This window comes from Panulirus ornatus, chromosome 72 (genome assembly GCF_036320965.1).
Source record: "Panulirus ornatus isolate Po-2019 chromosome 72, ASM3632096v1, whole genome shotgun sequence".
Classification (NCBI taxonomy): domain Eukaryota; kingdom Metazoa; phylum Arthropoda; class Malacostraca; order Decapoda; family Palinuridae; genus Panulirus; species Panulirus ornatus.
In genome coordinates, this window is record NC_092295.1 from 13,062,060 (window position 1) to 13,134,148 (window position 72,089).

General features: G+C 40.5%; 1 protein-coding gene across 6 annotated transcripts; it reads left to right on the top strand.

Moving 5' to 3' along the window:
• The first annotated feature begins 19,680 nt into the window (after positions 1-19,680).
• Positions 19,681-54,778, top strand: LOC139748018 (kielin/chordin-like protein). Of its 6 annotated transcripts, none has more exons than XM_071660554.1 (33): positions 19,681-19,795; positions 20,204-20,308; positions 24,837-24,989; positions 25,100-25,234; positions 25,702-25,857; positions 26,530-26,755; positions 27,931-28,179; positions 28,731-28,928; positions 29,661-29,858; positions 30,546-30,743; positions 31,431-31,628; positions 32,327-32,524; positions 33,841-34,038; positions 34,571-34,768; positions 35,410-35,607; positions 36,376-36,570; positions 37,340-37,534; positions 37,737-37,931; positions 38,289-38,486; positions 38,971-39,363; positions 40,528-40,722; positions 41,191-41,391; positions 42,060-42,196; positions 42,876-43,004; positions 43,171-43,302; positions 45,252-45,383; positions 46,622-46,753; positions 47,032-47,163; positions 47,993-48,121; positions 49,352-49,480; positions 49,980-50,105; positions 51,760-51,891; positions 54,566-54,778. In XM_071660554.1, the coding sequence occupies exons 1-33, from the start codon at positions 19,696-19,698 to the stop codon at positions 54,583-54,585; spliced, it is 5,610 nt and encodes a 1,869-aa protein (XP_071516655.1). In that variant the 5' UTR covers positions 19,681-19,695; the 3' UTR covers positions 54,586-54,778. The 6 variants fall into 6 exon arrangements, with proteins under 6 accessions (XP_071516655.1, XP_071516656.1, XP_071516659.1 ...); XM_071660555.1 differs by having other exon boundaries at positions 54,572-54,778; XM_071660558.1 differs by lacking the exon at positions 32,327-32,524.
• The last annotated feature ends 17,311 nt before the right edge of the window (positions 54,779-72,089 follow it).

Below are 72,089 nucleotides of genomic sequence, written 5' to 3' on the forward strand. Positions count from 1 at the left end.
TAGGGGAGAAAGAATACTTCCCACGCATTCCTCACGTGTCGTAGAAGGCGACTAAAGGGACGTGAGCGGGGGGCCAGAAACCCTCCCCTCCTTGTATTTTAACTTTCTAAAAGGGGAAACAGAAAAAGGAGTCAGGCGAGGAGTGCTCATCCTCCTCGAAGACTCAGATTGGGGTGTCTGAATGTGTGTGGATGTAACCAAGATGAGAAAAAAGGAGAGATAGGTAGTATGTTTGAGAAAGGAACCTGGATGTTTTGGCTCTGAGTGAAACGAAGCTAAAGGGTAAAGGGGAAGAGTGGTTTGAGAATGTCTTGGGAGTAAAGTCAGGGGTTAGTGAGAGGACAAGAGCAAGGGAAGGAGTAGCACTACTCCTGAATCAGGAGTTGTGGGAGTATGTGATAGAGTGTAAGAGAGTAAATTCTAGATTGGTGTGGGTAAAACTGAAAGTGGATGGAGAAAGATGGGTGATTATTGGTGCATATGCACCTGGGCATGAGAAGAAAGATCATGAGAGGCAAGTGTTTTGGGAGCAGCTGAATGAGTGTGTTAGTGGTTTTGATGCAAAAGACCGGGTTATAGTGATGTCACATGTCTCTTATCTGTAACACAGATAAGGTCTTGGTTCAAGCGTGGAATAATTGAGTATAGTATAAGGAAAATATAAACAGCACAATAATACTCTTAGGCATTATAACAGCTATAACTATTATTAATACCGAATATGGTGATGACAATGCAAGAATTAGTACTGCCAAAATAAGACGTGGTTTGTGGTACAGATTCCACAAGCAATATGACATAGCTTCTGGGACGGAAGATGGAAAGTGTGGAGTGGGTAGTGCACAATGCAGACGATTACTACACAATAGAGGTATGAGGGTATTATAATCATAAGTGTGAGGGTATTATAATCATAAGTGTGAGGGTATTATAATCATAAGTGTGAGGGTATTATAATCATAAGTGTGAGGGTATTATAATCATAAGTGTAAGGGTATTATAATCATAAGTGTAAGGGTATTATAATCATAAGTGTGAGGGTATTATAATCATAAGTGTGAGGGTATTATAATCATAAGTGTGAGGGTATTATAATCATAAGTGTGAGGGTATTATAATCATAAGTGTGAGGGTATTATAATCATAAGTGTGAGGGTATTATAATCATAAGTGTGAGGGTATTATAATCATAAGTGTGAGGGTATTATAATCATAAGTGTGAGGGTATTATAATCATAAGTGTGAGGGTATTATAATCATAAGTGTGAGGGTATTATAATCATAAGTGTGAGGGTATTATGATCATAAGTGTGAGGGTATTATAATCATAAGTGTGAGGGTATTATAATCATAGGTGTGAGGGTATTATAATCATAAGTGTGAGGGTCATATAATCATAAGTGTGAGGGTATTATAATCATAAGTGTGAGGGTATTATAATCATAAGTGTGAGGGTCATATAATCATAAGTGTGAGGGTATTATAATCATAAGTGTGAGGGTATTATAATCATAGGTGTGAGGGTATTATAATCATAAGTGTGAGGGTATTATAATCATAAGTGTGAGGGTCATATAATCATAAGTGTGAGGGTATTATAATCATAAGTGTGAGGGTATTATAATCATAAGTGTGAGGGTCATATAATCATAAGTGTGAGGGTATTATAATCATTAGTGTGAGGGTATTATAATCATAGATGTAAGGGTATTATAATCATAAGTGTGAGGGTATTATAATCATAAGTGTGAGGGTATTATAATCATAAGTGTGAGGGTATTATAATCATAAGTGTGAGGGTATTATAATCATAAGTGTGAGGGTATTATAATCATAAGTGTGAGGGTATTATAATCATAAGTGTGAGGGTATTATAATCATAAGTGTGAGGGTCATATAATCATAAGTGTGAGGGTATTATAATCATAAGTGTGAGGGTATTATAATCATAAGTGTGAGGGTATTATAATCATAAGTGTGAGGGTATTATAATCATAAGTGTGAGGGTATTATAATCATAAGTGTGAGGGTATTATAATCATAAGTGTGAGGGTATTATAATCATAAGTGAGAGGGTATTATAATCATAAGTGTGAGGGTATTATAATCATAAGTGTGAGGGTATTATAATCATAAGTGTGAGGGTATTATAATCATAAGTGTGAGGGTATTATAATCATAAGTGTGAGGGTATTATAATCATAAGTGTGAGGGTATTATAATCATAAGTGTGAGGGTATTATAATCATAAGTGTGAGGGTATTATAATCATAAGTGTGAGGGTATTATAATCATAAGTGTGAGGGTCATATAATCATAAGTGTGAGGGTATTATAATCATAAGTGTGAGGGTATTATAATCATAAGTGTGAGGGTATTATAATCATAAGTGTGAGGGTATTATAATCATAGGTTTTTTTTTTTTTTTTTTATACTTTGTCGCTGTCTCCCGCGTTTGCGAGGTAGCGCAAGGAAACAGACGAAAGAAATGGCCCAACCCACCCCCATACACATGGATATATATACGTCCACACACGCAAATATACATACCTACACACTTTCCATGGTTTACCCCAGACGCTTCACATGCCTTGATTCAATCCACTGACAGCACGTCAACCCCGGTATACCACATCGCTCCAATTCACTCTATTCTTTGCCCTCCTTTCACCCTCCTGCATGTTCAGGCCCCGATCACACAAAATCTTTTTCACTCCATCTTTCCACCTCCAATTTGGTCTCCCTCTTCTCCTTGCTCCCTCCACCTCCGACACATATATCCTCTTGGTCAATCTTTCCTCACTCATCCTCTCCATGTGCCCAAACCATTTCAAAACACCCTCTTCTGCTCTCTCAACCACGCTCTTTTTATTTCCACACATCTCTCTTACCCTTACGTTACTTACTCGATCAAACCACCTCACACCACACATTGTCCTCAAACATCTCATTTCCAGCACATCCATCCTCCTGCGCACAACTCTATCCATAGCCCACGACTCGCAACCATACAACTTTGTTGGAACCACTATTCCTTCAAACATACCCATTTTTGCTTTCCGAGATAATGTTCTCGACTTCCACACATTTTTCAAGGCTCCCAAAATTTTCGCCCCCTCCCCCACCCTATGATCCACTTCCGCTTCCATGGTTCCATCCGCTGACAGATCCACTCCCAGATATCTAAAACACTTCACTTCCTCCAGTTTTTCTCCATTCAAACTCACCTCCCAATTGACTTGACCCTCAACCCTACTGTACCTAATAACCTTGCTCTTATTCACATTTACTCTTAACTTTCTTCTTCCACACACTTTACCAAACTCAGTCACCAGCTTCTGCAGTTTCTCACATGAATCAGCCACCAGCGCTGTATCATCAGCGAACAACAACTGACTCACTTCCCAAGCTCTCTCATCCCCAACAGACTTCATACTTGCCCCTCTTTCCAGGACTCTTGCATTTACCTCCCTAACAACCCCATCCATAAACAAATTAAACAACCATGGAGACATCACACACCCCTGCCGCAAACCTACATTCACTGAGAACCAATCACTTTCCTCTCTTCCTACACGTACACATGCCTTACATCCTCGATAAAAACTTTTCACTGCTTCTAACAACTTGCCTCCCACACCATATATTCTTAATACCTTCCACAGAGCATCTCTATCTCTATCATAGGTGTGAGGGTATTATAATCATAAGTGTGAGGGTATTATAATCATAAGTGTGAGGGTATTATAATCATAAGTGTGAGGGTATTATAATCATAAGTGTGAGGGTATTATAATCATAAGTGTGAGGGTATTATAATCATAAGTGTGAGGGTATTATAATCATAAGTGTGAGGGTATTATAATCATAAGTGTGAGGGTATTATAATCATAAGTGTGAGGGTATTATAATCATAAGTGTGAGGGTATTATAATCATAAGTGTGAGGGGATTATAATCATAAGTGTGAGGGTATTATAATCATAAGTGTGAGGGTATTATAATCATAAGTGTGAGGGGATTATAATCATAAGTGTGAGGGTATTATAATCATAAGTGTGAGGGTATTATAATCATAAGTGTGAGGGTATTTTAATCATAAGTGTGAGGGTATTATGAGGGTAGTGTTGGATGTAAATACAGATCAACGTCATCCTATTATCTTGTATCTGCTTGACCGACAACAAACGACCAAATAACCAGCTAACTAAAATCTAACTAATTAGCTAACCAAAATAAATAACTATTCAACCAACGAATGAAGTAACTAACTGACTAACAAATTAACTAACAAACTACCTACCTAAGTAACTAACTAACTAACTTACCAAAACATAGTCAGTATTGAAGACTTCCCATTACTACAACACCTCACCCACTGCAGGGGTTGTGACCATCACTACAACACCTCACCCACTGCAGGGGTTGTTACTCTACATCACTACAACACCTCACCCACTGCAGGGGTTGTAACCATCACTACAACACCTCACCCACTTTAGGGGTTGTTACCATCACTACAACACCTCACCCACCGCAGGGGTTGTTATTCTCCATCACTACAACACCTCACCCACTGCAGGGGTTGTTACCATCACTACAACACCTCACCCACTGCAGGGGTTGTTACCATCACTACAACACCTCACCCACTGCAGGGGTTGTTACCATCACTACAACACCTCACCCACTGCAGGGGTTGTTACCATCACTACAACACCTCACCCACTGCAGGGGTTGTTACCATCACTACAACACCTCACCCACTGCAGGGGTTGTAACCATCACTACAACACCGCACCCACTGCAGGGGTTGTTACCATCACTACAACACCTCACCCACTGCAGGGGTTGTTACTCTCCATCACTACAACACCTCACCCACTGCAGGGGTTGTTACTCTCCATCACTACAACACCTCACCCACTGCAGGGGTTGTTACCATCACTACAACACCTCACCCACTGCAGGGGTTGTTACCATCACTACAACACCTCACCCACTGCAGGGGTTGTTACTCTCCATCACTACAACACCTCACCCACTGCAGGGGTTGTAACCATCACTACAACACCTCACCCACTTTAGGGGTTGTTACCATCACTACAACACCTCACCCACCGCAGGGGTTGTTATTCTCCATCACTACAACACCTCACCCACTGCAGGGGTTGTTACCATCACTACAACACCTCACCCACTGCAGGGGTTGTTACCATCACTACAACACCTCACCCACTGCAGGGGTTGTTACCATCACTACAACACCTCACCTACTGCAGGGGTTGTTACCATCACTACAACACCTCACCCACTGCAGGGGTTGTTACCATCACTACAACACCTCACCCACTGCAGGGGTTGTTACCATCACTACAACACCTCACCCACTGCAGGGGTTGTTACCATCACTACAACACCTCACCCACTGCAGGGGTTGTTACTCACCATCACTACAACACCTCACCCACTACAGGGGTTGTAGCCATCACTACAACACCTCACCCACTGTAGGGGTTGTAACCATCACTACAACACCTCACCCACTGCAGGGGTTGTTACCATCACTACAACACCTCACCCACCGCAGGGGTTGTTACTCTCCATCACTACAACACCTCACCCACTGCAGGGGTTGTTACCATCACTACAACACCTCACCCACTGCAGGGGTTGTTACCATCACTACAACACCGCACCCACTGCAGGGGTTGTTACCATCACTACAACACCTCACCCACTGCAGGGGTTGTTACTCTCCATCACTACAACACCTCACCCACTGCAGGGGTTGTTACTCCCATCACTACAACACCTCACCCACTGCAGGGGTTGTTACCATCACTACAACACCTCACCCACTGCAGGGGTTGTTACCCCATCACTACAACACCTCACCCACTGCAGGGGTTGTTACCATCACTACAACACCTCACCCACTGCAGGGGTTGTTACCATCACTACAACACCTCACCCACTGCAGGGGTTGTTACTCCCCATCACTACAACACCTCACCCACTGCAGGGGTTGTTACCATCACTACAACACCTCACCCACTGCAGGGGTTGTTACCATCACTACAACACCTCACCCACTGCAGGGGTTGTTACCATCACTACAACACCTCACCCACTGCAGGGGTTGTTACCATCACTACAACACCTCACCCACTGCAGGGGTTGTTACCATCACTACAACACCTCACCCACTGCAGGGGTTGTTACTCCCATCACTACAACACCTCACCCACTGCAGGGGTTGTTACTCTCCATCACTACAACACCTCACCCACTGCAGGGGTTGTTACTCCCCATCACTACAACACCTCACCCACTGCAGGGGTTGTTACTCCCATCACTACAACACCTCACCCACTGCAGGGGTTGTTACTCCCATCACTACAACACCTCACCCACTGCAGGGGTTGTTACTCTCCATCACTACAACACCTCACCCACTGCAGGGGTTGTTACTCCCCATCACTACAACACCTCACCCACTGCAGGGGTTGTTACCCATCACTACAACACCTCACCCACTGCAGGGGTTGTTACTCCCATCACTACAACACCTCACCCACTGCAGGGGTTGTTACTCTCCATCACTACAACACCTCACCCACTGCAGGGGTTGTTACCATCACTACAACACCTCACCCACTGCAGGGGTTGTTACTCTCCATCACTACAACACCTCACCCACTGCAGGGGTTGTTACCATCACTACAACACCTCACCCACTGCAGGGGTTGTTACTCTCCATCACTACAACACCTCACCCACTGCAGGGGTTGTTACCATCACTACAACACCTCACCCACTGCAGGGGTTGTTACTCCCCATCACAACAACACCTCACCCACTGCAGGGGTTGTTACTACCCATCACTACAACACCTCACCCACTGCAGGGGTTGTTACTCCCCATCACTACAACACCTCACCCACTGCAGGGGTTGTTACCATCACTACAACACCTCACCCACTGCAGGGTTTGTTACTCCCCATCACTACAACACCTCACCCACTGCAGGGGTTGTTACTCTCCATCACTACAACACCTCACCCACTGCAGGGGTTGTTACCATCACTACAACACCGCACCCACTGCAGGGGTTGTTACTCCCATCACTACAACACCGCACCCACTGCAGGGGTTGTTACCATCACTACAACACCTCACCCACTGCAGGGGTTGTTACTCCCCATCACTACAACACCTCACCCACTGCAGGGGTTGTTACTCCCATCACTACAACACCTCACCCACTGCAGGGGTTGTTACCCCATCACTACAACACCTCACCCACTGCAGGGGTTGTTACTCCCCATCACTACAACACCTCACCCACTGCAGGGGTTGTTACTCCCCATCACTACAACACCGCACCCACTGCAGGGGTTGTTACTCTCCCATCACTACAACACCTCACCCACTGCAGGGGTTGTTACTCTCCATCACTACAACACCTCACCCACTGCAGGGGTTGTTACTCTCCATCACTACAACACCTCACCCACTGCAGGGGTTGTTACTCTCCATCACTACAACACCTCACCCACTGCAGGGGTTGTTACTCCCATCACTACAACACCTCACCCACTGCAGGGGTTGATACTCTCCAGTCACTACAACACCTCACCCACTGCAGGGGTTGTTACCCATCACTACAACACCTCACCCACTGCAGGGGTTGTTACTCCCCATCACTACAACACCTCACCCACTGCAGGGGTTGTTACCATCACTACAACACCTCACCCACTGCAGGGGTTGTTACTCCCATCACTACAACACCTCACCCACTGCAGGGGTCATTACTCTCCATCACTACAACACCTCACCCACTGCAGGGGTTGTTACCATCACTACAACACCTCACCCACTGCAGGGGTTGTTACCATCACTACAACACCTCACCCACTGCAGGGGTTGTTACTCCCCATCACTACAACACCTCACCCACTGCAGGGGTTGTTACTCTCCATCACTACAACACCTCACCCACTGCAGGGGTTGTTACTCTCCATCACTACAACACCTCGCCCACTGCAGGGGTTGTTACTCCCCATCACTACAACACCTCACCCACTGCAGGGGTTGTTACTCTCCATCACTACAACACCTCACCCACTGCAGGGGTTGTTACTCTCCATCACTACAACACCTCACCCACTGCAGGGGTTGTTACTCTCCATCACTACAACACCTCACCCACTGCAGGGGTTGTTATTCTCCATCACTACAACACCTCACCCACTGCAGGGGTTGTTACTCCCCATCACTACAACACCTCACCCACTGCAGGGGTTGTTACTCTCCATCACTACAACACCTCACCCACTGCAGAGGTTGTTACTCTCCATCACTACAACACCTCACCCACTGCAGGGGTTGTTACCATCACTACAACACCTCACCCACTGCAGGGGTTGTTACTCTCCATCACTACAACACCTCACCCACTGCAGGGGTTGTTACTCTCCATCACTACAACACCGCACCCACTGCAGGGGTTGTTATTCTCCATCACTACAACACCTCGCCCACTGCAGGGGTTGTTACCATCACTACAACACCGCACCCACTGCAGGGGTTGTTACTCCCCATCACTACAACACCGCACCCACTGCAGGGGTTGTTACTCTCCATCACTACAACACCTCACCCACTGCAGGGGTTGTAACTCTCCATCACTACAACACCTCACCCACTGCAGGGGTTGTTACTCCCCATCACTACAACACCTCACCCACTGCAGAGGTTGTTACTCCCCATCACTACAACACCTCACCCACTGCAGTGGTTGTTACTGCCCATCACTACAACACCTCACCCACTGCAGGGGTTGTTACTCCCCATCACTACAACACCTCACACACTGCAGTGGTTGTTACTCCCCATCACTACAACACCGCACCCACTGCAGGGGTTGTTACTCTCCATCACTACAACACCTCACCCACTGCAGGGGTTGTAACTCTCCATCACTACAACACCGCACCCACTGCAGGGGTCATTACTCTCCATCACTACAACACCTCACCCACTGCAGGGGTTGTTACCATCACTACAACACCTCACCCACTGCAGGGGTTGTTACTCTCCATCACTACAACACCTCACCCACTGCAGGGGTCATTACTCTCCATCACTACAACACCTCACCCACTGCAGGGGTTGTTACTCCCCATCACTACAACACCTCACCCACTGCAGTGGTTGTTACTGCCCATCACTACAACACCGCACCCACTGCAGGGGTTGTTACTCTCCATCACTACAACACCTCACCCACTGCAGGGGTTGTTACTCCCCATCACTACAACACCTCACCCACTGCAGGGGTTGTTACTCCCCATCACTACAACACCTCACCCACTGCAGGGGTTGTTACTCCCCATCACTACAACACCTCACCCACTGCAGGGGTTGTTACTCTCCATCACTACAACACCTCACCCACTGCAGGGGTCATTACTCTCCATCACTACAACACCTCACCCACTGCAGGGGTTGTTACTCCCCATCACTACAACACCTCACCCACTGCAGTGGTTGTTACTGCCCATCACTACAACACCGCACCCACTGCAGGGGTCATTACTCTCCATCACTACAACACCTCACCCACTGCAGGGGTTGTTACTCCCCATCACTACAACACCTCACCCACTGCAGGGGTTGTTACTCCCCATCACTACAACACCTCACCCACTGCAGGGGTCATTACTCTCCATCACTACAACACCTCACCCACTGCAGGGGTCATTACTCTCCATCACTACAACACCGCACCCACTGCAGGGGTTGTTACTCTCCATCACTACAACACCTCACCCACTGCAGGGGTTGTTACCATCACTACAACACCTCACCCACTGCAGGGGTTGTTACCATCACTACAACACCTCACCCACTGCAGGGGTTGTTACCATCACTACAACACCTCACCCACTGCAGGGGTTGTTACCATCACTACAACACCTCACCCACTGCAGGGGTTGTTACTCTCCATCACTACAACACCGCACCCACTGCAGGGGTTGTTACCATCACTACAACACCTCACCTCAACACCTCAACACTCACTACCTTTTCTAATCAACCCACCTCCCACGCTTCTCATGCCACAAGCGTCTTTTGCGCAAGCCGTCGCTGCTTCCCTAAATACATCCCATTCCTCCCCCACTCCCCTTACCTCCTTTGTTCTCACCTTTTTCCATTCTGTACTCAGTCTCTCTTGGTACTTCCTCACAAAAGTCTCCTTCCCAAGCTCACTTACTCTCACCACTCTTTTCAGCTCAACATTCACTCTTCTTTTCTGAAAACCTCTACAAATCTTCACCTTCGCCTCCACAAGATAATGATCAAACATCCCACCAGTTGCACCTCTCATCACATTAACATCCAAAAGTCTCTCTTTCCCGCGCCTATCAATTAACACGTAATCCAATAACGCTCTCTGGCCATCTCTCTTACTTAAATACGTACACTTATGTATATCTCTCTTTTTAAGCCAGGTATTCCCAATCACCAGTCCTTTTTCAGCATATAAATCTACAAGCTCCTCACCATTTCCATTTATAACACTGAACACCACATGTATACCAATTATTCCCTCAACTGCCACATTACTCACCTTTGCATTCAAATCACCCATCACTATAACCCGGTCTCGTGCATCAAAACCGCTAACACACTCATTTAGCTGCTCCCAAAACACTTGCCTCTCATGATCTTTCTTCTCATGCCCAGGTGCATATGCACCAATAATCACCCATCTCTCTCCATCCACTTCCAGTTTTACCCATATCAATAAAGAGTTTACTTTCTTACACTCTATCACATACTCCCACCACACCTGTTTCAAAAGTAGTACTACTCCTTCTCTTGCTCTTGTCCTCTCACTAACCCCTGACTTTACTCCTAAGACATTCCCAAACCACTCTTCCCCTTTACCCTTGAGCTTCGTTTCACTCAGAGCCAAAACATCCAGGTTCCTTTCCTCAAACATACTACCTATCTCTCCTTTTTTTTCATCTTGGCTACACCCACAGGTGTAAAGGGGAAGAGTGGTTTGGGAATGTCTTGGGAGTAAAGTCAGGGGTTAGTGAGAAGACAAGGGCAAGGGAAGGAGTAGCACTACTCCTGAATCAGGACTTGTGGGAGTAAGTGATAGAGTGTAAGAAAGTAAATTCTAGATTGATATGGGTAAAACTGAAAGTTGATGGAGAGAGATGGGTGATTATTGGTGCATATGCACCTGGGCATGAGAAGAAAGATCATGAGAGGCACGTGTTTCGGGAGCAGCTGAATGAGTGTGTTAGTGGTTTTGATGCACAACACCGGGTTATATTGATGGGTGATTTGAATGCAAAGGTGAGTAATGTGGCAGTTGAGAGAATAATTGGTATACATGGGGTGTTCAGTGTTGTAAATGGAAATGGTGAAGAGATTGAAGATTTATATGCTGAAAAAGGACTGGTGATTGGAAATACCTGGTTTAAAAGCGAGATATACATAAGTATACGTATGTAAGTAGGAGATATGGCCAGAGAGCGTTATTGGATTACGTGTTAATTGATAGGCTCGCGAAAGAGAGACATTTGGATGTTAATGTGCTGAGAGGTGCAACTGGAGGGATGTCTGATCATTATCTTGTGGAGGCGAAGTTGAAGATTTGAAGGGGTTTTCAGAAAAGAAGAGAGAATGTTGGGATGAAGAAATTGTTGAGGGTAAGTGAGCTTGGGAAGAAGACTTGTGTGGGGAAGTAACAGGAGAGACTGAGTAGAGAATGGAAAAAGGTGAGACCAAAGGAGGTAAGGGGAGTGGGGGAGCAATGGGATGTATTTAGGGAAGCAGTGATGGCTTGCGCAAAAGCTGCTTGTGGCTTGAGAAGCGTGGGAGGTGGGTTGATTAGAAAGGGTAGTGAGTGGTGGGATGAAGAGGTAAGATTATTAGTGAAAGAGAAGAGGGAGGCATTTGGACGATTTTTTCAGGGAAAAAATGCAAATGACTGGGAGATGTATAAAAGGAAGAGGTAGGAGGTCAAGAGAAAGGTGCAAGAGGTGAAAAAGAGGGCAAATGAGAGTTGGGGTGAGAGAGTATCATTAAATTTTAGGGAGAATGAAAAGATGTTTTGGAAGGAGGTAAATAAAGTGCGTAAGACAATGGAGCAAATGGGAACTTCAGTGAATGGGGCTAATGGGGAGGTGATAACAAGTAGTGGTGATGTGAGAAGGAGATGGAGTGAGTATTTTGAATGTTTGTTGAATGTGTTTGATGATAGAGTGGCAAATAAAGGGTGTTTTGGTCGAGGTGGTGTGCAAAGTGAGAGGGTTAGAGAAAATGATTTGGTAAACAGAGAAGAGGTAATAAAATCTTTGCGGAAGATGAAAGCCGGCAAGGCAGAAAGATTGGGATGGTATTGCAGTGGAATTTATTAAAGAAGGGGGTGACTGTATTGTTGACTGGTTGGTAAGGTTATTTAATTTATGTATGATTCATGGTGAGGTGCCCGAGAATTGGCGGAATGCTTGCATAGTGCTATTGTACAAAGGCAAAGGGGATAAGAGTGAGTGCTCAAATCAGAGAGGTATAAGTTTTTGAGTATTCCCGGTCAATTATATGGGAGGGTATTGACTGAGAGGGTGAAGGCATGTACAGAGCATCAGATTGGGGAAGAGCAGTGTGGTTTCAGAAGTGGTAGAGGATGTGTGGATCAGGTGTTTGCTTTGAAGAATGTATGTGAGAAATACATGGAAAAGCAAATGGATTTGCATGTAGCATTTATGGATCTGAAGAAGGCATATGATAGAGTTGATAGAGATGCTCTGTGGTAGGTATTAAGAATATATGGTGTGGGAGGCAGGTTGTTAGAAGCAGTGAAAAGTTTTTATGGAGGATGTAAGGCATGTGTACTTGTAGGAAGAGAGGAAAGTGATTGGTTCTCAGTGAATGTAGGTTTGCGGCAGGGGTGTGTGATGTCTCCATGGTTGTTTAATTTGTTTATGGATGGGATTGTTAGGGAGGTGAATACAAGAGTTTTGGGAAGAGGGGCAAGTATGCAGTCTGTTGTGGATGAGAGAGCTTGGGAAGTGAGTCAGTTGTTGTTCGCTGATGATACACCGCTGGTGGCTGATTCATGTGAGAAACTACAGAAGCTGTTGACTGAGGCTGGTAAAGTGTGTGAAAGAAGAAAGTTAAGAGTAAATGTGAATAGGAGCAAGGTTATTAGGTACAGTAGGGTTGAGGGACAAGTCAATTGGGAGGTAACATTGAAAGGAGAAAAACTGGAGGAAGTAAAGTGTTTTAGATATCTGGGAGTGGATCTGGCAGCGGATGGAACCATGGAAGCGGAAGTGAATCATAGGGTGGGGGAGGGGGCGAAAATTCTGGGAGCCTTGAAGAATGTTTGGAAGTCGAGAACATTATCTCAGAAAGCAAAAATGGGTATGTTTAAAGGAATAGTGGCTCCAACAATGTTGTATGGCTGCAAGGCGTGGGCTCTGGATAGAGTTGTGCGCAGGAGGGTGGATGTGCTGGAAATGAGATGTTTGAGGACAATATGTGGTGTGAGGTGGTTTGATCGAGTAAGTAATGTAAGGGTAAGAGAGATGTGTGGAAATAAAAAGAGTGTGGTTGAGAGAGCAGAAGGGGGTGTTTTGAAATGGTTTGGTCACATGGAGAGAATGAGTGAGGAAAGATTGACCAAGAGGATATATGTGTCGGAGGTGGAGGGAACGAGGAGAAGTGGGAGACCTAATTGGAGGTGGAAAGATGGAGTGAAAAAGATTTTGAGTGATCGGGGCCTGAACATGCAGGAGGGTGAAAGGCGGGCAAGGAATGGAGTGAATAGAGTTGACTTGCTGTCAGTGGATTGAATCAGGGCATGTGAAGCGTCTGGGGTAAACCATGGAAAGTTGTGTGGGGCCTGGATGTGGAAAGGGAGCTGTGGTTTCGGGCATTATTGCATGTTAGCTGGAGACTGAGTGTGAACGAATGGGGCCTTTGTTATCTTTTCCTAGCGCTACCTCGCACACATGAGGGGGGAGGGGGATGGTATTCCATGTGTGGCGAGGTGGCGATGGGAATGAATAAGGGCAGGCAGTGTGAAATGTGTGCATGGGTATATATGTATGGGTCTGTGTGTGTATATATATGTGTACATTGAGATGTATGGGTGTGTATGTTTGTGTGTGTGGACGTGTGTGTATATACATATGTATGGGGGTGGGTTGGGCCATTTCTTTCTTCTGTTTCCTTGCGCTACCTAGCAAATGCGGGAGACAGCGACAAAGCAAAATAATATGATATATATAATGATATAATATATATATATATATATATATATATATATATATATATATATATATATATATATATATATATATATATATATATATATGCATGTTCAGGCCCCGATCACTCAAAATCTTTTGCAATTCATCTTTCCACCTCCAATGTGGTCTCCCACTTCTCCTCGTTCTCTCCACCTCTGACACATTTATCCTCTTGGTCAATCTCTCCTCACTCATTCTCTCCATGTGACCAAACCATCTCAAAACACCCTCTTCTGCTCTCTCAACCACACTCTCTTTATTTCCACACATCTCTCTTGCCCTTACATTGCTTAATCGATCAAACCACCTCACACCACATATTGTCCTCAAACATCTCATTTCCAGCACATCCACCCGCCTGCGCACAACTCTATCCATAGTCCACGCCTCGCAACCATACAACATTGTTGGAGCCACTATTCCTTCAAACATACCCATTCTTACTTTCCCAGATAATGTTCTCGACTTCCAAACATTCTTCAAGGCTCCCAGAATTTTCGCCCCCTCCCCCACCCTATGATTCACTTCCGCTTCCATGGTTCTATTCGCTGCCAGATCCACTCCCAGATATCTAAAACACTTTACTTCCTCCAGTTTTTCTCCATTCAAACTTACCTCCCAATTAACTTGACCCTCAACCCTACTGTACCTAATAACCTTGCGCTTATTCACACTTACTCTTAACTTTCTTCTTTCACACACTTTACCAAACTCAGTCACCAGCTTCTGCAGTTTCTCATATGAATCAGCCACCAGCGCTGTATCATCTGCGAACAACAACTGACTCACTTCCCAAGCTCTCTCATCCACAACAGACTGCATACTTGCCCCTCTTTCCAAAATTCTTGTATTCACCTCCCTAACAATCCCATCCATAAACAAATTAAACAACCATGGAGACATCACACAACCCTGCCGCAAACCTGCATTCACTGAGAACCAATCACTTTCCTCTCTTCCTACACGTACACATGCCTTACATCCTCGACAAAAACTTTTAACTGCTTCTAACAACCTGCCTCTCACACCATATATTCTTAATACCTTCCACAGAGCATCTCTATCACTCTATCATATGCCTTCTCCAGATCCATAAATGCTACATACAAATCCATTTGTTTTTCTAAGTATTTCTCACATACATTCTTCAAAGCAAACACCTGATCCACACATCCTCTACCACTTCTGAAACCACACTGCTCTTCCCCAATCTGATGCTCTGTACATGCCTTCACCTTCTCAATCAATACCCTCCCATATAATTGACCAGGAATACTCAACAAACTTATACCTCTGTAATTTGAGTACTCATTCTTATCCACTTTGCCTTTGTACAATGGCACTATGCAAGCATTCCGCCAATTCTCGGGCACCTCACCATGAATCGTACATACATTAAATAATCTTACCAACCAGTCAACAATACAGTCACCCCCTTTTTTTACTAAATTCCACTGCAATACCATATATATTTCATTTATATCATATTTCATACCATATATATATTTCATTTATTATACTTTGTCGCTGTCTCCCGCGTTATCGAGGTAGCGCAAGGAAGCAGACTAAAGAATGGCCCAACCCACAAATATACACATGTATATAAATAAACTCCCACACACGCACATATACATACCTATGCATTTCAAAGTATACATACATATACATACACACACATATATATATACATATAAATAAACAGAAATATACATACATATACACATGTACATATTCATAGGTGCTGCCTTCATCCATTCTCATCGCCACCCCGCCACACATGAAATGACAACCGCCTCCCTCCGCATGTACGCGAGGAAGAGCTAGGAAAAGACAACAAAGGCCACATTCGTTCTCTCAGTCTCTAGCTGTCATGTATAATGCACCGAAACCACAGCTCCCTTCCCACATACTCCCTTTCCATATCCAGGCCCCACAAAACTTTCCATGATTTACTACAGACGCTTTACATGCCCTGGTTTAATTCATTGACAGCACGTCGACCCCAGTACACTACATCGTTCCAGTTCACTCTATTCCTTGCACGCCTTTCACCCTCCATTATATTTAGGCCCCGATCGTTCAAAATCTTTTTCACTCCATCCTTCCACCTTCAATTTGGTCTTCCACTTCTCTTCATTCCCTCCACCTCTGATACATATATCCTCTTTGTCAATCTTTCCTCATTCATTCTCTCCAGGAGACCAAACCATTTCAATACACCCTCCTCTGCTCTCTCAACCGCACTCTTTTTATTACCACACCATTCTCTTACCCTGTCATTACTTACTCGATCAACCACCTTACATCACATATTGTCCTCAAACACTTCATTTCCAACACATCCACCCTCCTCCGCATAACCCTATCTATAGCCCACGCCTCGCAGCCATACAACATTGTTGGAACCACTATTCCTTCAAACATACCCATTCTAGCTTTCCGAGATAACGTTCTCGCCTTCCACACATTCTTCAACGCTCCCAGAACCATCGCCTCCTCCTCCACCCTGTGACTCACTCCCGCTTCCATGGTTCCATCCGATGCCAAATTCACTCACAGATATCTAAAACACTTCACTTCCTCCAGTTTTTCTCCATTCAAACCTCCCATTTAACTTGTCCCTCAACCCTACTGTACCTAACAACCTTGATCTTATTCACATTTACTCTCAGCTTTCGTCTTTCACACACTTTACCAAACTCAGTCACCAACTTATGCAGTTTCTCACCTAAATCAGCCACCAGCGCTGTATCATCAGCGAACAACAACTAACTCAATTCCCAAGCTCTCTCATTCACAACAGACTGCATACTTGCCCCTCTCTACACAACTCTTGCATTCACTTCCCTGACAACCCCATCCATAAACAAATTAAACAACCATAGAGAAATCACTCAACCATGTCGCAAACCGACATTCACCGGGAACCAATCACTTTCCTATCTTCATACTCGTACATATCCCTTACATCCGTGGTAGAAACTTTTCACTGCTTCTAGCAACTTACCTGACACACCACATGCTCTTAATACCTTCTACAGAGCATTTCTGTCCACTTTATCATATTCCCTCTCCAGATCCTTAAATGCTACATACAAATCTATCCGTTTTTCTAAGTATTTCTCACATGCATTCTTCAAACAAACACCTGATCCACACATCCTCTACCACTTCTGAAACCACACTGCTCTTCCCCAGTCTGGTGCTTTGTATGTGCCTTTACCCTCTCAATCAATACCCTCCAGTACAATTTCCCAGGAATACTCAACAAACTTATACCTCTGAAATTTGAGCACTCACATTTATCCCCTTTGTCTTTGTACAATGGCACTATGCATGCATTCCGCCAATCCTCAGGCACTTCACCATGAACCATACATACACTGAATATCCTTACCAACCAGTCAACAACACAGTCACCCCCTTTTTAGATACATACCACCGAAATTCCATCCAAACCCGCCGCCTTGCCGGCTTTCATCTTCCGCAAAGCTTTCACTACCTCTTCTCTGTTTACCAAGCCATTCTCCCTGACCCTCTCGCTTCGTATATCACCTCGACCAAAACACCCTGTATCTGCCACTCTATCATCAAACACAATCAACAAACCTTCAAAATGCTCATTCCATCTCCTCACTTCACCACTACTTGTTATTACCTCCCCATTAGCCCCCTTCACCGATGATCCCATTTGTTCTCTTGTCTTACGCACTTTATTTACTTCATTCCAAAACATCTTTTTATTCTCCCTAAAATTTGATGATACTTTCTCACCCCAACTCTCATTTGCCCTATTCTTCACCTCTTGCACCTTTTTCTTGACCTCATACCGCTTTCTTTTATACATCTCCCAGTCATTAGCACCACTTCTTTGCAAAAATCGTCCAAACGCCTCTCTCTTCTCTTCCACTAACAATCTTACTTCTTCATCCCACCACTTTCTAATCAGACCACTTCCCAACTTTCTCATGCCACAAGCATCTTTTGCGCAAGCCATCACTGCTTCCCTAAATACATCCCATTCCTCCCCCACTCCCCATACGTCATTTGCTCTCGCCTTTTTCCATTCTGCACTCAATCTCTCCTGGTACTTTCTCACACAAGTCTCCTTTCCTACCTCACTTATTCTTACCACTCTCTTCACCTCAACATTCACTCTTCTTTTCTGAAAACCTTTACAAAGCTTCGCCTTCGCCTCCACAAGATAATGATCAGACATCCCTACAGTTGCACCTCTCAGCACATTAACATCCAAAAGTCTCTCTTTCGCGCGCCTATCAATTAACACATAATCCAATAACGCTCTCTGGCCATCTCTCCTACTTACATACTTATACTTACGTATATCTTTCTTTTTAAACCAGGTATTCCTAATCACCAGTCCTTTTTCAGCACATAAATCCCCAAGCTCTTCACCATTTCCATTTACAACACTGAACAACAATTATTTCCTCAACTGCCACATTACTCACCTTTGCATTGAAATCACCCATCACTATAGCCCAGTCTCGTGCATCAAAACCACTAACACACTCACTCAGCTGCTCCCAAAACACTTGCCTCTCTTGATCTTTCTTATGACCAGGTGCATAGGCACCAATAATCACCCATCTCTCTCCATCCACTTTCAGTTTTACCCATATCAATCTAAAGTTTACTTTCTTACACTCTATCACATACTCCCACAACTCCTGGGGAGTATGTGATATAGATTTGACTATACGGTAAAATCGTACACTGTGAGTTGTTCCTCATGTAAAAACTGTAATTCCTCTGCTATTTTTTAAAACTCTGTACTTTCACGGGACATGTTATGATGATTGCGTTTTACAGTAGTTACAGCAGTTGATCATTCGACAAACTGTCACCATCGCCAACCAATCAGAGCAAGAGGAATAAAGTGTTGGTGGTTTGTAGATAGATTCATGAAGCATTGGTTCGAGTAGGGTTTGATGTTTCAATGTTTATTTCTTTCCAACATGAATATACTTGCAGCTTCTAATTCTATTCTAAAGGCTGTCTGGATGCAATTTGTCATAATTCAAAATGTGAAATGAATCATCGAACGTTTTGAAATTACCAGTTCAATTGATCACAAAGAACAGATGAAATCAACGGCAGAGTAGAGTTCAAAATATGTGTCACGATTTGGTTTAAAGCTTCGAACACTTAAAGAAAACTTGCTTTTGCAGATCTATCAACATCTTTCAATGGTTCAATATAAACACTGAGAGACTAAATATATATGCATTCCTTCTTCAAGAATCGAATATTCTATACCGGAGTATAAAGGTTCATAACACGGGTTACATAGACAGAGGAGGTTCGATCATGTGAACCGTTTGGTCGAGATGGTACCGAAGGTGAGGTTGTGGGTCGCTGGTTGTGGTCTGGTCAGTTGTTGGTCCAGCTGGTGGCAGGACAACATCAACAAACAGTTCGTCACAGAAAGTGAGAATTTTTTTTTTGTGTTTAATTGTTGGTTTCATACATGTTTGATTTTAGATGAAGTCTAGTATATGATTTTTTTCAAAGTGAAGATATTTTCTGATAAACGTATACAAGTTTAAGTTCGTTATATTTTTAACATTAGTTCCTAGTAAATTTGATGTGCGTTACGATTGTCTTCTAGTATGGGTTTTTCTGTGAACTTGGTAGCAAATACTCCAGTTCTATGGACATTCTCTGTAAATATTTCAATTATTGTACTGTTTTGTGCTATGATGCATATTGGCTTTGGGTTTATCCTTAATTGAATATTTGCTTGGCACCTGGTCTTTTCAAGTTAACACACGCAGATGTGTATATTTTTCTTATGCAAGATTTATCTACATTATGAAACCATATTTTTCTTTCTAGTGAACCTTCTGGGGCCAAAGAAAATGGCCAGGGGGATGGTTATCTCCTTGGTTGTGGTTATGGTTATGGTGGGGCCTCATCTGGCGTCGGCGCGGGCCATCCTGGGTAAGTGTGTAGTTCATAACATTATAGGTTGTACTGGTGTAAGTCACTTTATTATTGGTCTTTGTTATCCGAAACTTCGGTGTTCCTCGTAAACTTCACATGTGACCATGTCCCGTAAATCGCATGAAAAAATGTGTCATAACTTTACATTTTTGAGATTCATGATTTACGCATTGTTCAGTTAGGTCAATAATTAGAAAAATTTTTGATATTCATCGGCACTTTTACAATAGATATTCTTGATTCAAATTATCTCGTGGTGGGGTGACTTTAAATTTTACTGAATTGCAGGGGGAATTTATTTCTTAAACGCCTTAATTATTAAAACACTTTGAATGCAAAACAAGTCGGTTAGTTTTAGTGACTAACTTTTGGTTTGTTATAACGTCTTTTGTTTTTAGGTGAGCCTTTTCCTTCGTTAACATAGCTTCGGAAGGTTTATCTACATATCCTGAACGTTTAAAATCTTTGTAGAATTGTTTCGTTTAGTTATAAATCTTGTAATAACTTCAGGAGTGAAGTCTAATATTCTGACACTGACATTTGGTTGATTGCCTAGTTCGAAGAGTAAGGTTGCTTTAGATTTTGCACATAACTGTTATACTAGATATTTCATATTTAGTGTAACTAGTATTACACTAAACCATTATGGTCACTACAGCGAGTTCGTAACGTTGCAGAACGTAAGCAAATTACTCGTACAAGAAACTGTTTTTCTCTAAAATGTTAATACTATTCCACACTGGTACAAACTTTCTTTTCATTAGATTAGAAATGACTAACTTTACAAATTAGTACATTCTACTGATATTTGAAAATATATTTTTGAATTTTCAATGCACCAGGTTGTAAGTCTTATTTCCAATTTCTAGATCGCCTTTTCCTAAATAGTATGAACGTTACATATTAAGATGACAATGGAAAACTTTTTGAATAGCCAAGAACCTACTTTATTAGATTTCGTTCTTCGTCATGTGAATCTATCATATGATTTATACTTGATTGCAATTTCATGTAATTTATCATAGATGACTTTTTAGTGGAGAATTTCTTGAATTGGTATTTTCATTGCAAAATGTACATGCATTTAGAAGTGAATATTTCCGTTATCTACGGAATCCATGATCCTCGTTCTTGAAACTTTGCTTTGAGACTTTCATAAGAAATATACATTCCGTTATTCAATTTCTACTCTTAACTTTCCATTTTTATACTCTAATCAAAAACTCTTCTTCTTTACAAGACTAAAGTGGATTTTCCTTAACTTTAAGTACATATGTTGGGCAGCGAGTCTCTCTCCTAGTCTTGCCATTGTGGTCCTAATCGTCATTCGTAGTCCTATAGTTCGATTATCCATACTTGTTAATTTCTACCTCTATTCAGTTTGATTCTTTTGGTCTGTAATGCCCATACTCTACAGAACTATTATGCCTCCTTACCTTGGAGAATCTATCGTGTAGAATTCTCTTGGTTTTCCTGTTTATCGGTCCTTCGATTTCTGTTTGTCATAAGATGGTATTTTGATTAAGATGAATTGTTCTTGCACTGTTGGTCATGTTCATGGTAAAAAGAATGTACATAACCCCGGGACTCTGCCTACAAAATCGGGCGTAGTGTGTAACTGACCAAAAATCTTTTGAAATACAAATATATCGAATACTTTTCATGAAATGGTAGTGTTTCTTTAGCACAAATCTTTCAGATTGTTTTTCTAGCACATTTGAATGTTGTCCTCGTTACATTGATTTCATAGGCAATTAAGGTTAATTGGAAACTATCAAATATTTTAGTAAGACCACCTTTCCCATCGTTACCACCTCGACAACTTAACCAACAGTTTAATTTGAAAAGAATTTTAGAAAATTTCCTTGAGCCTAAAAACTACTTTAGTCCATTAACGCTTGAGTGGGCCATTTTGATAAATTTTCCTAAAATTCCAAGCTTTAAGACTTTTCCCCTAATAACTACATGTCAATCAAAAAACTGGTCTTTCACGTCCTCAAATTGGCGCTCCCTTGTTTATTGCACGATTCTTTCTACGAAAATTTCTGAATTTTATCTAAGTGGTCTAACTACTAAAAGGTAAAGTTCAATACTTTTTAGTTTGAAAATTAGGTGAACAAGATTTAGTACATATCTGATCTGAATAACTAACTGAACTTGAAATTGAGAATTTCCTTAATTTCCAGGTAAGCTGAACTTAGTTTGTAAATCTTCAAATGCTTTCCTTGGGAAAAAAATTACTTCAATTCGTAGAAATTGAGATTTTCTCCACATTCGGTTAAAGTTCCAACTATCCTGAAAATATGGTTTACTTAATGCATATTTGAATATCTTTTATATAGGACTACCAACTGAAAGCCTGATTGGTCCACGACTATGTATACAAAAAGAAATCCACTTTGAAAATTTTAAGCTATCGTAAGCAGACTCCCCACTGCTTCACATTAACATTCTCTCCGTTACCGCTGTCATTTATTAAAGTTATATCCAAGTTTTTCTAGAACTAGACATGAAGAATTTATGATTTTCCAAACTAATTTTGAAGGTATTTGTAACTACACCTGAAGGTGACTTTCCAGTGTACAATACATCAATAAGAAAAGATTTTCCAGTGCCCGTACTACGTCTTTTGGAGTTTTTATTCCATTTGTCCTGGTAACCGTACTTTGAATTTCGTAAAGATGTTTAACTTTACGGAAATTATCAGAACTCTGAATGGGTGGATTATCTCCACCAATCCTACGTTTTAAGGAAGAAGAGATCCAATAGTTTTAGCATAAATTCGTATGCCACATTTCTTGGGTATAACATAAATTTTGTCGCACCTCTTGTTCTTTATAGTTTGGGGACCAAAACTGGTCTGCACAATCAAGGTGTGGTCTTGCTAGAAAAATAGAATAAGCATTTTTCTGGTGTCTTGCAGTCTGTTAGTCTTTGAAAAGATCACATTTGGGTACCTTTCTACATGCTTAGCCATGTATACTTTAGATTGACAACTATATCCTTTTCTAAATCTAATTTCTGAATAGTTTGTAGTCGTAACGTATGTCAAAAAAAATGCACAACTTTACATTCGTCTAATATAAACTTCATTTGCCATCTGTCCAACTCCACTCCTAGCAAATTAAACCGTTGGCACTTTTGTCCCACTTGTAAATACATTATCCAAAGCCTTTTGGAAGTCTTAGATGCACATCAGACTACTTTCCGTCCCAGTACTGATAAACGTTAAAAAAAATCGTGAATGTCAGGCAAGATACATTTTAGGAAACGGTATTGTCCAATATTTTGATATTGGTCTTTATATTTTACCTAACGCCGACTTCAAACTAATTGGGCGAAAGTTCGACACATTTTCAGTAATTTTCGTTTCTAGTCAGTTGGCACTTAACCATTTGAGATTTGTTCAATATTTTTGAGTCATATCTTCTGACCTCTTGAGTCCCAAAGTTATCTGGGCCGTTGGATTTGATTTGATCCAGGTATTTACGTATTTGAGATCTTTCTGACCTTTGAATCGTGAAATCCTTGAAGCATTTTCATTTGAGGTATTAATGTTTACTTGTGAATAAAGATTCTTTTTAAAATTCTTTTGTCTCGCGTTTAACAATCTTGCACTTTGAATTTTGATTAATTTATGATAATTGTCATTAACTCCCTTTAACCTTCATTTTGGCATGCAAATCCTTCTATTCACCCATGATGGTTTCAACATATTGGGAATTTTCACAATTCGTGCAATGTTTTTCAGTGTTAAAAAATATTACTTTGCATATTTGTCTAAACAGTCTTCTCAAATTGTTACTGTATATCTGACAAACTAAATTTACTGTCATCAGGAATACTTATTTCATATAGAATTGACTAATATAAATTTAACTTTCACCTACTTTGCAAGAGTCGAGTTTGTCACTAATGAGAACAATGTTTTTAACTCTTTGGTTTAATTAACTTTTACGTTGGTTTCGGTCACCTGTTAACGTGTTCGTTTGTTTGAACTGAAGCTTCCTGTTATTATAACTATCAACTATACTCCTAATTTCATTATATAGCATCTTTACTTCTGCATGCCTGTAACTCTCGTAGTTTACTTGGAGTTCTACGGTAATGTCAATATAGTCTGTATTGTATTGATATCACTTGGATCAACTTCAATCGCAATTCTGAATAGTTTACATCAACGTAATGCTAACTGCCATTGTTTATCAGTTTACCCACGTTTTGATGGCAGTTTTCCAATAACTACATAGGATGAAAGTTCATCAAAGGATAAAACTTCATACGGTTTTGTAATGATGCTCCAGGCATTTGTATCAATTCGTTTTTTCCTGTTGCGTGTTTACATTGTGCAGCAGCGAGAGCGACTGTTCTCCATCTGTTTTGAATTCGCAGTCTTACTCTGACCCTCCCAAAACTACTTGAGCAATAAGATATTTTGCAATTTTATTTACTACATAAGGATCTTTAGTTATAAGATTCACTTTAATATAGCTATCTGGTATATGAATAATCCTAATACTGTCAGGTGAAGCCTCAAGCAGTGAGGATAAAGTCGACGACAGCAATTGCTCAGCTCCTGTCCACTGCTGCCGCCACCTGCCTCTATCGTCAGAATTCATCGCATGTTGTAACGCGTCCGGCTGCTGCTCCCCATGTGACAACCTCTACGTGTATGAAGGTCAGGTCATGACCCCATCTTGTATGGTGTAGTGGAATACATTATGTACAACGTAAGACATTGCTGACGAGTCTTGACTACAAACTGACATTATCCTGTTCACTTTACAGGACACGGAGTGTATGAAACGCGTGAAGATTGTGAGGGAGCTTACGAGTGCTGTGTATCTCCCTTCCTCTCTGACGAATTCAATAAATGTTGCTTTGAACATCAGTGTTGTCCCTTCTGTGGCAGTGTACCTGAAGGTGGGTCAGGTGTTCCTTCTATGGCAGTGTACCTGAAGGTGGGTAGGTGGGTCAGGTGTTCCTTCTATGACAGTATACCAAAGTTTTATGTGTTCCAGTCCCTTGTTTCAGACATGACTGGAGGTAGTCTGAAATGACTACAATTGAGGGGAAAGTATTGTATTAATACAATGTTTTGTAAGCAGTTGGTTTAGGTTATTACCATTCATAACCTGTACAGAAGTATATTAGGCAATGTTCCAGACCCTAACATCTTTCATGTGATCAAATTTCCACGATTCACAAGCACTAATACAATTTCTTAAACCTGCCCACATGTTGCTATAAGTTACTTTAAGGTCTTGGAATAAGTTTATAAAACATTTCAATTTGCTTTTAATGCGTCAAAAATTGCCATGAGCATTTAACCTATGGGTAAGTTTGAACTGACCTTTGGTTTCTGAAAAATGGTTAAATTTTCCTGTCAGGTTGCTGGTATAATGGAGTATTGTATCCCTGGGGTAGCGTGATCGACACTTTACCAGACTCTTGTATTAAGCTGGTGTGTGGAGCGAAGCTGTCGTACTCCTCCCCCTACATCACTGGCGTTGTCCTCAAACTCTACCATCCACCAACGCATTACGGTTAGATAATGTCTTGTATATCCTGCAGTAAGTAACGTACTATGACATGAATAGCCTACAGAAATAACGCTCGTAAAAGTTCCTTTGCCAATCGTCAAATTATTTTATCCCCAGGAGACGTGCTGAATTCTTATATATAATCGTTTGAGACTATACAAAGCTATTCGTCATTGAAAACATCAAAATGCAGCATTAACTAAATGAAGTTTTGACCCACTTGGCTTTCTCTTGGAGAGCCTAAATTTTTTCAATTTTCTTCGACTATTTTGATGTAACGTATCTGATTCATAGACTTAAGAATTTCATTTTTTTTCGCTAATTGAGCAACTAGATGTTGTACGAACTAATTTCGTTAACTATATATTCTAACAAACCAGGTGTAAATTTCATCCAAATCTTGATCAACATGTATACTGACTGTAGTAAAGTACAATCTTAAAGCTGTAAACTCGTTCCTGTATGGTATACTGTAAACTATTAATGACCATATCTTCGATATGCTTGCTTTTTCAGAATCTGGTTAATAACTTCACTATAGAAGTTTATCACATAGATGAGGTCAAGTAATTTGTTGATTCGAGTATAACATTAACACACCAGAGATGAAGTCCTACATGGAGCATCTATAATTTTGACCTGGTCATTAAACTTCTCTCTGGACTTTCCTGTCAGATGTTGAGTGTGATAATGAGGTGCAGTACGAGTGTGTGAACCCGAGGGGCATCATACACGAGCAGAACTCTGAGTGGCTGGAAAGTTTGTGTAGTTGGTGCAGGTGTGAGGACGGCCACATCAGATGTGAGGAGGTGGAACCCGTGTGTCCACCAGCCCTACACCCAGACTGTACTGAGGTGCCCGGCGACTGTTGCTCCACCTGGATCTGCCACAACCTCACCACGTACGTATTTCACCTTCCACAGTGGTCTAGTACATTCAACCTGACCAGTAATCGCCTGGTACTAGAGGTGGGCGTCCATTTAGCAGGTCCAGTTCCTCCCTAAACCTGTATGTGGATTAACTTTGGAATTTACGTAGCAGAAACTCGCCACTGTATCTCCAAAGTAATATAAGGAGGAACTCTTGATATGCATATAAACATTTTACTTTCTGCCAAATGTTTTACGCTGCTCTGCAAAAAATGACATTGAAGTACGGTAATAAATTTTTTTACAGTAAAGAAATGCTAACAAGTTATCATATTGATGTGGTATAATGTTAGAAAATTGTTCGATTCACTTATAAAAGTGTTAAACATTAATTACAGGAAACTTATCTCTGCTGAGCTAGATCTATAAACTTTCACAATCGGAATATCAAACATAAAGATGCCACATTGTTACTCTCAAACACCTCAAATATCATCGAGGCTTCGTATAGGTTAAATTAATGAGGGTTCGTATACATAGTCTTCCATAACTGGTCCATCATTAAGTACAGGAAATGCTGGACTGCGGTAAGTATATCTAAAATACCTTCATTAACTTTGAAAAAATTCGCCACACTCAAAGCTTTGAACAGATTGAATTTTTAAAAGTATTGTAAATTACATGTACTCTATCGACCAAAGTACATACAGTACAAATCTTGGTTTCTAAAATCTGGCAATTTAAGTTTTGCATGCCTTAAAAGTAATTCAATCTTGAACTGGAAAGTAGGTGAGCACTTGAATATTATCTGAAGGTATAATAAGTTCGGACATCGCTTGTAGATAATTAATATTTTACTATATCAAATACTTCCATCTAGTGCATGTACTTGTAATTTCTCCTCTAACTGAAATTGGAATGTTTTTCAAGGTAGCTTAATTCCAATAGACATTTCTACCCACAGTTTCATCCCTCTGCACTCTATAAAACTTGACTATACACAAGTTTCACTTAAATCTTTATATTATCTTTGAAGACTTCGACTGAAAATGCATTGAACTTGTCCCATTGTTTTGCCTTCATTTCACTGGAAGTCTTAAATCTTTCATTGTATTCGCTAGTCATACACAGGTTTAACACGTCGCAATAAAGTACAAAAACTTTCTTGCATTTTCTTTTAGATCCAACAATTTTCCATGTCTTGCAGTGTTGGCGAGGCTGTTGCTGAAGGCAGGAAGTCCCACTTGTACTCCCACAAAACCTGCATCGACTACCAAGGTGTACGTCGTAATGTTGGAGAGACGTGGGTAGACCCAAGGGATCCCTGCGTACGTTACTTGTGTACACAAGATGGTATTGAAGAACAACCTAGTCGATATTGCCCACCTGTCGGCCCTCGACCTCATGTTGGCTGTAAGAAAATAGAGGAAGACTGTTGCCAAACCTGGCACTGCACGTGAGTATCCTTGCTGAACTTACAACCAGGAACTTTTTGAAGTTTTGACTAATTTTAGTTGTAGAAATCTGCGGTACTTGATCAAACTTTTTGATAATCTAATGAATGTAGTTTAAGATTGTTCATTACCAATTGAGGTTTTGAATGTTCTAAACCGCCTTGTAACTTAAATCTAAATCTATTTAACAATTTTATTGGATTTCCAAATAACTTTGCTACATCGACAAATGGTCAAATAGCAGCTTGGTAAAATTTTCGCTTAAAAATCTTTAATGGACCGACGGTTCTTTGAATTACAAATTTTAGAATCTACAGAAGGTAAATGCCACCTTAGGTCGCTCCTTGCAAACCAACATTCACATATATGGTCACTGAATTTTGCCGTAACTGCTTCTCTGTCTGTAAAAATTGGCCACTCCCATTCGCTTATCTGCTAAAATTCTATTATCCTGAATTCTTTATCATTCTTTTCTAAACTGGGTTAGATATTTTCAAATTGCCTCTCCATTTCAATCTCGAGTTTGGCAAATAACTCTACGTGAAAATTTCAGTGGTTGTGTAGACCAGCAAGGTGTACATCATGCTGTTGGAGAGACGTGGGTAGACCCCAGGGATCCCTGCATACGTTACTTGTGTACACAAGATGGTATTGAAGAACAACCTGGTCGATATTGCCCACCTGTCGGCCCTCGACCTCATGTTGGCTGTAAGAAAATAGAGGAAGATTGTTGCCAAATCTGGCACTGCACGTGAGTATTGACTGGCATTACGAATTTAACTTTACACTTGATAAAACTATAGTTTTAACATGTACTTGCCCCCTTATTTCGCATATCTGGCAATTTTCCGCTAATAATTCCTTTTTGATCATGCTAGTAACGAGATTTTAAATGCTAAACTTGTCTATCTAAACTTTAGAAAACCTTATCAATATAAATTGGATTTCATTGCCTCAAAACTTTAAAACGTTATACATTTATCTTCAAAGATTTGTAATTGCTAACAAAAGAGCAATATTGACAACGTCTTAATACGTTAACAATCTAAGCTACTGAGGATTATTCACAAACTATTAAGCGGTTAACTTCTAGGACTCCCACCCTACATAGACCATCAGTTCTAGGAATTTTTCTCACGTAGCCTGTGGAAATTTTCATTGTATTCAAATTTGCGAAAATTCTTGCACTAGATAATCTGAACTGTCGGTGAAAAGCGACCTCAAAACCCATTTCCACTGTTTAATCAACCTTTTCGACAATTACAACTGTGGACCATAATTACTTGTTCTGACGGTCGTGTCTTGATATCTTAATATTACTCGTGCATAGTTAAGTTCAAAATTAAAAAAATCCTATGCGATTTCTATATCGATCATTTTCAAACTACTTCATAGCACATCAAATTGTCATACTATTTAACTTCAGAATATTATGATCCATTTATTGCTTGTACATAGAATTTTCCCTCCTAATCTAAATTAGAGGTTGTGTAGACCAGCAAGGAGTCCATCATGCTGTTGGAGAGACGTGGGTAGACCCCAGGGATCCCTGCATACGTTACTTGTGTACACAAGATGGTATTGAAGAACAACCTAGTCGATATTGTCCACCTGTCGGCCCTCGACCTCATGTTGGCTGTAAGAAAATAGAGGAAGACTGTTGCCAAACCTGGCACTGCACGTGAGTATTCCTGCTAAACTTACAATCTGGAAATTTAAGGTTTGATAATTGTGAAAATTACGACAGAAATAGGTAAAAGTTCTTGAAACTTTCAATTCTATAAAGTCTTTAACTATACACCGGATCAATTTTCCCATAACGTTTGAATTGTGGCTTAAGCATGTCGTGCATATTTACAATCTGGTCTCAAAATTGTATGGTTAACGCTAGTAAGAGACGTACACACGACTTCCATATACCGAAATATTTTTGATCGAAAAATTGATGACGGTAATGCCATTAATAGTTTAGATTGTCTACCAAAACCGTTATTCAGTTTTACATATTTTGAATTTCTAAACGATGCTGCATCGACAAATGGTGCAATAACTAGGGATGGAATTAAGTTGATAATTGATAAGATAAACCATTTGAGGGTAATGATGGACCGACACTTCATGAAATCTAATTATACAATCCACAGAAGATAAATGGCACTTTGAGACACTCCTTGCCGACCAACATTGTCTCATTTTGCCATTATAGTAACTGCTTTCCAAAGGTCTGACAAATAATGGTCACTTCCATTAATCTAACAACTTGTTCTAAATCTTTTTCCTATCATTCTCGTCTGAGCTTAGGTAAATATAAAATTACCTCGCCATCTAAATATAGAGCCTGGCAAATAACTGATCATAAAAATTTCAGTGGTTGTGTGGACCAGCAAGGTATACATCATGCTGTTGGAGAGACGTGGATACACCCCAGGGATCCCTGCATACGTTACTTGTGTACACAAGATGGTATTGAAGAACAACCTGGTCGACATTGTCCACCTGTCGGCCCTCGACCTCATCTTGGCTGTAAGAAAATAGAGGAAGACTGTTGTCAAATCTGGCACTGCACGTGAGTATTGACTGGCATCACAATGACTTCGAATTTACACTTGATAAAACTACAATTCTAACATGCTGTCTCATAACGGATGTTATCTGGCAATTTGTTTCTACTCTAAGATGCTAATTATTAGTTTGATATTGCTTAAAGAGCTTTTCAGTTTGCAAAACTCTTCTGAACTTTAGAAAATCTTGTGAATATAAATTGCTGATTTTACTTTATCAAAACTTTAAACCGTTACACTATATAGATTAATTTTCTAAATTAATTTTCTAAACAAAATGGGTGACTGCTCTTAACGTTAACCATCTTAGGCAATTAAGCTTTTTGGCTGATATGAAGTGGTTAACATTGGTACTCTCGCACATACCTGCACAATTTTCCATTGTATTTAGCACTTTGGAAATTTGGCGATTTGATTTCGTTCAAATAAAATGTCTCCAGTGACTTAGATACCCATATCTACAAACGGTAGTGAAGATGTCTAATTCATTCGGACGGTGAAGACTATGAACAATTTCTTCGTCTAACGGTCATGCCTTGTAGTCTCCTATTAACTGTGTATAGTTTATTTTTCGATGTCGAAATTGTCAATTCTTCATATGCTGAACAAGATTTCGATGTCCAACGAATTGACTTGATGCTATGATCCACATTTTGATTCCACATACTGGAACTTGATCTCCTGAATTCCAGTGGTTGTGTGGACCAGCAAGGTGTACACCATCCTGTTGGAGAGACGTGGGTAGACCCCAGGGATCCCTGCACACGTTACTTGTGTACACAAGATAGTATTGAAGAACAACCTGCTCTGTATTGTCCACCTGTCGGCCCTCGACCTCACGTTGGCTGTAAGAAAATAGAACAAGATTGTTGCGAGATCTGGCACTGCACGTGAGTATACATATCTCAAATGGTAAACTGGATAAAATTGTGCAAATCAGTTATACATATTGACGGATCATTGATAAGCTTTAGGAAAATATCCCGAAAATATTGCTCCATTGTCGGATTTTATGCATGACTAATGGTTAGTCTATCATAACCCTGCCTAGAATACATAAAACATCCAATATTATAAATTTAATACTTGGTGTATGTTGTCAAGCTCAAACGCCTAGTTATAAAGGATCTGAGCATATTGATCGGTTAGATTAACATTTTTGGCACAATGTATATAGACTTAACGTGTAATACAATAAATCTATAATGGACATTTACTTTGAAGTTATAAGAATTTATTTCAACTTGCAACTGCCATACATTGACAACGAATCTACATAGGTACATTATTCATGACTATTAAGACTTGCCAATGTTTTACTACATAACATTTCCACGATTATCATTAACTTTAAAACGCTGAATTGGTGTCGTGATATTCCGAATCATAACTAAAGTTGCACAAAATGTCGAAGAATTCATTGGAAAATAAACATTACAAAAATGTTAGTATTTGACCAGATTCTTTTAAGGATATTAGAATCGCTCTTGGCAAGTTTCTATGAATTTTAAGTAAATTGAACCTTTTCTTAAACGCCCAACTAATGCGTATGGCAATTAAAAAGACCTTGTTCAATCATGTCTTGCAGAGGTTGTGTAGACCAGCAAGGTGTACATCATGCTGTTGGAGAGACGTGGGTAGACCCCAGGGATCCCTGCATACGTTACTTGTGTACACAAGATGGTATTGAAGAACAACCTGGTCGACATTGTCCACCTGTCGGCCCTCGACCTCATCTTGGCTGTAAGAAAATAGAGGAAGACTGTTGTCAAACCTGGCACTGCACGTGAGTATTGATTGTAACTAGATCTAAAATAGCGTAACTGATATAAAAAGATTCAAAATATTTTGTCTGATCGTAGAAACTTTTTGCTTAAAATCCTGTCTTGTAACTAACATCACCTTGCGCTGTACACCTGTGTATAATTTACATTTTCTCAAACGGGTAAATTTTTAGTCCGTCATAAAATAGCCAAACTTTTGTTCCCAATATTCAGTGTAACGTATAGTACTCTGCCACAAGAGTTCTTGTATGTTTGTAATACGAGCTGACCTCACTGTATGACGAGGACCAAGTTTACGAGCGACATGAACTGTTGAATAAATGGCCACCAATAAAGTGGTAAAGTATTGTACATACGTAAGTGTGGGGGTCGATTTTGTAGAACAATCGGAAGTACATCAAAAAAATTGTTTCGTGTTGCCAAGAACTGCAGTCAATCGCGTAATCTTTTACTGTGGGAGCCCATGTAGATGTTTCTTGGTCATGAATGTTGTATGTTCCTGTTTAACATTTGCTATCTACAGTTAACTATGGTATACAGAGTTCATGGCCTCTCAGAGTAGACACTTGGTATCAACATTTATCATGTGGCGATTAACAGCTGATGTACGACAATCTTAACATGAAACCTTACGTTCATTAGACTTTGCGCAGTTGAGTTCTACAAACACCACACCTTCGTATATAAAAACAATTTCATTGCTTTACTATTGATCTGTTTAACGGTTTACGTTGCTGTGTTCCACGATCACCGCCCACAAATCTTTGACGTACCTCAACATGCGGGGTACATGATCGCGAACTCTTGTGGCCGACTGTACAAACTGTAGTTTAGATGTAATGAGGAAAAAGACTGATCGTTGGAATATTGTATATGATGCCTGTGACCGAAATGCACCACGGAATATGTAAATGGACGGCAAAAAATTTTAAATTTGATAATAGGAAAAATGAATTCGAAATTCGTGTAATGGTTTCTCGCAGGTTCTAATAGAATTATTGTAGACAAATTTTTCAATTTGATAACCGAATCTATATATATAGACTAGTTCTGCTTTAGTTACCAACATTAATCATAATCGGGACGAGGAAATCTATCTGCGATATAAAAAAAATTCAAAATCTGGATATCTTCACTTAAACCATGTTACACTTGCATAGATAGTTACTGAAGTTTTCAGATGACTTTTTAGCTTAACCTTGTATGGAAATTAACCTTAAACGGAAATAAACTTGATGCAAAGTTCCATAATTTGGTATAAATGATTACCAACTTTGATTAATGCGTATAACTGAGGTCAAACGATGCAACCTTGCAGTGGTTGTGTTGACGAGCAAGGAGTCCATCATGATGTTGGCGAGACGTGGGTAGACCCCAGGGATCCCTGCATCACTTACTTGTGTACACAAGATGGTATTAAACAGCAGCCTGGTCGTCACTGTCCACCTCTAGGTCCTCGACCTCATGTTGGATGTAGGACCGTCCAAGAAGACTGCTGCAACACCTGGTATTGCACGTAAGTATAATGCAATGTTGCAGTCTTGCCATTGTGGAAATTATCCTTGTGACCAATTCTTGTTCTACAGAGTTGTCAATAGAAGTGCTTTATACTTGTATGAACTGCTTATTGATAAGCTACGTGGTTTAGTGATGCAACTAGCCCTTGTTCTCCTTCACTATGTATGATAATTTGGAACATTATCGCTATCCTGATCATCAATTGATGTTTTTTTCAATTGACGTTTAATACATCGTACGTATCAAACAGATGCAAACCACCAGGTAAGATTGCATCAATTCTCCATCCTGTATGTATGTAAACAGGACAAACTTGTGCATGTAACTTAAACCTGCTTTAACAAATACTTGGATTAATAACCTGATGAAATGAATTGTTTATGAAGAGCAAAAGTTTAGCAAAGATTTGTCGTACGCAACATTTTGTCTACCAACACTGTAATGGTTGGTAATATCCATAGGGTATTTTCTAAGTTGTGAAATATACTACAACCCTCCAAATGCTAATTAAAATTACTCTACACTTGCAGGGGTTGTGTAGACCAACAAGGAGTCCACCATGATGTTGGAGAGACGTGGGTAGACCCCAGGGATCCCTGCATACGTTACTTGTGTACACAAAATGGTATTGAGAATCTTCCTGGTCGACACTGTCCATCTGTTGGGCCTCGACCACATCCAGGATGTAAAACTGTGGAGCAAGACTGTTGTACGATCTGGCACTGCACGTGAGTAGAAACACTTCGACTTCCTCGGTGATTTCTGGTAATTTGATAGTTTTAGACCTATAGATTGTCAAGGTGATGAGAACCGTCAACATTGTCAGATAATTCAGACCACATACACTGGCTATGCACATGACTCGTGGTAATTATGCAACATAATGATTATGGACCATAAAGTTTCAAAATTGAATTTATGCAAAGTTTTAATTTTGTTATAAAGATCAAAGTGTAGTACTTTATAATAGTTTAACAAGCTAAAAATTTAAGGCTGGTGATTGTTATAGCTACTTGACAAATTTTTCACTGAAATTGCCAAACAATGACTAATACTTTAGTATTCCTACGTTAATATCCAATATTGAACCAGATTTACTAATCGTAAATTTAGAGCATTTTGTTTGCATTCAACTTCATTAACAGACTAACTTTTGCCCAATATTTAGTTGGTAATTTGAGCTTTTTCATTATAAAATTCATCTAACTAGTTATTTTGCGTTATTGACCCGACGTATCACCAAGTAAACTTGAGTCTACTTAGATATGATGTAAAATGGTTAAACAGGTGGAGGCGCTAGTAAAGTAAATATTACTATTTTCTACAGTAATAGTATGTTTAACACATTGTTTTGTACCTAAACTTGCAGAGGCTGTGTGGACCAGCAAGGTCTTCACCATGCTGTTGGAGAGACGTGGTTAGACCCCAGGGATCCCTGCATACGTTACTTGTGTACACAAGATGGTATTGAAGAACAACCTGGTCGACATTGTCCACCTGTCGGCCCTCGACCTCATGTTGGCTGTAAGAAAATAGAGGAAGATTGTTGCGAGATCTGGTATTGTTCGTAAGTATAATAGAATCGAATCTCTTGCTTGTATATGTGAGGGAGTTATCAGCTACTCTAGCCGCTTAAAAATCATGTAAATATATGAACCAGCACATTAAGTATTACCATTTCAACTTTTTGACGTATTTCGTGTGGACTCTGCTGTGGAAACATTGCGTGCTAATATCTGCAAAGGAAATATTGAGTCTATAAACATAAGGAGCCTGACATAACAATTTGTTCCTTAACTAAAGCAAAGCATTGTTATGAATTTCATATTTCGTTAAAGGAAAACTTTCAGAAATACAAACCTTGATAAATACTTGTAATCTTAAAACTCTTTAAGCAATATAACGCGTATAAACTTCTCGCCCAGAAATGGCTATTGCAACTTTTAAGTCATGTTCGCTGAGGTTACCAGGAAATTGCTTGGCCAAACTTGTCCAAAAGTTTTCTTGGAAAAATGTTCATTACACATTAATGCTAAAGTGGGTCGTCAAGATACAACGATTCTTGACCATCGCTTATATCTAAATACTTTGTGGAATTGAATATCTTTGATTTTAGATTAGTTTCAAGAGTGCATGGTAAACTACAAATCTACATGTAAAACAGATATTGTTCCAAGAGCAATACTGTCAGCTATAGTGGAACACTGGAAGTGTTATAATGAGACTGGATTCACTCTCGTATATACAAAAACCTGAGACTTGAAAGATCTTTGGTGTTCAAATGTAAATCGTATGTCAGAATTGTTAGGTAATTTATACCATCTCGTGTTGACAGAGGCTGTGTTGACGACCAGGGTGTCCACCGCAAGGTAGGTGAAGACTGGTACGAGCCTGGAGATCACTGCACACACCTGCAGTGTACACAAAATGGCATTAAAAAGTCCAGCAAAGTGTGTCCAACACTTGGCCCAAAACCTCGTCCAGAATGCGAACTTATCTTCGACAACTGTTGCCAGATGTGGGAATGTCCGTGAGTATTGTGATACAGCCACTGTAACCTGACTGGTTTACTGTATTGATCATGTAATGCACATCGCTGCTTGTAAAATATAATTGGTCAACATGATTTTATCTTGGTTTAATATCTTTTACACGTAGAGTAACAGATCTTGCCCATTTTAGGACCAATAGGTAAATTTCAACTTGGCCAGTTAGCTCTATGCTAATTTCAGAATAAAGTTTCATTGATACTTTATGAAAATATAGCTGTTCAATTTCATTTAAAAGTTAGTTTTGCAAATTGTCCCTAACATTTTATAAATTCTATAAAGTTTAATACTGTGTGAACGAACATTTCCGAAGTCTTACAATTTTGAAAAATTAATTTTTTAATAGAATTGGCAACATATCATTAACCTATAATTTTAATATTACGAAAATGTTGTCAAACTAGCCATAACTTGAATTATTACTGTTTAGTGGTTGTATCCCGGTAACTCTAAAGGGTAAAAAAAATACACTATCTTCCCACATTATGTATTATACTCTGTGCTGCACCTAACATTTGAGGGAGAAGCCAAATGGCATCCACAGGTAGCCACTTTATCCTAAAACAATGATCATGTGATTAGTGGAACTATATAGTTTGTTCCATGTCTTATCATTGGTTTAGATCTTGTAACCCATTCCACACGCAGTACACCAGTTTTATTTTGCTCATAATTCAACTGAACTGATAGTTTTATCACTCCATGATTGTATTTTGTGGCACCAATGTGTGTGGTGCTTTATGCTGGCAGTGGTTGTGTTGACGATGATGGTGTGCACCGTCACCTGGGAGAACAGTGGGTACATCCAACTGAGCCATGTACTCAATACAAGTGTTTACAAGTTGGCATCGAGAAGACTGAAGTGTATTGTCCTCCCCTTGCCCCTCGCCCTCACCTGGGATGCCGAACTGTGACGCAAGATTGCTGCCAAGTCTGGCAATGCACGTGAGTGTTTACCACATACAAAGGCTCTTAACTTTGTAACTTGAAAGTACTGTAGTTTGAAAAACATTAACTTTAAAACCTTTACTAAAAGTCATGTACTACAGTGGTTTAATATGCAGACTATATGGTCAGATTTATGAACTGTTGCGTAAGACTTGAGGATAAAACATTCCACAAGCTAAAGGTTTGGCTTCGTCCACAGTGGCTGTGTAGACGAGCAAGGTAGGGAGCGGCAGCATGGAGACACATGGGTGGATCAGAGGGACCCGTGCCTCCGTCACCTGTGTACAAGATCTGGCATTCAGACATCGCCTGTAGACTGTCCACACCTGCCCCCTCGTCCTCACCCTGGGTGCACGGTCATCACACACGACTGCTGCCACACCTGGACTTGTTCGTGAGTACTGACTGGTTCTTCCTAACAGAGATTCTAGTGAATATTGCTCACTTGCTGAACATCCTCGTGTGAATCTAACATGGTGTGGTTTACATGAGAATAGTATAGAGTAGCCTTCTTTCTAAAGCTAGATTGTTCATGACAGTAGTCTTAGACATCATGACAGAAGCAGAGCAATTCCTCGGTCCTGATCCCATATAGCTGTTACTAGAATTTTGCCTTGGACGAAAACTGATCTGTTCTCTAGCCCACCATTAGTGACCATAACCCATGCCATGTCTGGACCACCATTAGTGACCATAACCCATGCCATGTCTGGACCACCATTAGTGACCATAACCCATACCATGTCCACAGCGGTTGTGTTGACAATCAAGGAGAGCATCATGAGGTCGGGCAGACCTGGACTGACCCAACAGATCCTTGTATACGTTACTTGTGTACACCAGACGGCATCGAGAGGCAGCCCCACACACGCTGTCCACACCTGGAGCCTCAGCCTCATATTGGATGTAGAGTTGTAATACACAACTGTTGCCAGACGTGGCACTGCTCGTGAGTAACTTGGATATATTATTGTGGTAACCTCCTCCTCGTACCTGCCAGATTCCTTCATATGTCTTCCACATTCGGAAAAGGCGATGTCTTGGAACTAAATTTATAGCTTGAATGTTCAGTTCTAAGAACATGATAGTTTTACTGTAAAAAGATAAACGTAGAACATTTCGTATTCTTTTTACTTAAAGTAACTTCTCAGTTTGTGAACAAAACTTCGCAGTGACTTGTTAAATTTCTTGGATGAGTAACTGCTTTATAATGGCTTTGCCTTGACCTTCTATTGATATGAATTGGAAAGGTTAACAAAGTAGTCGTTGGTGAAAACATTCTTGCAATATACGATCAGTAAGGTCCAATGTGAGCGGGTAGAATATGGTCGTAGACAATACTATTAATGAGTTTTTAACATGTGCAGGGAATGTCTGATAATCTAAACAGTGGATAGTTCCAAATCTTAATATATTTCTATTTTGGTTACCAGGGGTTGTGTTGACGAGCAGGGTGTATACCGTAAGGTTGGTGAAGAATGGTACGACCCGCTGAACCCTTGTATACACAACCATTGTACACGTGATGACATCATAGAAAGGTCTCGTAGAGTTTGTCCTGGACTCCTTCCTCGCCCTCATCCACCATGTGAACTCATCGTGGACAACTGTTGCCAGAGGTGGCAATGTCCGGGTTGTATCGACGACGTAGGATCACACCACAACGTGGGAGAGGAGTGGACTGATCCAACACACCCATGCACACACTACAGGTGTCTACAAGTTGGTATTGAGAAAACGGAAGTCTTCTGTCCACCTCTTGACCCTCGTCCTCACAGGTCCTGCCAGCTGGTGACGGAGAACTGCTGCCACACCTGGAGATGCACGTGAGTACTGAACCATCTGGATGTGAGGGAATGTGTACTGAAGGCTACGTGTGTCAGCTATGATGCTGGTCAGGCTACAGGTCTTGTGTACTGGCAATTTTGTACACTAGTTAGCGGCAGGTAGATAATATACGCCCAACTGCAGACACTTAGGCCAGTCTTGAATTCCTACAATATTAAACTAGCAATTTTAATTGTTTTTGCCAATATTGGCTTGTTTAATGAAACTATCAACTTTGAAATATCTTTATTTTAAAAGGTCGTTCCATAAACTTGCCCCATCTATAGTTTCCTTCCATCTTAAGCTAGTTAAATTTCTTCCCGTGAAAAGAGAATCGTATTGTGCAACTTCAGCGTTGAAAACTGATTTTGCAGACCGTAATAAAACTGAACCAGTTTTGCTCTAACAAAGGTCTGTAGATGTTTCGGATCGCTCCTGCTTGACGCTTTTGCGTAATTATACTGATATTTCTCTGAAGGTGACACTTGTTGTGGCGTCATCTGGGAGCTAAAGAGAGTTGACAGTAATGATACATAGATTGTACACTTTGCCGAAGAATCATTAAACTTAATATTTGGTGGTTAACAAATGCTTGCAATGCGGTGGAAAGATTAACTAGTATTTGATAAATGTTTGAGAGGAACAGATCTGATAGACTTGTGCATGCCAATCTAACGTCAAACTGCTGTATGATGGAAGAAATCATTCAAGCCCAGTACAGGATTGTGTATTGGTGTTATAAACTGTATAACTAATTAAAATAATAAGGTTAAGTTCGAAAGCTGTGTAATTGTCAATCTGGACATTGGTCTGAACAAGTTATTTACTGACATGAACTGCATAGTGTATGGGTCACCAACACGTGTGACAGAACCTAGAGAGTCTAATCACATCGACGAAATTGGAGGAAATCAATTCGGTTGTAAAAACCTTCCTAGTTGTCCTGGATATTGCTATGTGGTCTGTGTACTGTTACGAATAGCTGGCATGCAACATAGCAGACAGAAAGCCTTGTATAAGCTCTCGGGGGGAAACAAATCCAGTCTTTACGGTCGAGTATTATTCTTTGATCCAAAATTTCGACTCTTAACGCTAATAATGTAAGTTTGTGGGTCGTCAACGGTGATATTTCAAAGTCCTCTTCATCCAACTTGAATTTCCAGAGGTTGTGTGGACGACAATGGAGTACATCATGAGGTTGGAGAGTGGTGGGAGGACCAGGACGATCCCTGCATACACTTGCAGTGCACCAAAGATGGCATCAAGAGATCTCGTGTAGAGTGTCCTCTGCTCACATCTCAACCTCACCGTGGATGTAGACTGGTCCAGGAGGACTGCTGCTACGTATGGAGATGCCAGTAAGTAAACTGTCCCACTTCCAGATCTTTATTTTAACTTCAGACTACGTTTAGTGAAGGGGTAGTTTACATTAAGGCTAATGTTGATGAACACTTCTAATTTCATTGGCCAACCGAATGATTTCTTGCTGTAGCAATCTACGAAGATTTGGCCAAACTGACAGCTACATATATGTATTGGTGCCAGAATCTCCAACTTGGCAACACAAATCCTTGTGAAAAAAACTTTTAAAGAAAATTAAATTGGGTAATTTTGCCAAATTACTTTAAATGACTAGGAAAAACGTCTGTTTACACTAAAACTTTTATTGTAGTGAAAAAATTACTTCAAGATCTAAAGTTCTGTGGCCTTGTTTGTTAAAACTTAGATGCTAACTATAGTTTAATGTATCATAACATTATACATACAACTCCTATAATCTTCAGCAACCTGATTCTCGTATGAATGTTTCGTATAATTGTTGCCAGGTTGTGTATTGACGACCAGGGAGTAGAACGTAGGATTGGCGAAGAATGGAAGGACCCAACTGATCCTTGCAAGGACCACCTGTGTACCAGAGACGGGATAGAGACTGTACATATTGCTTGTTTACCTCCACCACCTCCCCCAGGCCTTAACTGCCATCTGAGGGTCAGGCCTGGAGAATGTTGTCACACTTGGACTTGCCGGTAAGTACTCCTCCAGGTTCACATGAAGAAGAATGTACTTGTCTAATCGTCCGGCCATTTGGTTATGGCAGGTCGAAACTAAATGGAAACTTTCTTGTAAGAAGTTACGGGTTTGCTCAAATATCCTAGTACTCTACACTTTTTTAACCATGTAATATTATCTTGCCATTTACTTTTACGGTAAACGTCATGATCAAATGGGAAGTCTTTCATGTGAAAGTTGAATATAGATTAGTTTATTGCCCACCAGACTTTATATGAACTGTCCATACACTTGACTAAATTTGCATTAACTAATGCATCTTTCATCCCTACAAGTCTTTAATGAGGGAAGCATTTTCCTATACATTTAACATCTTAAAGAATTCATTTTTAACACTGGCTGTAACATTGTATTTAACCTGGAACCGTGGGTTAACTTGTCTAAATACTATCCTAGGCTTAGAATTTCTTTTTACACTTAATCTTTTTTTAGATTGAAGTCTCTAAAATTTAAATTCCTTCAACAGGTGCTGGCCAAACCCCTCAAAACATAAAGTATTGATTCAATATAATCTCTAACAATTTGGTTATCTCGTTGCTTAACTAAGCTTTGCAGATCTTCAAGGTCAATCAATACCTTCCTTGTTACAAATACAAAATGTCGATCATAATGCCTGTAATTCCAGAGAGGAGTGTCCAGATCCGTCCAGTTTGAGTCGTGACTGTGTTGGCCTCCACCACGACCAATGTCAGAGAGATGAAGAATGCCCCGCGGGAGACCAGTGTTGCCTGGTGGCTGGATGTGGTAAACAGTGTATCACAGGTACAATTATGTCCTCTTGTTTGACCAATTATGATGGTCTTGTGTGTAAACTTAGATTAATGAGAGTTAAGTGGTAATAAATTGCTGTTAAGTACAATGACAAAACTAATAATTGACAATTTATAAACGTGCCTTCTACAAGACTTGGTTTATTGGGTAACTTGTTGTGGAACAGAATGCTTAGAGTAATAAGATATTGTAGTGATGTGCAACATTTGTAGTTTGACATTTGAAAAGTTTTCTATATTCGGACTTGGCTTCGGAACGTTTTTCTAAATGGAAAGGAAATGGTAACAGAAATGGATCAGGGATGAGCAGATGTACCAATATATATTCTAATAATTACGGTCGACTGATATTAAAACTTCCATCATCAAGGTTTCTTAATGTCAATAACATTCCATAAACACTGAACAGCTTACATTTCTCTCAATTTTGAAACTTCAGGACGATGAATTTGGGAAATGTCAGACGTCATCTTAGGTTTGTAATTACCAATGTCTACAGCAACATGGCTATAAGTTTTCATTAAAAAAATTTATCCCACAAATTTTAAGGGTACTAATTTTAAATCATGGACAGTATAGACGAAATTTGTCAAGGTACTGTATTTAGAATTATGGGAGAATATTGTATGTATATACACTATTGTATAATGTATCTAAATGTCTACCAACAGTTAACCGTCCATGCCAGAACACTGGAGCATGTCGACAGCTGAGTGGCAAGTGTTTGGACCGGTGTGGCAGAGGTGAACACCCAGTCCCTGGTGTGTGTCTGACCAGCAACTGCTTCTGTTGTGTTCCTGGTCAGTATAATACAAGTCTTCACCTGACCATAACCCACACTCTGTATTGACACTAATGGTGGTATCACTATATCAAACTTTAATCACCTTAATTAGGCATGAAATATAACGATCGTACATGTAATTACCTATAGCCTTGTTACTATCAAATGACTTGATGTTTCAGATTCTGACGAGTGTACACTGAACTCTCGAGAGTGCATTATTAGAGGTGGCTACTGTGATGTGCAATGTCGTAGTGATGAACACGCCTTCAGGCATCTATGTAGCTCTGGCAACTGTTTTTGTTGTATTCCAAGTAAGTTTAGTTTTTCAATTTGACAACTAGGATTAGATCTGTTAAACCCATGATCATGGTCTGAATTTTGGTATTTTGGTTAGTGTTTGAGATTCAATAGTCGATAAGAACAGTGTTCATAATCTCAACTGTCGTGTACGATGGTCCTAAACCAAAGCCCCTAACCCAACACTCTACAATCCACTGGTGAATCTCGCCAGTTCTATGGTTTCCTTGACCACTTAAAATTCCCCAGTTCACACAGCACCTGTTTACCCCGTAAGATGTGTCTTTGCTGTATACACTTCATTCTTCGTGCATCCAAGCCTCGATATTTCCCGAATCTCATAATCCTTTCACTTTAAACCCTTCTCTTGTATAATTTCCAGCATTACACAATTTTCTTTGATTGGCGTAAGGAACTCTAAATCTTGAAATGTCTACCATTATACACACCCCCCTCTCGTCCCAGGCATCCTCTCTCCTGCTATGTTGTAGACTGTTCAATCTTAGACACCAGCTTCCCCGCTACCTCGTCTGTTTTGATCTAAACAATGATGACGTCGCATAACTGACCTTGACCTTGAGGCAACCCTCGTCATTCTCCCACGTTTTACTCTTGACAAAGAATATATAAGGTTCTTTAACTCGCACACCGTATATCTGTAGCACCCTCTACATTGTGAACATGATCATTAACAGGATTGTACGAATCTTGTTACTATTTCAGGTGGTCTGAGGCAAACGCCTGATGTACTCCACATCTGAAACTATTGATCTTTCCAATCAAATGCTTCTTCCTCGCGATCGCCACTCCTCCCATACAACTTGCCAGGCGTAAACGCACTAAATTCGACCATTCTCGTTCGTTCTTGGCATCTGCCACTACCCAGCCAAGCCTCCAGTACATCTTCTGGCTCCATGAATAGACTGAATCTTGATCTAAAGATATTCCTTCGTGTTCAATCCATCCACTCTGCTTAAGTTTGTGACGCGACCTTAACTTTCCACAATATCTGTCGCCATGACCCTAGCTGGCCCGGTATGCCACTACATCATAACACACCGGATCTGACAACCTCTGTATCTTGACGTTACTACAAAATACCATCTTTGACGACTACCTCAAGTCGTCTGCTTTACTCGTTACTGCTCAAATTCTCTTTACGCTTACTTCAAAGTCTTGCTCAAAATCATATTTTCGCTTCAAAAAATTCATATCTAGTCGCTAATCTGTACTCTTCAGTCTTGTTCTACACCTTCCTCTTGCTTACTAGCTGTTTTAGTACCTTCTCAACAGGGACTGCCCATACACCTACTCGTGGACAATTTTCATTCGATACAAACTCTACCCTTTACTTAACTCCAACACCATATTTAGCATACCACGGAAATGCTTTTAATAACGCAGTTTTTTTTACACATGGGAGTTCGTTATCCAAGTTCCGGATAAAATCCTGGATTCCGTAGTTTCTGAAATTCATCTAAACACTAGCCATTCTTCCTCAGTTCAGATACAAATCTTGCTTTCCTCCAGACGTGTCATCATACACCTCGCCAGCCGCCCATCACGGCATGTTTACATCTGTGTGCCTCCCGTATGACGTAATCCAATAATTTGACCTTTATGCCTCGCGTATGAAAAAATCCAATGATTTGACCCTGTATGCCTTATGTAGGACGTTATCCAATAATTTGACCCTGTATGCCTTCGTAGGACGTTATCCAATAATTTGACCCTCTGACATAATCCAATAATTTGACCCTCTGTATGCCTCAAGTATGACGTAATCCAATAACTTAACTCAATGATGGAAGTTTAACAAATCTGTTTTAAAATACTAATCTCCTACAGCATCTGTCTTGTATACATGTTCTAATTCCATCTCTATACATGTTCTCACTAGTAATAAGCAACAGGGATCTTGTAGAAAACTGTTACTTGTTACACAATCGACTTGTTCCTGCAGAGTCTAGTGGGTGTGTAGTGAACTCGCCAGAGTGCATTATCAGAGGTGGCCGCTGTGATGTGAAATGTAATGATGACGAACACGCCCTCCTGCATGTGTGCGAATCTGGCAACTGCTTCTGTTGTGTTCCAAGTGGGTTTACATCTTGTATTTAAACTGTTTTTATCCCATGATCAGGCAGGCTGTACATAGGAAACGCCGCATTTTAACGTGTACACAGGCAGTTCACTTCGTCTTGAGTAGACTAATATGATGGGCAAGAAAAATCTTGATAGTTTGGTTTTTGAGCAAATTAATAATCTACATCATGCAAACATCAACGGATATTTCAATGTTGCTGTCTATTCAGTGTATCTATCCAAAAGTATTCAACTTTTCCCCGTATTTAGTTTCAGAATTTTTGGTTGGACATTTGGATTCTTGAAACTTATTGTAGCAAGATCTTTTGTTCCACTTGACTCCTTCTCTTCGTTCAAAATCTCTTTTGCAGCATCAAAACTGCTGAATCCAGTTTCCATAACACTCGCCTCTACCATCTCGTGGTCATGGTGTCCATAGCACCAATCACCTACGGTCTCTCGCGATCCAATTTCATTTCGCCAGCATCGCCCTACATGGGTTAATAACTGCAGATATAAAGTAATTGTCGTCATCAGTACATTTCATCAGCTTGTGATTAAAACTTTATTTCGTATAGAAATGTTGAAAAAAATCTTTATCGGAAGGAACGTACTTCCCTGGTGTACATAACCATCGTTAGGCAATTAACTTGTGGTTTGAGGCTTTCTTTGTACCAAGATTAGCTTAACCGTTTTAATTTGGAATTTTATTTTTAGGTCTTGACTAATAGTTCCATGTTCTTATTTGAGATGAAATTTAACATTCTTGGTAAATTCAGATATAAACTAGGCAGAAATCTTTTAACCATGAAATGTGCCTAATTCTTAATGATTCTATAATTTAAAACCTCTTAACTCTTGAAGCAAACCCAGGTAACATAACTTGGACTACAAATGCCTCGCTTCAAAATGAGAATCATTTGTTGCTTCAGCAGACGTAGTTATGACCAGCAGACGGAAATGCCACTAGTGAAAGAACTCAAAATTTTACATTTATATTCTATTTTTGAATCTCGAACCAAAAGAAATTCTACAATATTGTAATCTTGTAGTTGTGAAAATTCTTATCCTTAAAGTATAAGCTCCCAAATGATTTTAGAAATCATTTTTTTGATGTGACAAAATAATTCCATTTCGTATTTTGAGCATCTGTTGCATCACTCGTTTTCATTCATAGTTATGTATAGTAATTTTTGAGTTAACATTAAATTGTCATGCAAGACTCGAACACACCACTAATTTCTCGAACAGAGCGAGACTCCTGCACCAACACGAGGGAGTGTAATCAGTTGGGTGGCCAGTGTGGTGGTGAAAGCTGCACCAGGGGTGAGGAACCTGTCCACGGTGTGTGTGCCACAAGCAACTGCATCTGTTGTGTTCCACGTAAGTTTCTTGACCCACTGTAGAACGTCTGCAGAACATTGGAGACTTTAGCTTAAAAAGTAGATTTTTGTATTTTCGATCAATTAACATCGTTGAACAGGCTACAATTAGAGAAGTGCTATATGGGGGTCGCGAGTACAATATGCAGGTTACTTCCTACCTTCGCTTGTAAGATGTTAAAAGTTGCCCGCAGACGTTTTTGTTACAATGGGGGGGGAAAAAGTCTTTAAATGCAGACCGATCTAATGTAACTTTTCAAAATGAACGATATATTTCAGAATTTAACACATGCAAGTTCCAATCCAACGAGTGTCGCAACATAGAGGGTCGGTGCGACGTGTCGTGTCTCAATCGTGAAGATCCTGTCCATCATCTGTGTAGCACAGACAACTGCGTCTGTTGTATTGAGAGTAAGTGTCAAGGTTCTGGTTGTTGGAATATCAAAAGCGCGTTTTTAGAATTCATTTGATTTCTAAAATCTGATATTTAAATGAAGTAGGGAAGTGCGTCTACCTTGATATACTACTGACCTTTACTTTGTCTCTAATTATAATTTATATTATGAATTTCGTAGATTGCAATGTTTAATATATTGCCTCTTGTCCGAGTTTCGGAATGTACACTACCGAGGTACAGGGGTGTTGAACAAGCCAGTCTTCCTTTATATCGTGCCAATTGGTAGATGCCATATAGGAAATGGTAGAGCGATCACAACTGGCATGTCAGAATTTAACGAGTTAGATATGAACACTGAACTATTCATAAGACAAACGGAAAATGATCAATGCAATATTTGGTTGTTGTATCTTGTTATAAGAGTAAAGATCCTCCCTGGACACTATAAATGATCTCTTTTCCTGCTGGTGAATTTCTCTTCAGGTCTGTGTATCAAACTGTATAATATTGGATGCATGTCTTTAGTTTACATCCAGATTACAACTTTAGAGATAATTGCCATTTCTCAGTCTATTCATAACGTACTATAAAGTTAACTTCTCCAACATGTTAAACTGCCCAGAATCAAATAGGTTTTGAGTTGAATGATAATCGCTGAAGATCTAGTTTACAGAAATTTGAAAGTAGTATATTTGATTTAAAGTAAGATACTTTTTAAATCAAATATATTAAGTGCCTTGTATGTGGAATATAAGAATTCCTTGTGATGAAAGAGAACGACTTGGTGTCGTATGTTCTCCAGTGATGTATATTTCATGGAGTTCTTGTTTTCCATCTTGCCAGGGCCTCTCCCATGCCATCCTAGCAGATTGTGCGACGTGTTGAATGGTTTCTGTAAACATGAATGTAGCAGAGACGAGAACCCGCTCGAAGGTGTGTGTGGCACAGAGGGCTGTGTCTGCTGTGTTCCAGGTGAGGTTGTGATCTGGCGAGGCGTCGCCTCTGGTAATGGACAATTACTGGATCCGACAGGTAATTAAGGGAAGTGAACAGACTGACTAAGGCGTATCGCTGAGGTCTTCTAACATTTTCCCCGATAAGGAAATTATTTTATAGTTTTGAGGTCTCTGATCGTTGGAAAGAAATGCAAATTAGTCTTAAATCAATTCCTAGGTATTGACTTACATGATGCAGCATTTTTTTTTCATTACTATTATACTGTCGTGCAGGTCAGACCCCCGTGTCTACCTTAACATAGATGGTCGCTGTCATACTTCTAGTGAAGGTTAGAGGCATCTTGTAACACTGACGATCACCTATGTTCAAAATTAGTTTCCTGAATTTCTTATGTTGGACATTATGCTGGACTTGATGTAAATAGACTTCAGTCCGGTCACCTAGATTACCAATCTTCCCTCCAGCACTCGGCAATCATTGTTGTAGGCAATGTAATCTGACAAATGATTCGAACTTGAATCCTTACCAAAGATAACTTTCTCAATCTGTAGTTTCCTCTCGTCCATCTACACTGCTTCGGCATTTTGTGAAATGGTCATGTTTACGCAATTACCCCATTGCCAAAAACTTGCAGTATCTTGATAGTTTAAACTTGCAACTACCTTAACGAACACAACTTGTAAAACATTTACAATCTGATAAGTTTTGGTACTCGTTTGATATGTACTGAAGCATCTTGGTTATTGTGAATGTGGCTATACAAAAATACTAGTGTATTGAAACTTTAAAGATCTAAACTCCAATAAACTTAACGTAATCTAACTTTCAAAATTTATTGATCTGATCAAATGCCCGAGATTTGATTCGTTTCCACATTAGCATACTTTAATATCAATATCAAACTGTTTAAACTTCTTGAGGTTTACTATAGAACCTAATGTTAAGCTTGATTAAAAAAATACTAGGATTGCTTTGTCTGCCATCTATAGTCTAACCTACTAATCATATTTTCTAAGTTTGTTTGGAAAAAATTCTCCAAATGTTTAAAATGTCTCAAACATTCAGTATATAGTAACTGGTAGTTTTCGTCAATAAACCTTTAAACTATTTCAGTACCAGGAGACAAATTACTTTTATCAAACGGTATAGCAATGAGGAAATCGTGGCTGTAGCAAAGTTAAGTTGAATCGGTTAATATTTAAAGTTAATAAATCGTCAAATTTGATCTTGTGTAATGTCTACCAGGTGCTGGACTCTGCCACACGAACAGGAACTGCTTATTGCTCGGAGGTCAATGTTCACATGTGTGCCCAGCGGATCAGGGAGCACTACAGGATGTGTGTGATGAACAAGACTGTCTCTGTTGTGTTCCAGGTAAGTTGTAACACAACTGTTGTATTCCAGGTAAGTTGTAACACAACTGTTGTATTCCAGGAGAGTAATAAAATGTGATTTTCCAGATGTTGTAAGTTTTTCAGTTGTAACAACTGTTAAAGGATAGTGGTTACCCATACCTCCTCTTGACGGGTATCTGTAAATGTAAAGGTTTTGACACAACGAAGTTTGTCTTGATGGCATCGCTGTTGTTAATACGTTAACTGAAATTCTTTCGCGTAATTTATCTTAAAAAAAATTCTTGCTAGACAGTGACACATTATTTCCTGTTGATATAGGAATGTTGTAGCCTCGTGATCATGTCTTCCGTTCTATTAAAAACTTAAGTGGTAAAGTTGTGGATTTAACCATTTTTCCCAGAAACTAACAAGTTTGATACTAACTTGTTCATAGCGTCTCCTCGGTTCTCATCTATTCTAATCGCCAGCAAATACTAAAAATATTTTTGATCTTTGATAGTGAATTATGTTCACTACAGGACTGGTATGTCGAGACACCAGGGAATGCCATCAATTAGGTGGTCAATGTTCCACAGACTGTAGCAGGGGTGAGCAGTCTGTCCCCGGTGTGTGCCTCACACCCAACTGTGTCTGCTGTGTTCCAGGTAAGTTTTTTTTTAGTAGTAAGTCCAGCAACATCATAGAACAAAGGGGTATGGAAAGACGAAGTATTGCGTGTGCTCAACCTTCCATCTGATTTTTTTTTTGAAAAAATGGTTTTGTATTGTACTTGGGACACGTGCAGGCTTACAGGGTATTTCTATTCCTAGCCAGAATGCAATAATTGCAGTAAATGTTTGGGTCAAGTTTCCCCAGTTACAAAAATATTAAACTTGTAACTATAGTTACAACCAGTAACACTAATTTTGATGCTATCAAATTTCCTTTTAACAAAAACTAAACTCGTATAGATTAACGCCTATTCCCGTGTTCGTCATTGACATATTGGTCGTTGTGTAACACACACCGTTTTCTATTGTCCATACTTTATTTGTAACGGATATTTCGATAATACCAAATGTTTTTCTTCGGTATCGAAGATTCGTTAATTATGGAACACTTGTTTCTTTGCAGTTTTTCATTCACAGTACCTTTAGCAAACTGATCGATTTTCTTCGCTGTATATATTGAATAAACATGTGTGGGTGGGTTGGGCCATTCGTTCGTCTTTCCTTGCGCTACCTCGCTAACGCGGGAGACGTGTGACAAAGCATGATATAAAAGTTTGACTAAGAACTTTTAGGTTTAAGATTCTCTAGTCCCATACAGTTTGATTCCTCTTGGACGCAAGTTAATCTGATTATGGAACTAGAATATTATGGTAACTAAAATTACAAATACATAACCTAAATCTGGCGCCTAAACCAACCTCTAAGGATGAACAGCTGGGTTGACTGTGGGCAGAATGCAGAAGCAAGATTCGAACCAGGATGGGTTTTATAAAAACAAGCTATCTACCATAATGCTTTTTGTTTAGTAACCATGGTTAGTTTTAAACTCTCTAGTTTACGATGACAAAATTTAAAGTTCGTGGAAATTGGCTTTAGTAGCGGGATTTCAAAGGAGTAAACGGAGATAATTACATTGTTGTAATTCCAATGGAATTTTGTGATGAAATGACTTACGATGCATCGGTCAGTTTTCACTTTGTTGAATGTCGACAAACGAAGCGTCGTGGATAAATTAGGGTATCAGGTCAAGTATACATTTGGCCGACTTTTATCATGGCCAGAGTGTTCACTTTGTATAAGCAAATTATCCAGATTTTGTAGCTTTCAAACACATCACTTGTATAGTTTTCAGTTTGATTATACATGTAAAAAAAACTTTTGATCTCTGGATGTTTGCAAAGTACAATGTTATAAAAACATTACTAGGTACAAACTGTTATATAATTGGTGTTTAGCAACTGAATGTGGTTATATCGTATAGGTGAATTACAAAATTTTTCAAATTAAATTTGACTATATAGATGAATCCATATAATGTATATTCGATGTAGAACATAGTGTACATAACACTACTTATGGCTCGCCATACTAAGGTCTTAGCGATTTGTTTAAGTACTATATCTAACGTACAGTCCATAATTAAAGTGGTTTTCATCTTCATTACAATTTGCCAAACTGTTCTCAATACAAAAGTGTTTTCAAAAAAAGTGAAGGAACTGAAGATATGGAGTGGTAATACTTCGATGGTTTCACATGTCTACCTGGAATTGTAATCTTCGTCTTAATATGTAATATGCGTCTTCCACAGAGCCTGTTGACTGCAGGTTTGACAGCCCAGAATGCAGTTACCAGGGAGGGCGATGTGACCATTCGTGTCGTAGTAACGAATATCCCGTCACTGATCTGTGTAACACAAAGGAATGCCTGTGCTGTCTTCCTGGTAAGTGTAACGTGTGAGTTTAGTTAGGTGTTGGGTCGACATGCAAATCGCTGTAGTTTGAGCTTGGGGTCGTTTAGGTCTGCCGGGATTTTTTATCTTGTATTATGTTGGTCTGTTGGAGTTTCTTGTCAGATACATTTTGGAACCTTTAGCTGGAATGAAGGGCAATATTGGATGGAGCCATTTTACGTACATTGATTCTGATAAAGAAAAATCTTTAATTAAGCTTTGGTATTCTTTGCTTAAACATAGTTGTCAACACTAATAACATAACGTAAATTTGGAATATAAACGTTTCATACTCCCATAATCTAGTGTGGCATGTTAGCCGATATATCTATACATCGGATAAAACGTAGGAGACAGTTCCTTGATGGGAAAGTCCAGCATTAAATCGTGGTAAATATTAAACCACTTATTTATTTTGTGCTTCTATAAACAGGAGATTAAACTCTTAAAGGGATAATTCCTAGTTTACGGAAGGGACACACAAGCCCCAAGATAGTCTATAGCTTAATATACTTAAACCATGCAGACTGTGGCAACGATGGTATGGTAAATCAATTAACCATAATTTAGTTTATATAGTGTTAAAGGAGTGTAGGTGGCTAATGGGTTACTGTAGCACAGCTAGGTGCAGGAATGATGTTTGGTGGTGAATGACGCAAAACTGACAGGAATTCATAACTTCCCTCCTGAAATATTCTCGATGCTTGTCTACGAACTTGTTAGCTGGTCCTTCGTGTCCTAGCTTCTAGAGCCAACTACAGACTCCTCTGGTCCATAACTTCGTCCGATGCATAACTAAAATTTCGAGACGTAGATTTCTCAAACTAAAATTTCCACTTGCCAATAAGTAATTACTTTAATTTACGTTTACAAAAAAGGAAGTTGCATCACAACGGACCTTTGGGAACATACATGTAACTGCTCAGCGTCCTAAAAGTAGGAAAGTATAATGATAGATGAAAAAATATCTGCAAATTGTCTTGGTTGTGGAGTTTAAGCCAAATGGTTTCTCCTTAAATGCAGTATTTTCAACCACTGTAATTGAAGTATTACCAATTAAACTGAATATGAAATGTATTTAGTCTTGGAGATAAATGGCTTTCCCACTAATCTGTATCCACTACTAAGTAGAATTATAATTGACAAAGTAGATAACTACATTATCAAAGCCTTCAATAAGTTCTCTTATCGGATCCTCTTAACTCTTCCAAACCAAAGTTTAATCGGCTCTAATAGGATTATCTGGGAATCATTTGAGCAACTCAACCCTGTCATCTTCATTGACTTGTTTCAAGGGTAACCAAAACTATCGAAAGATGTGGCCACGCCAGTGAACTGCAAACATTAAGTGAGATTTCCCAAGACTTTATAAAAATTCTTCCTATGAATCTAGTTTACTATGGACTCTTTGCTTGAGTTTAGATCACCTAAAATTATTGAATCAAATGTTCCCTCAATTAATTCTATAGAATTGACCAAATTTTCCTATTGATACGAATACTTTATGCATCTCGTAATATTACTATTGTGCCACCTATAGACCCAGTTTTAATCTCGACCTGTAAATGTTGGTTTAACTCCTTTCTAAACTTTGTATTGGCAAATGTCGAAACATAATAAATATTGATATACCAAACTCCTTAACATGCCACTTCATACTAAAGATCATTTTAATGATAAAACGTGTTAACATAGACTTTGTACACTATCAATTTATAAATTTTATTTCCTCCAAAATGCAGTACCATTAAACTTTGATTTTGCTTACCAACTTTGATGTGGGACCTTGTACTTCTTTTACAATGGTGACAAACTCCTCGGCTAGTGTGCTTATAAGCAGATTTCCTTGGAAAACTGTTCAAATCCATTTTGGTCGTTAAATACTTCACAAATGTCAAAAGATTATTTCCAAAAGTTTTCCAACTACAGACGTTAAGCGAATTTAAGTTTCCTAGCAATGACTACTTGCATATCTATAATGGGTCACTGACAAATTTCATTGATATGGTACGTTTTCTGCAGCAAGTGAAGTGATGGCAGGACCATCAAAGACCTTGTCTATTTACACATTGTTTCTGGACCTGAAGTTGACTTGATTCTATCGCTCGTGATGTCTTTATATTTTCAGTTTGTTCCAGAAGGTTCTCATCTTGACTATTAGATTGTATTTGGTACTAGTCTTCGATCGTAAATGGATCATGTTTTCGCCATGGCTTACTAGCCATGAACAAAATGGTATTCTACGTAACGAATAAACAAATTGACTAAAAGACTTTCTAGGATTTTCCTATTGGTCATATTTCGTAATGACGCTATAAAATTCGTAAGGATTTATCTTCCTATTTATATTTCGTAATGACATAGTCTTATTACACACACTTCCAGTATCTGATCGTAGGTAAATAGCTTGGATCTATGCTAAATAAAGCAATGTATTGCATAATGAGTATTACCAATATCTTCTACTTCGGGTTTAGATAAGACGGTCGTGATAAGTTTTGGCATTAGATAATAAACATTGACTTAAGGAAACTTAGAATAAAGTCACATTACATATATAAATACAAACTTGAGACTTTTTGAACTGAAATCCGACCAACTCTCTCGCTGTTTTACGGGAATTGGTTGATCATATCAAACTGATTAATATAAATATCTTCTACAGTTTCAGATGACGTATATTAAGTAGCCGTCTGCAACTGTCGCCAGCCACTGAAAATTGACCAACAACTCCCAACATCAAACTGCAGCCATATCTAAGTTTTTAGTAATTATTTAATATATAAAATGTTTATAGTTCTATAGTGGTTGTAAATACATGGACAAATTGAAGTGTTAATACATATTTATATTTTAATAAAACTAAGTTAACAACAAAGTTCGTTTACCTTAAATTGTCTGTAGACCACTGATGTAAAGGGACTGGTGTGAGCAGAGGAAATGAGACTCCGGTGCATGGGATCGCGTATACTATCTACTTCCCAAATCAACTTCACCACGAGGGTATGACCTTGTTGTATGATGACGTCGTCATTGACCTGACGCGTAGGATATGATCTAAGGGAATTCTATCTGCCCAGAGGGGTCAAAAAAAGTCGTGCATTGTACAGTTTCTGAATGTGGATGTATACATGACAAGTTGTAGGAAATTCGTTTCGTTTATGCTTTAACGTGTGATGTTCCTAGCGAAACATTCCGTTACACAAGTGAATGTTAACATGGTATGACATGGGCATTGTTGGCCTACTTGCCAGGGAATAGTTTTTCACTAGACAACCTGAAGTGATTAATAGAATGATTTTGAATCGTGATTTGATCCAGGTTGGAATTCTTGGGTATTGTTAGAAAACCTCGAAATCTATCGAGGAGTAACTCTATGAAATTAAAATGGATCGTTGGAGTACTATATACATAAGCTAAGGAATAGGAACTGCAAGCCACACTACCCACTGATGTAAATCCTCCACCTCGCGCTAACTCTACACACTCTCATGATCACGAACTGTATATTCAACATCAGACTCCAGTGTAATAGGAAGTTCCGAAACTTTGGTCAAATCTTGGAGCTTTTGAATGGACTGGATCAATTGGTTGTGGCGTAAACTTTAGTTTGAACTGGTTTTGCTTCCTGAATTCTAATTTAGTACTGTATACTTTTATGAATTTTTTGAATCTGAAAGTTATCGGATTGAATGTAGCCTTCACGTTGGAACGAATCTTTGATTTTAACCCACTTAAAAAGGTTTAGCATAATGCCTAAAGGCCTGTCTACACGAGCAGGCCTGATCGGCAGGCTTGCCCTTTGACGGGCAAACTATCAAATTGCCCGAAAGCCCGCAGAGTGAAATCACCGAGCTGGTGCCCGGTAGCTGGAGTTTCTACCCTGCCAGACACAAGATAATATCGTAAACCCACAGCGGGCCTTCATCCCACGGCATAGTAGCACAGTGAACATTTAACGATGGCAGCCCAGGATAACTCTAGTGAGCCACCAACAATTTTTTTGGTCTAAAGCACTTATTAGTACTTTGATTGACCTTTATACTAAGAATCCATGTTTATGGAATGTGAAACTGAAATGCTATAAGAACAGACAAACGCATAACAGCAGTGAAGGCTATTGCTGCGGAGATGAGAGAGCATGGTACTTCCGTTACGACGGATGACATAAAAAAGAAAAGACACGCTGCGTAACCAATTTCGGCGTGAATGAAAGAAAGTAAAGCATTCACAGGAGCTGGGAGTGAGAATATATGTGTACCTAAATTGTGGTGCTTCTATGACCTGATTTTCCTCCATGACTGTGATAATCCAAGACCTTCATTGTCAAACTTGGACACACGCCAAAACACTGGGAATGGTGAGGATACGTCTTAAGTAGTCAGCCTTCAGCACCTCGTATATGGCCCTACATGTTTCTGGTATTATGCGGGACAAGCTTTGCTTTGATATGAGTGTACTGTACTGCAACACCGAATAAGTAGACCCACTTGCTAAAAATCGCAGAGTTTGTTCCAGACGAGCTGCTTCTGTAATGCCGTTTCTCATAACTGTCTTTCTTCACTGTGTGGCTCCACCTTTGATAAGATGTAAAAAGTGCTTACACTCATCCTCAGGTAATTTCTGAAGTCGTGTTCCTCACTACTTTGTAGTTCATGAAGTATTGTTGCAGTGCTTCCAAACATACTTTTCTTTAACCAATCTTTACACCATATCCTTTTCTTTTTCTTGAGACACAAAGCTATTATCATAGAGCACAAAATCTTTTTCTTGACAATGCTAGGCACCATGGTTCTCGTACAGCACTCCACCCGCTACTGGCAACATCGTCGGGCAGGCCCGGCTGTTCATCACTTCGGTCGTGTGGACAACATTCACGGGCAGGCCCGGCTGTTCATCACTTCGGTCGTGTGGACAACATTCACGGGCAGGCCCGCCAGAATTTGCCCGGTAACGGGCAATCCCGCCGATCAGGCCCGCTCGTGTAGACAGGCCTTAATATATGAATCTAGCATATCCCAATACTTGTGAAGCTTGAGTGATCTTTGATCAATTTGTGAACATTTCATTAGTCAACGCAAAACATAAGACCGTCTATACACTGTACGTAACGTTGTTGCTCATGATATTGGCCATGTGTTGGATAGCAAACTTGCGTGTCCCCAACACCTTCCTATACGTGCCTGGGTATCGACATTACTTCCTGGTAAACATTGACGATAAAGTTTAAGAAAATTACTGTTTTCCATCCTCCTTCATGGAACATGCTAATTACGGACGCAGTCCTGGTCCTACACTGAAAACTGTAGTAACGGGGTATTGACAAGTTGGACACTGACGGAGGTAGACAGATGGACGAGGTAATTGCAGGATACTGTAAGACGAGATACAGGTGGACGGACGGACATTGAGTAGACGTAGACTTAAGTATAAGGACGGACGTACAGATGAAGTATATACAAGTAGACTTGGTCGGGTAGATAAGGTTGCACAGACGAGCTGAAGTATAGACAGCATTGGCACGGATGCATGACCCAACACGTGTCATGGAGTCTTGGAACGTATACACGACTGCTTGTATCTGCTGCATATGAGGACGAGGAATGGCTGCTGGATCTTGTCTTCACGCATACTGTCTTTAATATATAAAGTGGAAAATGTATGGTACTTGGTCTGAGGATGAAGGGGACCCGATGGGGACACAATGACACAAGATAATCATTGCAGGAACATAAGGCATGAGAAGGTCTTGAGCATAAATTGGAAAAAAATGAGGTGCTGGACAATGTTGCATCCAATGAAATCTGCAGCAATGGTGCCATTCGGTGAAAAATGACGGAGCGTAGTTAAAGGATACTAAGATAATGTAACATGGATGTTCTATAAGCTTCGCTGTAACCAGCCAACACATCAAAGTTACGAGAACAAGAAAATAGTACCTCAACATAGGTCTGAGCCAGAGGAACTTTGAGTATTTTTGAAGACGAAAGATATATAAGCAATCTACATTTGTTCAGGATTAGATTCCGTTACATAAGGGACTCGAAGAGGAATATGGGAGGAGTTGAAGTTTGTTTTTGTAGTGAAGGAATAATAGTGCCCCAACACCGGCGTGGTTGGATGAGGGAAAAAATATGAAATCCATGAAATGGTTTTGACGTATGTAAGGTTTATAGTCCTGAGGTGGTTTCGCCATATGTGCTGAGGATGTGTACAGAGGCACACAACAGGCCACTTGAAATATTGTTCAATGTCACTACAGGGAAGATGTAATAGACAAATGTCTTGTTTATATATTTTCATTGGTTACCTCTGCATCATTTCTTGTAAGAGCCCTCGCTGGTGTTTCCCAACAGTTTTCTAAAAGTTACTGTATGCTGTTCTGCTTCCAGTAGCAGGTATATGTAGATTCCTTTGGAGTGGGTTCTTTGACCAGACGACTATGTGATAGAGCCTCGCCAAAGGTGACTTTTCACTCTCAAACTCGAGCAGGTAAACACCTTATTGTCAACCTGTACAAGTCTGGGTTAAATCCTGACCCCTTGCCTGTGGTCACATGCCTCCTGTCACCCAGCCCTTTCATGACCCCTAACCCCGTGTATGATCATATCTTATTTGACCTAGCCCGCCTGACCTTCACCTTACGAGGTCATGCGCTTTGCATGTCATGTACATATCTTTAACCCTATGTTTGTACTTTGTATTACTGAAGATGTGAAGTATCATGAAAGCGCTCGAATCTTTCATTTCTTGTGGTTACCTGCATATTCGTGAATAACTAGACTGATCTACTTATAAACACTTGTGTTTGTATATACCACAGCCCAAAGAGGAGGATAGACACCAGGATCTGGAGTCTGTTCTAATTAGTGATATCTGCAACCAGTCTGTGCCAATACAAATCCTACTTTATAGTAAACTACCTCTTGATATTCCATAGTTAATTGTACACGAGTTTATTCTTACTGGTGTTACCGGACTCTTCCTATCTACAAGTGGTTACACCACTAGTTAAGTCACTCTGTGAAGGTGCGTATTATCGTCAGTGGATGGAATGAATATTGTCTGGTCGTCTCTATTTTCCAAGGAAGTCGATTTCCCTGCTCACGACCGGAGTACAGCCAACGAAAGCCCTGCAAAAAAGGTGTCCTAAGGAGTTTTTTTAGCCTTGTTTATATCTTTTCATCCTCCATCGTAGGATGGTGGTGGTAGACAGACCGTCTCTTCCTCTGTAGGTCTTCCCCGTCTCCGGCGCTTCTGATCCGTTTGTGAACTGCTGTGTTGTGTGCCTTGTGCGCATCTTCGTTCGTTCTCAGTTTCGTGATAAAGACTTTTATGATTTGTTTCCACATCCTTGGAATGCCGATATGAGTCGCGTACTCTGTATCGTATCTACTGATTGGACCAATGTTACCTTATCTAAAATTTGTGATTCTCTAAGAAAAATAACATTTAATCGTTTAGTAAATAATCAAAAATTATAATTTGAATACTTGTAAAGGTCTGTATGAGCTGCATAGCTCTGTCGTGGAAACAATTTTTGAATAGCTTATCTTGACCTTGTAGGAAAGTTATAAAACAGGTGCTGTGCCAGACCCAACCATCAAGAGGGAGACAACGGGAACAACACATTTGCTCTTCCCACATATACATTGACTGTTCAGTGGTGATCCGTCTTATTCCTAGTTTTCAACCTGATGTTATCACGGAAGTGCACTTGTGATTGATCGTTTTCCATTTTTCCTCCTAGCTATCTGCAGATGCTCATATCACTTGTTATACTACTGCATATATATATATATATATATATATATATATATATATATATATATATATATATATATATATATATTTTTTTTTTTTTCTTATTCTCCCTAAAATTTAATGATACTCTCTCACCCCAACTCTCATTTGCCCTCTTTTTCACCTCTTGCAACTTTCTCTTGACCTCCTGTCTCTTTCTTTTATACCTCTCCCACTCAATTGCATTTTTTCCCTGCAAAAATCGTCCAAATGACTCTCTCTTCTCTTTCATTAATAATCTTACTTCTTCATCCCACCACTCACTACCCTTTCTAATCAACCCACCTCCCACGCTTCTCATGCCACAAGCATCTTTTTCGCAAGCCATCACTGCTTCCCTAAATACATCCCATTCCTCCCCCACTCCCCTTACCACCTTTGTTCTCACCTTTTTCCATTCTGTACTCAGTCTCTCCTGGTACTTCCTCACACAAGTCTCCTTCCCAAGCTCACTTACTCTCACCACCCTCTTCACCCCAACATTCACTCTTCTTTTCTGAAAACCCATACAAATCATCACCTTATCCTCCACAAGATAATGATCAGACATCCCTCCAGTTGCACCTCTCAGCACATTAACATCCAAAAGTCTCTCTTTCGCGCGCCTATCAATTAACACGTAATCCAATAACGCTCTCTGGCCATCTCTCCTACTTACATACGTATACTTATGTATATCTCGCTTTTTAAACCAGGTATTCCCAATCACCAGTCCTTTTTCAGCACATAAATCTACAAGCTCTTCACCATTTCCATTTACAACACTGAACACCCCATGTATACCAATTATTCCCTCAATTGACACATTACTCACCTTTGCATTCAAATCACCCATCACTATAACCCGGTCTCGTGCATCAAAACCACTAACACACTCATTCAGCTGCTCCCAAAACACTTGCCTCTCATGATCTTTCTTCTCATGCCCAGGTGCACATGCACCAATAATCACCCATCTCTCTCCATCAACTTTCAGTTTTACCCATATTAATCGAGGATTTACTTGCTTACACTCTATCACATACTCGCACAACTCCTGTTTCAGGAGTACTGCTACTCCTTCCCTTGCTCTTGTCCTCTCACTAACCCCTGACTTTACTCCCAAGACATTCCCAAACCACTCTTCCCCTTTAACCTTGAGCTTCGTTTCACTCAGAGCCAAAACATCCAGGTTCCTTTCCTCAAACATAATACCTATCTCTCCTTTTTTCACATCTTGGTTATATCCACACACATTTAGACACCCCAGTCTGAGCCTTCGAGGAGGATGAGCACTCCCCGCGTGACTCCTTCTTCTGTTTCCCATTTTATAAAGTTAAGAAATACAAGGCGGGGAGGATTTCTGGCCCCCCGCTCCCGTTCCCTCTAGTCGCCTTCTACGACACGCGAGGAATGCGTGGAAAGTATTCCTTCACCCCTATCCCCAGGGATGTTCTGGAAGGAGGTAAATAAAGTGCGTAAGACAAGGGAGCAAATGGGAACTTCAGTGAAGGGCGCAAATGGGGAGGTGATAACAAGTAGTGGTGATGTGAGAAGGAGATGGAGTGAGTATTTTGAAGGTTTGTTGAATGTGTTTGATGATAGAGTGGCAGATATAGGGTGTTTTGGTCGAGGTGGTGTGCAAAGTGAGAGGGTTAGGGAAAATGATTTGGTAAATAGAGAAGAGGTAGTAAAAGCTTTGCGGAAGATGAAAGCCGGCAAGGCAGCAGGTTTGGATGGTATTGCAGTGGAATTTATTAAAAAAGGGGGTGACTGTATTATTGATTGGTTGGTAAGGTTATTTAATGTATGTATGACTCATGGTGAGGTGCCTGACGATTGGCGGAATGCGTGCATAGTGCCATTGTACAAAGGCAAAGGGGATAAGAGTGAGTGCTCAAATTACAGAGGTATAAGTTTCTTGAGTATTCCTGGCAAATTATATGGAGGGTATTGATTGAGAGGGTGAAGGCATGTACAGAGCATCAGATTGGGGAAGAGCAGTGTGGTTTCAGAAGTGGTAGAGGATGTGTGGATCAGGTGTTTGCTTTGAAGAATGTATGTGAGAAATACTTAGAAAAGCAAATGGATTTGTATGTAGCATTTATGGCTCTGGAGAAGGCATATGATAGAGTTGATAGAGATGCTCTGTGGAAGGTATTAAGAATATATGGTGTGGGAGGCAAGTTGTTAGAAGCAGTGAAAAGTTTTTATCGAGGATGTAAGGCATGTGTACGTGTAGGAAGAGAGGAAAGTGATTGGTTCTCAGTGAATGTAGGTTTGCGGCAGGGGTGTGTGATGTCTCCATGGTTGTTTAATTTGTTTATGGATGGGGTTGTTAGGGAGGTGAATGCAAGAGTTTTGGAAAGAGGGGCAAGTATGAAGTCTGTTGGGGATGAGAGAGCTTGGGAAGTGAGTCAGTTGTTGTTCGCTGATGATACAGCGCTGGTGGCTGATTCATGTGAGAAACTGCAGAAGCTGGTGACTGAGTTTGGTAAAGTGTGTGAAAGAAGAAAGTTAAGAGTAAATGTGAATAAGAGCAAGGTAATTAGGTACAGTAGGGTTGAGGGTCAAGTCAATTTGGGAGGTAAGTTTGAATGGGGAAAAACTGGAGGAAGTAAAGTGTTTTAGATATCTGGGAGTGGATCTGGCAGCGGATGGAACCATGGAAGCGGAAGTGGATCATAGGGTGGGGGAGGGGGCGAAAATCCTGGAAGCCTTGAAGAATGTGTGGAAGTAGAGAACATTATCTCGGAAAGCAAAAATGGGTATGTTTGAAGGAATAGTGGTTCCAACAATGTTGTATGGTTGCGAGGCGTGGGCTATGGATGGAGTTGTGCGCAGGAGGATGGATGTGCTGGAAATGAGATGTTTGAGGACAATGTGTGGTGTGAGGTGGTTTGATCGAGTGAGTAACGTAAGGGTAAGAGAGATGTGTGGAAATAAAAAGAGCGTGGTTGAGAGAGCAGAAGAGGGTGTTTTGAGGTGGTTTGGGCACATGGAGAGGATGAGTGAGGAAAGATTGACCAAGAGAATATATGTGTCGGAGGTGGAGGGAACGAGGAGAAGAGGGAGACCAAATTGGAGGTGGAAAGATGGAGTGAAAAGGATTTTGTGTGATCGGGGCCTGAACATGCAGGAGGGTGAAAGGAGGGCAAGGAATAGAGTGAATTGGAGCGATGTGGTATACCGGGGTTGACGTGCTGTCAGTGGATTGAATCAAGGCATGTGAAACGTCTGGGGTAAACCATGGAAAGCTGTGTAGGTATGTATATTTGCGTGTGTGGACGTATGTATATACATGTGTATGGGGGGGGGGCCATTTCTTTCGTCTGTTTCCTTGCGCTACCTCGCAAACGCGGGAGACAGCGACAAAGTATAAAAAAAAAAAAATATATATATATATTATCATACGTAGTCGCTGTCTCCCGCGTTAGCAAGGTAGCGTAAGGAAACAGACGAAAGAATGGCCCAACCCACCCACACACACATGTATATACATAAACGCTCACACATGCCCATATGTCTCTCTTACCCTTCCATTACTTGATCAAACGACCTCACATCACATATTGTCAAACATGTATTTGATACTTGAATGCCGTTTCCTGAGTCAGCAAAGTAGCACATGGGAACAGACATATACATACACCCATTCACACACAGACACACACATATATGTTATCTCTTTTTTTCATATTCTGTCGTTGTCTCCCGCGTTAGCGAGGTAGCGTAAGGAAACAGACGAAAGAATGGCCTAACCCACCCACATACACATGTATATACATAAATGTCCACACACGCAAATATACATACCTATACATCTCAACGTATACATGTATATTCATATGAGTCCACGGGGAAAATGAAACACGAAAAGTTCCCAAGTGTACTTTCGTGTAATAATCGCATCATCAGGGGAGACACAAGAGAGAAATATAACAGTCAGTTGATGCATCGAAGAGACGAAGCTAGGACACCATTAAGCAAACATGTGATTGTCCAAAACATATTTTGGACAATCACATGTTTACCAAATGCACGCCTTTCACCCTCCTGCGTGTTCAGGCCCCGATCACTCAAAATATATTTCAGTCCATCTTTCCACCTCCAATTTGGTCTCCCACTTCTCCTCGTTCCCTCCATCTCTGACACATATATCCTCCCTCAATCTTTCCTCACTCATTCTATCGACGTGACCAAAATTTTCAAAACACCGTCTTCTGCTCTCTCAACCATACTCTTATTATTACCACAAATCTCTTTTACCCTTTCAATACTTACTCGATCAAACCACCACATATTGTCCTTAAATATCTCATTTCCAACACATCCACCCTCCTCCGCACAAATCTATAGCCCACGCCCCGCAACCAATAACATTGCTGGAACCATTATTCCTTCAAATATACCCATTTTTGCTTTCCAATATAACGTTCTCGACTTCCACACATTTTTCAACGCTCCCAGAACTTTCGCCCCCTCCCCCACCCTATGATTCACTTCCGCTTCCATGGTTCCATCCGCTGCCAAATCCACTCCCAGAAATCTAAAAAATTTCACTTCCTCCAGTTTTTCTCCATTCAAACTTACCTCCCAGTTGACTTCTCCCTCAACCCTACTGTACCTAATAACCTTGCTCTTATTCACATTCACTCTCAGCTTTCTTTTCTCACACACTTTACCAGACTCAGTCCGCAGCTTCTACAGTTTCTCACCCGAATCAGCCACCAGCGCTGTATCATCAGCGAACAACAACTGACTCACTTCCCAAGCTCTCTCATTCACAACAGACTGCATACTTGCCCTTATTTCCAAAACTCTTGCATTCACTTCCCTAACAACCCCATCCATAAACAAAGTAAACAACCATGGAGACATCACGCACCCCTGTCGCAGACTAACATTCACTGAGAACCAATCACTTTCCTCTCTCCCTACACGTACACATGCCTTACATCCTCGATAAAAACTTTTCACTGCATCTAACAACTTGCCTCCCACACCATATATTCTTAATACCTTCCACAGAGCATCTCTATCAACTCTATCATATGTCTTCTTCAGATCCATAAATGCTACATACAAATCCATTTGCTTTTCTAAGTATTTCTCACATACATATTTCAAAGCAAACACATGATCCACACATCCTCTACCACTTCTGAAACTACACTGCTCTTCCCTAATCTGATGCTCTGTACATGCCTTCACCCTCTCAATCAATACCCTCCCATATAATTTACCAGGAATACTCAACAAACTTATACCTCTGTAATTTGAGCACTCACTTTTATCCCCTTTGCCTTTGTACAATGGCACTATGCAAGCATTCCGCCAATCCTCATGCACCTCACCATGAGTCATACATACATTAAATAACCTTACCAACAAGTCAACAATACAGTCATCCCCTTTTTTAATAAATTCCACTGCAATGCCATCGAAACCCGCTGCCTCGCCGGCTTGCATCTTCCGCAAAGCTTTTGCTACCTCTTCTCTGTTTACCAAATCATTCTCCCTAACCCTCTCACTTTGCTCACCACCTCGACCAAAACAACCTATATCTGCCACTCTATCATCAAACACATTCAACAAACCTTCAAAATACTCACTCCATCTCCTTCTCACATCACCACTACTTATCACCTCCCCATTAGCCCCCATGACTGAAGTTTCCATTGATTCCCTTGTCTTACGCACTTTATTTACCTCCTTCCAAAACATCTTTTTATCCTCCATAGAATTCAATGATACTCTCTCACCCCAACTCTAATTTGCCCTCGTTTTCACCTCTTGCACCTTTCTCTTGACCTCCCGCCTCTCTCTTTTATACAACTCCCATTCATTTGCATTTTTCCCTGCAAAACTCGTCCAAAAGCTTCTCTCTTCTCTTTCACTAACAATCTTACCTCTTCATCCCACCACTCACTACCCTTTCTAATCTGCCCACCTCCCACGCTTCTCATGCCACAAGCATCTTTTGCGCAAGCCACCACTGCTTCCCTAAATACATCCCATTCCTCCCTCACTCCCCTTATGTCCTTTGTTCTCACCTTTTCCCATTCTGTACTCATTCTCTCCTGGTACTTCCCCACACAAGTCTCCTTCCCAATCTCACTTACTCTCACCACTCTCTTCACCCCAACATTGTCTCTTCTTTTCTGAAAACCTCTACAAAACTTCACCTTCGCTTCCTCAAGATAATGATCAGACATCCCTCCAGTTGCACGTCTCAGCACATTAACATCCAAAAGTCTCTCTTTCGCGAACCTATCAATTAACACGTAATCCAATAACGCTCTCTGGCCATCACCAGTCCTTTTTCAGCACATAGATCTACAAGCTCTTCACCATTTCCATTTACAACACTGAACACCCCATGTACGCCAATTATTCCCTCAACTGCCACATTACTCACCTTTGCATTCAAATCACCCATCACCATAACCCGGTCTCGTGCATCAAAACTACTAAAACACTCACTCAGCTGCTCCTAAAACACTTGCCTCTCATGATATTTCTTATGCCCAGGTGCATATGCACCAATAATCACCCATCTCTCTCCATCCACTTTCAGTTTTACCCATATCAATCTAGAGTTTACTTTCTTACACACTATGACATACTCCCACCACTCCTGTTTCAGGAGTAGTGCTACTCTTTCCCTTGCTCTTGTGCTCTCACTAACCCCTGACTTTACTCCCAAGACATTCCCAAACCACTCTTCCCCTTTACCCTTGAGCTTCGTTTCACTCAGAGTCAAAACATCCAGGTTCCTTTCCTCAAATATACTACCTATCTCACCCTTTTTTCTCATCTTGATTACATCCACACACATTGAGACACCCCAATCTGAGCCTTCGAGGAGGATGAGCACTCCCCGCGTGACTCCTGTTTCCCCTTTTAGAAAGTTAAAATACAAGGAGGGGAGGGTTTCCAGGCCCCAGCTCCCGTCCCCTTTGGTCGTCTTCTATGACACGTGAGGAATGCGTGGGAAGTATTCTTTCTCCCCTATTCCCTATCATATGTATATATATTACTTTTTTTAAACTATTTGCCATTTCCCGCGTTAGCGAGGTAGCGTTAAGAACAGAGGACTGGGCCTTTTTTGGAATATCATCACCTGGCCCCCTCTGTTCCTTCTTTTGGAAAATTAAAAAAAAAAGAAAAAAAAAAAAAAATAGAGGGGAGGATTTCCAGCACCCCGCTCCCTTCCCTTTTAGTCGCCTTCTACGACACGCAGGGAATACGTGGGAAGTATTCTTAATCCCCTATCCCCAGGGATAATGTATATATATATATATATATATATATATATATATATATATATATATATATATATTTTTTTTTTTTTTTTTTTTTTTGCCGCTGTCTCCCGCGTTTGCGAGGTAGCGCAAGGAAACAGACGAAAGAAATGGCCCAACCAACCCCCATACACATGTATATACATACGTCCACACACGCAAATAGACATACCTACACAGCTTTCCATGGTTTACCCCAGACGCTTCACATGCCCTGATTCAATCCACTGACAGCACGTCAACCCCGGTAAACCACATCGATCCAATTCACTCTATTCCTTGCCCTCCTTTCACCCTCCTGCATGTTCAGGCCCCGATCACTCAAAATCTTTTTCACTCCATCTTTCCACCTCCAATTTGGTCTCCCACTTCTCCTCGTTCCCTCCACCTCCGACACATATATCCTCTTGGTCAATCTTTCCTCACTCATTCTCTCCATGTGCCTAAACCATTTCAAAACACCCTATTCTGCTCTCTCAACCACGCTCTTTTCATTTCCACACATCTCTCTTACCCTTACGTTACTTACTCGATCAAACCACCTCACACCACACATTGTCCTCAAACATCTCATTTCCAGCACATCCATCCTCCTGCACACAACTCTATCCATACCCCACGCCTCGCAACCATACAACATTGTTGGAACCACTATTCCTTCAAACATACCCATTTTTGCTTTCCGAGATAATGTTCTCGACTTCCACACATTCTTCAAGGCTCCCAGGATTTTCGCCCCCTCCCCCACCCTATGATCCACTTCCGCTTCCATGGTTCCATCCGCTGTCAGATCCACTCCCAGATATCTAAAACACTTTACTTCCTCCAGTTTTTCTTCATTCAAACTTACCTCCCAATTGACTTGACCCTCAACCTTACTGTACCTATTAATCTTGCTCTTCTTCACATTTACTCTTAACTCTCTTAATTCAAACACTTTACCAAACTCAGCCACCAGCTTCTGCAGTTTCTCGCATGAATCAGCCACCAGCGCTGTATCATCAGCGAACAACAACTGACTCACTTCCCAAGCTCTCTCATCCACAACAGACTTCACACTTGCCCCTCTTTCCAAAACTCTTGCATTCACCTCCCTAACAACCCCATCCATAAACAAATTAAACAACCATGGAGACATCACACACCCCTGCCGCAAAGCTACATTCACTGAGAACCAATCACATTCCTCTCTTCCTACACGTACACATGCCTTACATCCTCGATAAAAAACCTTTTCACTGCTTCCAACAACTTGCCTCCCACACCATATATTCTTAATACCTTCCACAGAGCATCTCTATCAACTCTATCATATGCCTTCTCCAGATCCATAAATGCTACATACAAAACCATTTGCTTTTCTAAGTATTTTCTAAATAATATATATATATAGGGGATAGGGGAGAGTGTACTTCCCACGTTTTCCCTGCGTGACGTAGAAGGTGACTTAAAGGGGAGGGAGTGGGGGGCTGGAAATCCTCCCCTCTAGTTTTGCTTTTTCCAAAACAAGGAACAGAGAAGGGGGCCAAGTGAGTATATATCCTTTGTTCTTAACGCTACATCGCTAAGGCAGAAAATGGTGAATAGTATGAGAATATATATATATATATATATATATATATATATATATATATATATATATATATATATATATATATATTTTTTCTTTTTTTTTTTTTTCTCTGTCGCTGTCTCCCGCGTTTGCGAGGTAGCGCAAGGAAACAGACGAAAGAAATGGCCCAACCCACCCCCATACACATGTATATACCTACGTCCACACACGCAAATAGACATACCTACACAGCTTTCCATGGTTTACCCCAGACGCTTCACATGCCCTGATTCAATCCACTGACAGCACGTCAACCCCGGTATACCACATCGCTCCAATTCACTCTATTCCTTGCCCTCCTTTCACCCTCCTGCATGTTCAGGCCCCGATCACACAAAATCTTTTTCACTCCATCTTTCCACCTCCAATTTGGTCTCCCTCTTCTCCTCGTTCCCTCCACCTCCGACACATATATCCTCTTGGTCAATCTTTCCTCACTCATTCTCCTCCATGTGCCCAAACCATTTCAAAACACCCTATTCTGCTCTCTCAACCACGCTCTTTTCATTTCCACACATCTCTCTTACCCTTACGTTACTTACTCGATCAAACCACCTCACACCACACATTGTCCTCAAACATCTCATTTCCAGCACATCCATCCTCCTGCGCACCACTCTATCCAAAGCCCACGCCTCGCAACCATACAACAATGTTGGAACCACTATTCCTTCAAACATACCCATTTTTGCTTTCCGAGATAATGTTCTCGACTTCCATACATTCTTCAAGGCTCCCAGGATTTTCGCCCCCTCCCCCACCCTATGATCCACTTCCGCTTCCATGGCTCCATCCGCTGTCAGATCCACTCCCAGATATCTAAAACACTTTACTTCCTCCAGTTTTTCTTCATTCAAACTTACCTCCCAATTGACTTGACCCTCAACCTTACTGTACCTATTAATCTTGCTCTTCTTCACATTTACTCTTAACTCTCTTAATTCAAACACTTTACCAAACCCAGCCACCAGCTTCTGCAGTTTCTCGCATGAATCAGCCACCAGCGCTGTATCATCAGCGAACAACAACTGACTCACTTCCCAAGCTCTCTCATCCACAACAGACTTCACACTTGCCCCTCTTTCCAAAACTCTTGCATTCACCTCCCTAACAACCCCATCCATAAACAAATTAAACAACCATGGAGACATCACACACCCCTGCCGCAAAGCTACATTCACTGAGAACCAATCACATTCCTCTCTTCCTACACGTACACATGCCTTACATCCTCGATAAAAACTTTTCACTGCTTCCAACAACTTGCCTCCCACACCATATATTCTTAATACCTTCCACAGAGCATCTCTATCAACTCTATCATATGCCTTCTCCAGATCCATAAATGCTACATACAAAACCATTTGCTTTTCTAAGTATTTTCTAAATAATATATATATATAGGGGATAGGGGAGAGTGTACTTCCCACGTTTTCCCTGCGTGACGTAGAAGGTGACTTAAAGGGGAGGGAGTGGGGGGCTGGAAATCCTCCCCTCTAGTTTTGCTTTTTCCAAAACAAGGAACAGAGAAGGGGGCCAAGTGAGTATATATCCTTTGTTCTTAACGCTACATCGCTAAGGCAGAAAATGGTGAATAGTATGAGAATATATATATATATATATATATATATATATATATATATATATATATATATATATATATATATATATATATTTTTCTTTTTTTTTTTTTTTTTGCTCTGTCGCTGTCTCCCGCGTTTGCGAGGTAGCGCAAGGAAGCAGACGAAAGAAATGGCCCAACCCACCCCCATACACATGTATATACCTACGTCCACACACGCAAATAGACATACCTACACAGCTTTCCATGGTTTACCCCAGACGCTTCACATGCCCTGATTCAATCCACTGACAGCACGTCAACCCCGGTATACCACATCGCTCCAATTCACTCTATTCCTTGCCCTCCTTTCACCCTCCTGCATGTCCAGGCCCCGATCACACAAAATCTTTTTCACTCCATCTTTCCACCTCCAATTTGGTCTCTCTCTTCTCCTCGTTCCCTCCACCTCCGACACATATATCCTCTTGGTCAATCTTTCCTCACTCATTCTCCTCCATGTGCCCAAACCATTTCAAAACACCCTCTTCTGCTCTCTCAACCACGCTCTTTTTATTTCCACACATCTCTCTTACCCTTACGTTACTTACTCGATCAAACCACCTCACACCACACATTGTCCTCAAACATCTCATTTCCAGCACATCCATCCTCCTGCGCACCACTCTATCCAAAGCCCACGCCTCGCAACCATACAACAATGTTGGAACCACTATTCCTTCAAACATACCCATTTTTGCTTTCCGAGATAATGTTCTCGACTTCCATACATTCTTCAAGGCTCCCAGGATTTTCACCCCCTCCTCCACCCTATGATTCACTTCCGCTTCCATGGTTCCATCCGCTGCCAGATCCACTCCCAGATATCTAAAACACTTTACTTCCTCCAGTTTTTCTCCATTCAAACTCACCTCCCAATTGACTTGACCCTCAACCCTACTGTACCTAATAACCTTGCTCTTATTCACATTGACTCTTAACTTTCTTCTTTCACACACTTTACCAAACTCAGTCACCAGCTTCTGCAGTTTCTCACATGAATCAGCCACCAGCGCTGTATCATCAGCGAACAACAACTAACTCACTTCCCAAGCTCTCTCATCCCCAACAGACTTCATACTTGCCCCTCTTTCCAAAACTCTTGCATTCACCTCCCTAACAACCCCATCCATAAACAAATTAAACCTATATATATATATGTATATATATATATATATATATATATATATATATATATATCCACTGACCGTGGATATATATCAGTGGATTGAATCAGGGCATGTGAAGCGTCTGGGGTAAACCATGGAAAGTTGTGTAGGTATGTATATTTGCGTGTGTGGACGTATGTATATACATGTGTATGGGGGTGGGTTGGGCCATTTCTTTCGTCTATTTCCGTGCGCTACCTCGCAAACGCGGGAGACAGCGACGAAGCAAGAAAAAAAAAATTTTATATATATATATATATATATATATATATATATATTTTTTTTTTTTTTTTTTTTTTCATACTATCCGCCATTTCCCGCGACAGCAAGGTAGCGTTAAGAACAGAGGACTGGGCCTTTGAGGAAATATCCTCACCTGGCCCTCTTCTCTGTTCCTTCTTTTGGAAAATTAAAAAAAAGAAAAAAAAACGAGAGGGGAGGATTTCCAGCCCCCCGCTCCCTTCCCTTTTAGTCGCCCTCTACGACACGCAGGGAATACGTGGGAAGTATTCTTTCTCCCCTATCCCCAGGGATAATATATATATATATATATATATATATATATATATATATATATATATAGGTTTGCGGCAGGGGTGTGTGATGTCTCCATGGTTGTTTAATTTGTTTATGGATGGGGTTGTTAGGGAGGTGAATGCAAGAGTTTTGGAAAGAGGGGCAAGTATGAAGTCTGTTGG

Excerpts from the sequence above, each read along its gene's own strand:
- LOC139748018 (XM_071660554.1), top strand. The coding sequence starts at position 19,696 with ATGGTACCGAAGGTGAGGTTGTGGGTCGCTGGTTGTGGTCTGGTCAGT. Across the intron at positions 40,723-41,190 it reads TGCTACGTATGGAGATGCCA|GTTGTGTATTGACGACCAGG; the intron begins GTAAGTAAACTG and ends AATTGTTGCCAG. Across the intron at positions 51,892-54,565 it reads ATGCCTGTGCTGTCTTCCTG|TTTCAGATGACGTATATTAA; the intron begins GTAAGTGTAACG and ends TATCTTCTACAG.